Raw genomic sequence first — 72,089 nt, forward strand, 5'->3', positions numbered from 1 at the left:
TTTGAACCAACAAGAAGATAACATGAAAAGCTGAACACAAAACCGATTATTTTGGACAAAGAAACAGATTCGTGGAAATCTAAAAGGGAACATCATAGCCTTTGTCTGGTAGTACCAACCTGTGCTAACCATGCTGTCACCACAATCATTTTTTTATTTTACTATATTTATACATCACCGAAACCCACCCTACTTTTTTTTTAAAAAAAAAAATATAAAGTTAATTTCAAATATTTGACAATTTGATTACTGTTGTGAAAAAGTAAAAATTTATGGTAAAAAGTAAAAATCTCAAACTCTCAAAATTTACCAAACTACACACTTTATAATATTTTTCTCTCTACTCAATTGTGATTTTCTTCACAAATGAGAGATCTATTTATAGGAAATCTTTACAAATAATCCAAAATAAAATACATCATTACCTACATCATCACACACTAATTTTCAATATTTACAACTCTTATTTTCAACATTCAAATATTCAACATTCAAATATTCAATACACACATTTTAAATATATTTTTCAACACTCCCCCTTGTGATGATGATCATAATGATTATCTTCATTACGTGTTTTTATACTGCCTTGTTAAAAACCTTACTTGGAAAAACCCATTGGGATAAAAACCCATAGTAAGGGAAAAAGAGTGCAGTCACGTAAACTCTCCATGATGTTGACATGAACAATTCTTCACAATTTCGTAGATTGCGCATCCCAATATTATATATGTGCTTTCTGAATATTGACGTAGGAAGTGCCTTTGTGAAGAGATCTGATGAGTTTTCACTTGATTGAATGTGACGAACATCAATACATCTATTCTTCTCAAGCTCCTTGGTGAATGCGAAGAACTTAGGAGGAATATGTTTAGTTCTGTCGCTTTTTATGTATCCTTCTTTCATTTGAGCAACACATGCAGCATTATCTTCATATAGTATCACAGGCTTCTCATCAGATGATAATCCGCATGAAATTTGGATATGTTGGGTCATTGATTTTAACCACACACATTCACGACTTGCTTCATGTAGTGCAATAATCTCGGCATGATTTGATGAAGTTGTTACGAGCGTTTGTTTCTGAGAACGCCAAGATATTGCAGTGCCTCCACGAGTAAATACATATCCAGTTTGGGAACGTGTCTTGTGTGGATCAGATAAGTATCCAGCATCAGCATAACCAATTATACTTGGATTAGCATCTTTTGAATACAAAAGTCCCAAGTCTGTCGTTCCTCGTAGATAACGGAATATATGTTTAATTCCGTTCCAGTGTCTCTTTGTTGGATATGTGCTAAATCTTGCCAACAGATTCACGGCAAAAGATATATCAGGCCTTGTACAATTTGTAAGGTACATAAGGGCACCGATGGCACTTAGATATGGTACTTCTGGACCAAGAATATATTCATCATCTTCACATGGACGGAATGGATCCTTTTCTATGTTTAATGATCTAACAACCATTGGAGTACTTAAAGGATTTGCTTTATCCATATTAAAACGTTTAAGGATCTTTTCTGTATAATTTGTCTGGTGAACAAACATTCCACATTCTTTTTGTTCAATTTGTAAACCCAGACAATACTTGGTTTTTCCAAGATCCTTCATTTCAAATTCTTCCTTCAAGTATGACACAACTTCTTGAATTTCCTTATTCGTTCCAATGATGTTTAAATCATCAACATATACAGCAATAATTACGCATCCGGATGTTGTTTTCTTAATGAAAACACAAGGGCATATTGAATTATTTACATATCCCTTTTTCATCAAGTGATCACTTAGTCGATTATACCACATTCGACCTGATTGCTTTAACCCATATAATGATCTTTGTAATTTCACAGAATAACATTCCCTGGGTTTTGAACTTTGTGCTTCAGTCATCTTAAATCCTTCAGGGATTTTCATATATATATTACTATCAAGTGATCCATATAAGTAAGCTGTAACAACATCCATAAGACGCATTTCTAAATTTTCAGATACCGCCAAGCTAATCAAATACCGAAACGTAATTGCATCCATCACAGGAGAATACGTTTCTTCATAATCAATTCCAGGTCTTTGAGAAAAACCTTGTGCAACAAGTCGAGCTTTATATCTTACTATTTCATTTTTCTCATTTCGCTTTCGAATAAAACCCATTTGTATCCAACAGGTTTTACACCTTCAGGTGTAAGGACTATAGGTCCAAAAACATTACGTTTATTTAGCGAATTTAATTCAACCTGGATGGCATCTTTCCATTTTATCCAATCCTTCCGATTTTTACATTCACCAAAAGATTTTGGTTCATGATCTTCGTTATCATTTATGATGTCGATTGCCACATTATAAGAAAATATATCATCAATTTCATCTATATCTTTTCGGTTTCATATTTTTCCAGTATTAATATAATTGATAGAGATTTCATGATTCTCGTCAGTTTGTGGTTCTGACAGAACATTTTCATCATCATGTGTTTCTTCAGGAACACCATTCTCTATTTTGTGATCATCATGTGTTTCTTCAGAAACGTCATTCTTTATTTTGTGATCATCGTGTTTTTCTATGAATTTTCTTTTTCGAGGATTTTTATCCTTGGAACCGACTGGCCTTCCACGCTTCAGGCGTTTAATGACATCATGAGTATCTTCCATTTGTTTCTTTGGAATTTCAATTCGAGCAGGGGCATTTGCAGCATGTATATATGATTTAGTTACCCCTTTTGTGTCAGCAAATGCATCTGGTATTTGATTTGCTATTCTTTGCAAGTATACAATTTGTTGTACATATTTTTCACATTGTTTTGTTCTTGGATCCAGATGTAACAATGATGATACATACCATGTAATTTCCTTTTCGGTATGTTTCTGTTCTCCCCCTAACATTGGGAAGATTTCCTCATTAAAATGACAATCAGCAAAACGTGCTGTGAACACGTCGCCTGTCTGAGGTTCAAGATATCGAATGATTGATGGACTATCATAACCGATATAAATTCCAACCTTTCTTTGAGGTCCCATTTTCTTTCGTTGCGGTGGTGCAATAGGCACATACACCATACATCCAAAAATTCTCAGATGAGAAATGTCTGGTTCTTTACCAAATGCAAGCTGCAATGGGGAGTATTTATGATATGCAATTGGTCTGATGCGAATTAATGAAGCAGCGTGTAAAATTGCATGTCCCCATATAGAAATAGGGAGCTTTGTTTTCATAATCATTGGTCTAGCAATCATTTGCAGACGTTTAATCAATGATTCAGCCAATCCATTCTGTGTATGTACATGAGCAACAGGATGCTCAACAATGATTCCCATAGACATACAATAATCATTGAAAGTTTGGAAAGTAAATTCACCAGCATTATCAAGTCTAATTTTCTTGATTGTATAATCGGGAAATTGATTCCTCAATTTTATTATTTGAGCAAGTAATCTTGCAAATGCAACATTTCGAGTTGATAATAAACACACATGTGACCATCTGCTGGAGGCATCAATCAATACCATAAAGTATCTGAATGGTCCACATGGTGGATGGATTGGTCCACAAATATCACCCTGAATACGTTCAAGAAACATTGGTGATTCAGTTTGGATTTTGACTGGTGATGATCTTATAATAAGTTTTCCAAGAGAACATGCTTTACATTGAAACTTATTATTCTGAAAGATCTTCTGGTCTTTCAGTGGATGACCATGTGTATTTTCTATAATTCTTCGCATCATTGTTGAACCAGGATGTCCCAATCGATCATGCCAATTGGTTAATATCGAAGAATTATCAACTACCATGTTTGATTCAACGGGACTTATATGTGTATAATGCAATCCAGTAGGGAGCATTGGTAGTTTTTCAATCACATATTTCTTTCCTGATTTATATGTGATAAGACACATATATTTCTCATTCCCTTCATTCATTGTTTGAGTATCATACCCATGGGAATATATATCATTAAAACTCAACAAATTTCTTTTCGATTGTGGTGAATATAAAGCATCATTGATCAAAAATTTTGTACCATTAGGTAACAAAAATTGTGCTTTACCACATCCTTTAATCAAGTCTATAGAGCCTGATATTGTATTCACCGTTGTTTTTGTTGGTTTTAGTTCCAAGAAATATCTTTTATCTCGGAGGATAGTGTGCGTTGTACCACTATCGGGTATGCAAACTTCAGCTTTGCTCATAGCATTTTCCATATTTGAACTTCAAAAAAAATATGCAATGAAATAAATTACTTGCAATATATATTTAAATATAACACAAATCATAATTATACAATAAAACATTATTCTATGAATACATGAAAAATAGATTATTGTACATTTATATTCTACCATTATATTGTTCATTTTCAGAGAAATCGTTGAGAAAATCTGCAGCATCAATATTGTTCATTTCTATCCCACCAACATATTGATCATTTCCAGAGAAATCATTCATAAAATCACCAGCATCAAAATGAGTTGAATCACTCAAACGGTCACTGCGTTCAGTGAAGTTGGTCTCCTTTTCTTTCCCCTTTAATGATTCTTTATAAAGTTTACAAAGGTGCTCAGGGGCTCGACAAACTTTGGACCAATGTCCTGGAGTACCACATCTGTAACAAGAACTTTCATATCTTTTTGAGTGCTTCTCATTAACACTTGTATTCTCATGATGCCTTTTCTGTGGATGGTTTGGGACGTTCTTTTGAGATGAGTTATAAAAATAACTATCTCGATTATTTTCAAAACCACGGCCTTGACCACGACCACGGCCAATTCCACGTCCACGTCCACGTCCGCGTCCACGACCTCGACCTCGACCAAAACCTTGTCTTTGAATTTGATTTTGGTTTCCAGGTTTAAATTCATTTTTATTTACAGCTTACTTCTGGAAATGCTGTTGATCCAGTGGGTCGGGACTGATGATTTCTCATTAATAGCTCGTTGTTTTTTTCCGCCACAAGAAGACAGGCGATGAGTTCAGAATATCTCGCGAATCCACGTACTCTATATTGTTGCTGTAGAGTAATATTTGATGCATGAAACGTGGAAAATGTTTTTTCAAGCATCTCAGATTCTGTGACCTCATGTCCACAAAATTTTAATTGCGAGATTATTCTATACATCGCCGAATTATAATCACTGACTTTTTTAAAGTCTTGGAATCTCAATGTATTCCATTCATCCCGGGCGGTCGGAAGTATAACTTCTCTTATATGTTCGAATCTTTCTTTTAATCCCTTCCACAAAGCCATGGGATTTTTTTCAGTCAGATATTCACATTTCAATCCATCGTCGAGATGTCGACGCAAAAATATCATGGCTCTTGCCTTTTCTTGTGACGTGCATATGCCATTTTCTTTAATGGTCTCGCTTAGACCCAATGACTCAAGATGCATTTCTACATCTAGAGTCCATGGCATATAATTCTTTCTCGTGATGTCGAGCGCAACAAATTCGAGCTTTGTTAAATTTGACATGGTGGTACTAAAAAAAAATTACGATGCATTTTATTAGTTAATAATTATTGCAATACAAAGTAACGGATAAACAAGTACAAGTATTTGTAAAAATAAAGAAAACGCACGAGGAGGATATTCTCCGATAAATACAAGACTCGTGAGTATGATAACCAAAATAATTAAAAATAACTTTGAGAAAGTCATCTTCTTTTTTCTTCGAAAAATTTGATGAAGAATAATTTTTAGAGAAGAAGAGAAAGTTGGAGTGATTGAATGTGTTTGTGAGATGATATTTATAGGGTAAAAACTAGCCGTTTTGTTACCGTTTATGACCGTTGGTGTACAAAAAAATAATGTATGTATTTGTATAATTTTATGGTAATAATATGGTGAATATAATATTAATCATGTTTAAATAATTATGTATATCATATCACATTATTATAATGAGGTGTCGTAAGTTATTTTGTTTAAAAACCTTATAGGCTTTTATACTTGTCGTATCCCTTACCGGGAGTGTGGGATGTCGTCTTAACATCCTCCCAGGATTTATAACAAGTTTTTGAAAAATTTATTTTTATTATTTCTAATAATAAAATTATATTATATATTAAATATATACACAATAAATAAATAACAGTAAAATAAATATTATTACTTTTGTTACCTTTTTCTTCTGTTTGGAGCTTGGAAAAGGATAGAGGACTTTTAGAGTTTCGTGCTGATAACGTGTTGTGAAAAAGTAAAAATTTATGGTAAAAAGTAAAAATCTCAAACTCTCAAAATTTACCAAACTACACACTTTATAATATTTTTCTCTCTACTCAATTGTGATTTTCTTCACAAATGAGAGATCTATTTATAGGAAATCTTTACAAATAATCCAAAAATAAAATACATCATTACCTACATCATCACACACTAATTTTCAATATTTACAACTCTTATTTTCAACATTCAAATATTCAACATTCAAATATTCAATACACACATTTTAAATATATTTTTCAACAATTACTATATAGATGTAGAAATAACCAAATTTTGAACCTCAATCCACACTTATTTAAATTACATTTTTTTCTCTCTTACATAAACTTTCAATTATTACTCGAACCAGAGTAATTTTCTTTTTAGTCCATAAAAAAAAGTATGTTTCAGTCGGATATCGAACTCGAAATTTTATCTCAAATTTGGACGAAAAAGTATAAGATTTAAAAGGAGAGGGTGAAGTAATATTTTAATTATACAAATGCATTACAATTAATTAGCAGAAAAAGACGTGAAGTAAAGTAAAGAAACCCGGGTAAGCCGGGAGTTAAACCAATTGTTTTGTCTCTTTAAAACGATGCTTAGTTTCATTTCTCTGCTTTTCAGGTAATTATAATATATGGCTGGCTTTATCTTCTTGAAACTATATATTATATGTCATTATTCTTATTTATAGATAATGTTGGCAATAAATAATATGCATGCTCACGAATCTTTATCTGTGAGAGTGGTCAACCCTACCTATATTTACAATAAAAAGTAAAAATCTTAGCATAAAAAGTCATACTTTTTCATATATGACCCAAATAAGAGATTCGTCTCACAAAATACGACCCGTGAGACCATCTCATACAAATTTTGCTTATATATATATATATATATATATATATGAAGTAAAATTAAAAGGATTTTTTTATTAAAAAAATGATAGGAAATTTAATTTTTTTTTTCTTTTTTGGATTCATCGCTAATTCTCTGATTTTCTAACATATTAATATTAAATAAGCAACGTTCTAATAATTAGTTTTAACCTTTTTTAAAAAAAATAATTAGTTTAAGCCTAAACCAACCAGCTTTTTTTTTTTTTTACTAGCACGCACATTTCCTATGTTACTCATATTTTGATTTTAAAAATTCAAATCAAAATTAGATGGAGAAAAAATATACTCTAACATAATCACACTTTTATATAAAATTTTCTCTACATAAAATTATATTTAATATTAAAATTCGATTTATATACGTGTATATAAAATTATTAATAGTTAATAAATAAGCAATGCCGTACAATATAAAACGATGGAACGTGTTTGCAAACATCAGGTCTTGAGTTTTTAAGTTTTGGTGGTATTTAAATTATATATTTATATCGAAAAGTCAGTAAAATATTGTTATCATCTTCGTCATCTTTGCGTTGATATATCTCATAATGAACATTATAGATACAAAATATATAACTATAAAAAATAATTAAATATTCATCCAAATTTCAAAGATGGAGACATGAAATACTTTTTATTAAGTTGAATATTATGTCAAAGTAAAATTAATATATCATTTCAAACTTTATACAATAGTATATTCAAACTTTATACAATAGTATAAAACCAACTAATTATTCATCCAAATTTCTGTGACGAGACATGTGATAATTTTTATTTGAATGCATTTTCAAAGCCAAATTAATGAGAATATACATAATTTCTTAGCATTGATTTTCTAAGCAAAAACAAGTAAATAATATGTATTTTCAATTCCCAATTATTCATTTAAATTCCGTTTTCATCTCACATATACATATTAGGCAAAAACTTGTGCGAGACGGTCTCACCGATCGTATTTTGTGAGACAGATCTCTTATTTTGTCATCCATGAAAAAATATTACTTTTTATTGTAAATATCGGTATGGTTGACTCGTCTCACAGATAAAGATTCGTGAGACCGTCTCACTACAAACCTAATCTACATATTATTACCCATAAATCTCGGAATATTCAATTATTTAAATATAGTAGTACCAAAAAAAGAAGAAAACAAGATACCAAAATTTTATGAATTAGAGTTGACATAATTGAAAGTGAGATTCCATTCTAATCTGTTAGGTAATGGGCTTTTCACCGACGGCCTAACCTAACTTAATAGGTAGGCCCACTTATATTATTTAAATTAAATACATTGTATTAATTGGGCCAGGCCAGCTTGGAGAGGTTGACATTTCATACATAGATACATACATACATTATATATGTATATATCTCCATACTGTTTGAAAATGCCAACTCTTTCTTATCTTGAATATTCCTTCGACCAAACTTTGACTACAACTGGGACGACATTACAACATAGAATGTGCATTCAATCTCTATTGTTCCTAATTTTATATTCATTCTCTATGTGAAGTAATGTTTGATGTGTCAGAGATAGATATCTATGTGATATTTATATCCAAATAAGTTTGCTATTTATTTTTTTAGTTATACATAAATCAAATTCGAAATAGTTTTTTTCTATTATTATTATTCAAACTTACGCTAATACAATTTTTTTAATAACGAGAGTTTGAATTAGTTTGGCATGAATTTTAGCTGAATAACTTACTTAGACAGTATGTAATCCGTCAGATGAGATGATAAATGATTTATAATATATCTTGAACAAAAAGCGTGATTACACGAAGTACCAAATAGTGACTTCAATTTATCTTTAGTCAATTGAGTTATGCAAATCGGGTTTTGGACAGCTAGAATTTTAGAACCTAACATGGAGTCTATACTTTTCTAGCAAAATTGTTTGGGTTTTGGACCGAATTTATACTATCGATATGGGAATATAAAATCAAGTCATATTAGACTGAGCCCAAAGTTTACCGGGTCAGGAAACCCAAGCTCCCGGCCCAAATGATGTCAGACCGAGATTGGACTGATTGTAGCAGCCATGGACCGTTCATTTGCACGGTTCTCATCCACACAAAGCTCCAAGCTTTGAATACCATATCCTGTGATGTTTTTAACTCCTAATTGTTATTAAATAAAATTTGATTAAGATTAATTAATTATAACGGAAAAAGAGTAAAAAAAAATTTTACGATGAGCTCAAAATGTGTCAGCTATAATTATAATACTAAAAATAGTACATAATAAATTCTCGTCTAAACATATCACATCATAAAAGCCCACACATGACCGAACTCATCTACATACAAACAACTCATATTCCGGGAACATTCCCTGGTGTATATATATATATACACTGGGATACCTCACTCAACCTCAACTCAGTCGTGATTCCCTCCAGAAATACCCTGTCTGATCTCCTAATAACATGGATTACATGTCATTTTCCGCACACAAAGACAATAACAGCCCCCCTGGAGGTGATCAAACGCTCTGTTTGGAACAATCATAATATATACAACATGTTTCTACACAATGATATATGATATACAATGCATGCATGTCGTGGAGATATCAGGTCAAATACACATCCACTGAGCAATTATCGGAACCAATCCAATCTCTATCAAATCAATGCTCAAGTTAGCACGCTGGCCTCCGTCAAGTATAAGAGAATATCCATATGATAGCGTCGGCAAAGCGCCATCAAATCCCAAATCTCGACCAATCAATCATAGGAGTCACGAATGACTATGTTTTTAAGGGCCATATAATGCCAAACATAACATCGTGCTCACAAACCCCAGAATCAAGATCCAATGATATAAAGGTATCAAGTATCATAGCTCAACGTGCATGTCATATATCAATGTATGAATAAAATGATGTGTGTTAACAAAATATTTATTTTATACATCGATATACCAATCATGAATGTCATGTATGTCACATCAACTCAACAAATAATGCATACAAACACATATTTTCACTCAAATCAATCAAACATATGTCATACGACACATATACATGTCGTATGTTACTCAGTCACGACATACCTCAATTTTTCGTTTCCAGTTCAATGTAACTTTAGGATTTCAGTACAAAAAAACTATCTACATAATCAAAATATTTATCTCAATCAATTAATTCATTCAAATGCAATACTAATAGCGTATTTGAATGTACCAATTTGTTTTACGCTATTCCGTTTAACTTTTTCATTATTAGAATAATTATATCGCATTATAAATCCTAATAACTTGTTGTTATACCATCATTATTATACATCCATTCATTTACAATCAAAATTCAAGTTTCAAAATTTTTTTGATACTTTGAAAATTCATATTAAATTGAAATCATAACATAATTTAATTTCAACTTTAAAAATTAGTTTTTTGTCGGTTATTCTGTCGTATATATTGCAATCAAATTCAAATATATTCTATTCTACCAATTCAATAAATAAAGGTGCCAAATCTGAAATAAAATTACCTCAAAATGATGCTCTCAACACGAAGATTTCGAATATATAATTTGTTCTGAGTTTGGACAACGTTTCACTATAGTTTTTATGGATAGAACTTGAATTCCTCTCTTTTCCTTAATTTTACTTCTCAGTTCTCTTTTGATCATGATCTTTCATTTATTATTATTTTGTATTTTATATTATGCTAATCCACATCCAAGTGGATCACCTCAAATTCCCCTCATATGTGAAATGTGTTACATGTATACATGCAATGGACAAAATCACAATTTATCAATGAGTAGGTTTATTATGAGACGGTCTCACGAATCTTTATCTGTGAGACGGGTCAACCCTACCGATATTCACAATAAAAAGTAATACTTTTAGCATAAAAATAATATTTTTTTATGGATAACCCAAATAAGATATCATTCTCACAAAATATGACCCGTGAAATCGTCTCACACAAATTTTTGTCTTTACCAATTTGCTTTTAAATTTAATTGACTACTTTTGCAAGTTATTAACAAGTTTGCCATCAAATTTTAATGCAATATTTTTTTAATTTATTTATAAATTTGTCATTAAAATTAAATATATCATTTTTCAAAAAATATAAAATATTTTTAATTTTTATAGTTTATCTCTGTTTACATATACTATTTCAAATGTATTTTCAATATGATTATGGGGTGTATTCAATGTAGGAGATTTATTGACTTTTAATGACTTTTGTAGATTTTAAAAGTCTAGAGATATTCAATCAAGACTTTTGCATACTTTATAGAAGTCTGATGGTATTCAAAATAGACTTTCATGGAGTTTTAAAAAGTCAAGTGGTATTCAACATTGACTTTTAAGAACTCTATAAAAGTCTAGAGGTATTCAAATTTTCAATAGACTTTTAATAAATTCATGGAATTTGTTAACATACAAATATTAAAGCCTAAGGTACAACTATAAATTGTTAAAAATTGTATTTGGTTCAACCCAAATATTTGGATAAATTTTTAAAACTTCTAATTCATACACAAACTATTTATTTCTCTCTCTGTCGCTTCACATCAAATCACTTCTTATCTTATTTCCTCTCATCTATCTCTATCATTCTCTTAAATTTTCAAAATGTATCTCTATATTTTCATCTTTTCTTATCAAATTTTTCATTTTTGGCTGATTTTTCATTTAATAATTTTTTATTTTAATATCATAAGAAATTTTAAATTCTAGATTTGATTTTGTGATTTTTAATTTATGATTTATACAAATTAATGTAATATTCAATAATAATAAAAGATGATCCAAAAAATACCGCTTAATTCTTAATATTTGAATAGCCTGTCAACAACTATGATTTTTTAAATTCTTTTTAGCAGTTTCAATTAATGTGTAAGCTATGATATTTTTATACAAAATTATATCCACATAATGATAAATAATATTTTTTCACATTTATATTATCAATTCAAAAACAATGTTACAGATTAATCAATTGATTTATTTTAAAAATTTACAAACATGCATACAAACCCACGTATATATATATGTAAGGATTAAATGATTAAATTTTTAAATAAGTAAATTTACTTATTAATATAAATATCGAAAAAATATTTCAAACTGAATATGTTATATATGTCAATTAATTATTAGTTCATAATATGTTATAATTAAGTATAAAATTTATAAAATTCTATAAAAAAAATCCACAAAAATCTATAAAAATGTTGCAAAAAAATCTATATGATATATGAGATTCTGTATAAGCCAATAAAATCTATCAAATTCATAAAAATCTGCCATTTAAAAATATCTTTAAAAGTTATCAAAGTCTAAATTGAACACGCTGTACTGTGAGATGATTTACTATTATTAAAGTCCATCTGCTTCACTGTGGAAGAAGAAAGCAGAAGATGATGAGTAAGCTTTTTCTCTCCTCATCAATTCCTCAATTTCGCTGTCTCTCATGTATATAATTTTATTGGATATTTTTTTACGATTTTGTGTTAATTATGATAGCTTTGACAAGGATAGAGTAATCGTAGTCGCGGGATTTTCTTTACCTTTTTTTGGTTCTGAATGTATCAGGATTTGGGTGTATCAGTAAATTTTTGGCGCAATTCACGCGCAGGAGTGTGGTGAGTGATGTTCCTCTTACAACCGTTGATTTCAAGGTATTTTAAGGCTTAAAGTTCTGTTTTCTGTTGTACTGGCATATGATATTTAGAGAAGTGATTGGCATGGATGTGAAAAAGGATTGCTGATCTAGTCATCCAGCTTCTACTCTAATTTATGGATGTAGTATTGTGTTGTTGACTGGTAGAGGTACTGCAGGCAAAATCTTGGTCCTAAGCAATTGACTTCAATTATCATTTTTAATTTTCCGTCAAAAATTTGGTTTGATTGAACATTTTCTGTTGTTGGCTTAACTAGTATTCTCAAGCAAGAAGCATTAATTTCAACTACACATGAATCTGCACTTTAAGTCTTGGCACAGGAGCAGTAACGAAGGGTGGTAGGCATCGCGACCGCTCTTCCATTCATTGTCAAATTTTCTTTTAAGTATTAGTATTTTTATGTGTTACACGATAGATTTTTGTGGTTTATCATTTCTATTTTTCATTAATTGATCAAGATTTTGTATATATTCATGTCACGAGAAACAGAAGTTTGTTACTATTCCTATAAACCAGAGTTGTTGTATTTATCTTTTTAGAACTACTGTATACGAGGATATAGAAAGAATAATTTAAAAATATTCAAAAGTAAGTTGCTAAAACTAAAGAGAATATTTTATTCTCTGTTATGCCCTCTCAAGTTAGATCCAAGTAGCGAGCCACCTGCAACAGCCAGCAGCCTGCGCGCCCCCTTGCGTGTGTGGGTCTCCTTCGCGTGGGCTCTTGCTCGAGCCACCACGAGCCCTGTCCCTTCCTACCCCTCTCTGAACCATCCTAGGGTACCGATCAGACCACCTAGCCCAGCCACAAACCGAGCTGCAAGCCACCTGCATGTGAAGACAGCAGCAGCGCGCGTCCATGCTCTCTCACGCTTTCCACGAGTTCTCACCAAACCGAGCCACACCCCTGAGCCCAGCCCTTCCTAACCCTCACCGGACCATCCTAAGACACCTTCCAGACCACCTTGCCCGGCCCTCTCTCAAGCTTCCCTCTGAAAGCTCTCGGCCAACCAAGATCACCCTACGGGAAGTGTCCTATCAAACGAGGACTCTTCCCAACCCTGCTGCGCGAGTTCTAGCCTTGCTAGGACCCTTCCCAGGACCTAACCACATCCCATACGAGCCCTCCTCAAGACCTGGCCGAGCCCCTTCGCCCCATGCACCCTAGCCGAGCCATATGAATCAAGCAAAACCCAACAACTCATGGCTTCTCTCCTCTCCTGAATCCCACGGTTCCAGCCTAATTTTTCCTTTAAAATTGTCATGTTTTTACCATAATTCATTCATATAACAACCTACGTTGGCAGCGTACTCATTGGATTCAAAAACGTTTTTAAAACAAGTGTAAAATCGTAAAAACGTTGAAAATATGTATCATACCGTAAAATACTCGAACACCTATATTTTTTCATGCATAATCAATTAAACACACATATTATGATTTGTATGATGTTTAAAGAGTTTAAGAACGTACCTTTGTGTTTATAACGTTCAAATAGACGATCGTTGGCGAGGGTGCGACGTTGGACGACCGGACGACGAAGAACCCAAGCTTTTCTTCCTTCCCTAAATTTCAAAATTTGTGGTGTGTGTGAAGGTGTATTTCGGCTGATAAAAGGCTGAAGAATGGTGTTTTGAAAGAACTGGTAGCATATTTATAATTTAATTAACAAGCTAATGGGCTTTAGTTTTGGGCTTGCAAGCTTAAGAGCAATTGGGCCTACTTTAAATAATGAAATCGAGCCCAATAACACTTATTTAATTTAAACGTAAAAGTTTATAAAATTAGTTTCCCAAAAATAATATTTTTGATCTTTTAAAATTCCTTGTTTGCCCAAAACCGGCTTCACGAGAAAAATCGAGCTCAACTCATAAAACAATTCTAATCCAACATTTTTAAGAAAATTAAATCATTTTTAATCATATTAGGAAGCCTTGTCAATATTTAATGAAAAATAAATATTCTTGTCTTGGTCGTCCCCGATCTTCTTTCCCCTGCCTATTGTCGAATATTCGGGTAAAATCCTTAAATTTTATGTAATCATGTCATATTATCATTCAATCATGCAATCATACCTTTAATCATATAATAAATATCATGCAAGCATTTAAAATCAATTAAATAGAACAATTAATATAATTTGCATGCATGTGGTTTACGTAGGTTGGTTTTTCGGACGTTACAAGAGTTGTTGGAGTTATCTTTTAAAACTACTATATACAAAGATTTAAAGAGAATAATTCAAAAATATACAAAAGTAAGTTGCTAAACTAAGGAGAATATTATTTTTCTCTGTTAATATATTGACAAAATACAGTTTCTCCTTCGCCAGGCCTCAAATGTTTCGAGCTTTAAGCTTTAGTTTACATTCCCTATGAGAAAATTCTGGTTCCGTCCAGATTATGAAATAGTGGTTTTATAATATCAGTTAGTTATTTGGTTACATTATGGAAATATGGATAAGACGTCACGCGAACTTAGAAAAGCTTAGATGTCCTGTAGCTTTATTTTTGTTGTTCACTTCTCGCTACTTTTGAGCTGTTAGCATGAATTTCTAGGTTGAAAACTAGAAATGTTCCTACCTTCTCCCTTCTCCTAACTGCTACATTAGCAAGCTGTAATCAACAATTCGGCACATGTTACGAAGATGATATACAATTTTTTAATCACACCTGAAATTTTAATAGTTATTCAATGAATAGGAAGCTTTCTATTCTGCTTGCCCATGGAACTCCTGTCACTCCAATGAATCTTCAAGTTCCTTAAATCACATGTTTTAGATGAAGGGAAAGTTGTAAAATTTTTCTGAATAGAGGTTTTATTCTTTATTTAGTGACATTTTTAGTTTATTGTGCAGGCTGTTCCATTGTTACCAACATTTCTTCCAAAACATGGTGAGGGTGGATTTGAATTTGCTGGCTCAAAGTTCTTCAAATCATTTGCAATTTATGGATTGGGAGCCTCAGGGCTTCTGAGTTGTGCAACAGTAGCTTACGCTTCTGATGAGGCTGAGCATGGGTTGGAGTCTGCTAGCTATCCCTGGCCTCATAAAGGCATCCTTAGTTCATATGACCATGCATCGTAAGTAAATTCATCATTACACATTTTTCGAATTTGAGAAACTTTAGATATGGATTTCTTTTTGACACAAAGTTAGGGTTCAAGCATTTCTTTTCTAACCACGCTGATTGAATTTGGAGAAAAACTAGCACTATGGCGCCAATAACATTAAATTTCTTTTCCACGAGCATTTTATGTTACCAAGGATATGTTAATACTTAATCCTATCGTTTGATTAATATCAAAAGCCCTTGTTGTTTTATCAGGAATTAGTTCCTTGTCTTGGCAATGAAATTTTAATTTGTGTGAGCAGTATTCGCCGTGGTCACCAGGTCTACCAACAAGTTTGTGCATCATGCCACTCTATGTCACTTATTTATTACCGTGATCTTGTTGGTGTGGCTTACACTGAGGAAGAAATTAAAGCTATGGCAGCAGAGATTGAAGTTGTTGATGGCCCAAATGATGAGGGTGAGATGTTTACTCGGCCAGGGAAGCTGAGTGACCGCTTTCCTGAACCTTATACTAATGAACAGGCTGCAAGATTTGCAAACGGAGGAGCATATCCACCAGATTTAAGTCTTATCACCAAGGCAGTATCATGATTTTGCAAGATTTGGATTTTTTTTTTTAGTTTATTTTAAAAGTAAACCATCTAATCCTGATTTACTTACATCAGGCCCGCCACAATGGCCAGAATTATGTTTTTGCGCTTCTAACAGGGTACCGTGATCCTCCCGCTGGTGTAACGGTAATTTATGCGCTTTGCCATCTGTTTGTCCCTTGGATGTGCTAGAAGTGAGCTAGTCTGTAACATCTGTACTGCGATACTTGAAACCCTGTCATGCCCACATGTTCTCTTACATTAGCTCAACTTTGACTTTCACACATTTTTCTTTTCATTTTTGTTCTCTCTTTTTCTTTTTTTCGCGCATTCCATGTTGCTTTGGTCTAACAAGTTAAAATATAACTTAAGCTATGATCCATGTATTTCCTTTCTGACAAAGTTAATTGTTGCCTTGAATCTGCGAGTAAATAGCAGATCCGCGAGGGCCTTTACTATAATCCTTACTTCCCTGGTGGAGCAATTGCGATGCCTAAAATGCTTAATGATGGTGCTATTGAGTATGAAGATGGTACCCCTGCAACTGAAGCACAGGTGACATGGTCTTTATATTTTTAAATCAATTGTGTTGTATCAAATGCATAAGCAACTTGTTGTCTCCTCACGTCGCAGATGGGAAAAGATGTTGTGACCTTTTTGTCATGGGCTGCTGAACCAGAAATGGAAGAACGAAAACTGGTATGCCTCTCTCTCTCCCCGGTCTCTCTGTCTCAGTCACAAATTTTTATTTAAATCTGTTCCTGTAATCACTGCAGTTCTAGTAATATATGTGGTAGGAAAATTTGTCAAATCGATTGGGTGGGGGGGGGGGGGGGGGGTTTGGGGATAAAACAAATCTTACGTAAAGGAATGCTATGAATACCGAATTGTTATAAAGAGTTTTGGAATTATCCAATGGGTATATGCATATAACAATGCAAATAGTTGTCATGACTACTGTAAACGTTATGGTTTTGATGTCTTAATTCGAGATGAATTTTATTCATGCATCATTTATGTTTTATATATCTTTTCCCATTTGCACAATCTTCTTGATAACTCAAGTTTGGTGTGGAAAACTGTTTTTCCTACATAGCTTATTGTGGTAGATAGATCACTGCACTTGAGCCTAAACCTCTCTCTTTCGGAATTTGGACAGATGGGTTTCAAATGGATATTTGTTTTGTCGCTTGCACTTCTCCAAGCAGGCTACCAAAGACGCTTGAAATGGTCGGTTTTTAAGTCCCGGAAGCTGGTCCTTGATGTTGTCAACTGAAACACTTAATATCTTCGTTAAAAGTCCTGAGATGTATTTCGCCTTCGATTACACGTTTGTGTGTGTATCTATATATATAAATAATGTTCAGTACTCGGATGTGCTTCGTCTTGTAGAAGGTTCGCGAGTTTTTGCTAATTACTATGTTACTTATTTCAAGAAATATAGTATATAATCCTTAGGTTACGGCACTGAAATATCATTACCATTGAGCAAGGGTCAAAATTATTTGTGCCGTGACTTGTATGTAATTTGTATCACTCACTTCGTTGGAGTATCTTTTATTCCCCCTTACGACAGAGATCGATCACAAAACAAAGTACTAATAATTTTATAACGCACTAGTTATTTTACCTTTTGTATTAATGTGCTCACTGCTCTGCGCCAAAATTGAAATATTAGGGGATCTATGTTATCACTTATCAGGTCCAGATCCAACAAATCTATCGAACAAAGAAAGGCTAGTGAGGGTGATTTCCTTATATTATGTTCACATGGAATTTATATTTTGGTGAAAATCATGATGAAAACATTTAAATTTAAGGCTTTCTCCTTTTGTACTACGGAAAGCTTGAGCCATTTTTTTTTAAATCAGTCTTTAATAGTTTGCAAAGGAAAAAACGGTTGAGGAAATAGAGTGTCATAAATGGTGAAAAGATTCATTATAATTTGCGAAATAAATATATAGTTTGAGCTGATTAATATATCAATCAAAAAAATTTGTAAGCTCAAATCGAGCTTTGGAGCAGAAAAGTAACATGCCGAACAGCAGTTGGTCGAATTCGAGTGGTGATAAACATACAATTTACTTCCAAAGCTTCCTCAAAGACATTTTTCTTCATGACCTTGGCAACAGCCATTTCAAAGTCATCTTGAGTTACATGGACCCTCCTCTTTCTCAAAGCAAACATCCCAGCTTCGGTGCAAACAGCCTGCCAAACAACATCGGTACTTGCATAAATGAGGGCAACCATAGATCACTGATAGGCGTCGGTGACAATTAAAACAACATTATGGCAGTAAAAAACCAGGGTCATGCTTTGAATTCTAATTTCGATGATTTCAAGTCGCAAATATTTTCTAAAATTCATTTGGCTCAACAGAGAGGTTCACGGGGTCTCTATATAGATCAGCAAATATCAAGAAGTGCAGCTAAGTTATACCCATGAGTCTATGTTTTAGCACTGTTCTATTTAGATATGTAACAACTTGACGGGTACTCATCAAATACTTGTCGCTTTCCACATGATTTGGCCTCGGCCAAAAGCAAATGATAGACATAACCTACTGGATCTACTCATCCCTTATACATAATTCAGTTTAGTAATTACTGAGAAACATTATACCCCAAAATAAAACTCATTCCAAGATTCCCTTCAAGTAAGAAATAATGCATATTGAACTAAACCTGAGACCAATAATTGCTAGAAAGCATAGGTGTATGACCTGATTGTTATCGGAAAAAATGACAATGGACAGGAACAAGATGCATTGCCAGTAAATACATATCTTTTATAATATTGTGGCTGTTGACTAAAGTTTACAAAAAATATGAAATACCTCAAGTTCTGCACCAGATGCACCATTCATTTTCTCAGCAATCTTCTTCAGATCAATCCCTCGCATGATATTCATTTTTCTCGAGTGTATCTTCAAAATCACACGCACTATTCAATGCAACTCACGAGATGACTTTGCAAAAACTGATGAGTATTTGAATAAGGCGTGTGATTTTCATGATAAATTTAATCTCATTGCTCTCTATCGAGTAACATCCACACAAAGAACTACGACCCAAGTAAATCCAAAGATCACTGCCTACATAATCCAACATGGAAATATATCATAAGTTCTTTGCTTTTATTTTTTCGGGTCGAAAGTATTCTGCATGTGTGTTAACGAAAGTTGAATTTTTCTTCTGTGGTGTATGCAAACTCGAATGAAGGTAAATTTTGGCTATTGGTTGGTTTCCCAATTCACTGGTGTGGGAGCTCATAAACGTAATTTGATTCTTGGTTCTTTGATCATTGCGCTTGCCGTTAACCTAAATTTGTTTAATCTCAATGATAATGATCTTCATGTCGCTTGTTCTATGCAACCTTTAGACTTGCATTGTTTAGAAAATATGAAACTAATAGAACAGGTACATAGAGTTTTCTCTTTTTGTCCACCAGGTCCAGCAATGGCACTATCCAGCCAGCCCAACTATGACTCAGATGAGCCTTTGGACTCACGCGAACCTCCATCACACACATTTGCCACACCCCTTCGCAGACGTTTTGACGTGGAACTTGACGAGATCACGCAGCGGTTGACCCGAATGGAACAAAATCAGTTGGCATTTTACAGGCACGAACCAACATTTCTCCATCGCAGTAGTAGATAGAACTGCTCTATGATGCCCAACAATTGTCAGGGGAGTTCTCCAACTTTTCTTGCATTTTTATTGTCTGAGTTCAGCATCTATTTTGTGTGCCACTGAGGACATTGTCACACATAGGTGAGGGAAGGGGTAGATAGATTTAATTCTAGTTTTGATTTCTAACTTCCAAATTTTGTGCATGTTTATTCAAAAATAAAATAAAACAAAAAAAATGGTTGAAAAGTAAGGCAAAGTGAAGTTGTTTGATCCATAAAGCATCTAGTATTCATTCGTCTTCTCTCTAATTTGAATCCCGAAGGCTTCTGTTGCGAGTCTATAAAAAAAACTGATTTTCTTTGCATGCAACTGATTTTGCATTATTTCAACTGCATTTATGGGTAATTGCTCTTGATGATGTGTTGAAATGACACGTGTATGGGATACAACACACATATCATTTTTTTTTGGCGAGCTTTGAGTCTATGAGCAATCAATCTATAATGCTCTGTTCTTTTGATTGTGTGTTGGTCAAGCGTTGTTGATTTTTCTAGAACTTGCATTGTTATGCATGTCTTTGTTAACATCTTGTTATGAATCAGAGGCATAAACAAATAATAAGGGCATTAGGTTCAAACCATTTTCTTTCGCATCATGAATGCCCTTTTTTGAACCTACCTGATTCATTTACCCCTAGTGAACCAAGTTCGAGTCTGAGTTTTTTCTTTGGAAAATAGCCACATTACAAGCCATGATAAATCTTTTTTTTATTCCTCTCTTTTTTGAACCTTGAATTGGAGAATCATATAAACTTTTCGTATTTAACATCATTTTGAGCCAATTTTTGATATTGAGTGATTCAAACTCGAAGTCATTTTGGAACTTAGAAATGCAATCAACAAAAAGTCAACCAAAGCAAGATACTAGTAATGTGAAAACACACGTAAGCATATCCACAACACAAAAGAACACTCCAAAACATGGACCTCTTTTATGTGTTTAATTTGCTGGTCAAGACCACCGATCATGTCATAAGTAGAGTCTGGAACCTTTTTAACTTTCACAAGGTTCACCATTGGATCAACTTTACTTGGCAAAATCAAGTGCAGCACATACCTATCATTACGCAAAGCAACCCTTGCTGATGGTGTAATCTTAGTAATGTCAATGCTCTTGTCAATGTCAACAACATACTTCCCCTCGGGATTAACCTAGACATAAAATTGAACAAAAAGACAGAATATAATATCCTGTTGGCAAATAAAGAAGATAATATATGGCATTGCTTTATAACTAAATTTGAATCTTGTGAAATAGCTATCCGCAAGACCAAAACTTATCGGAACAGGGGACATGAACAACATTAATAACTGAAACAGAAATAGTTAGCCATCTTCTATCCTTCATAAAGGTAACAAATAGATTACCCCCTTCAACCTCAAGTGTCATAACGAGAGGCGTTCAATGGCCTCTCCCCTACCATTTTGAAATAAACTATATAAATTTGGGTTGAAAACAAAACCTTTGAGAAAAGATCTCTGAAACTAAAACTGCCTCAAAGAAACAAAAAAAGAATAAGAAAGAAAGAGTGGGTATGGCAATTTCCAGATTCATCAAGGTACAAAGTTGTACGCCATTTTTGACAGGCTATTCCATGAGAAATGTGAATGCCTTTAGGATGAACAACGATGCAAAAAGGAAACCAGACTTAAAAGTTGGAGCTGCAACTCTTTCTTCAGTGATCGCACTGAACATCAAGGAATTGGCACCAAAAAATGTGACAGATCTGTCTCATAATCTTATTTTATCCATATTATATGGATTCCATGTCTTTGATTCAACATCAACTCAGTACATGAAGAACAATATGGCAACTACCAATTAACAAATATATAGACACAATAATTTACTCGTAGAGACATATATACAGGCTAAAATGAAATTAAAAAAAAGCTTACACCAATGGATTTATTACTATCTCAGTATTCAATATTACAGTATGAGATGAATACCTCTTCCATTCATGAGTTAAGACTTAAGGAAAGTGTTGAAATTTCCGTTCATTTCAAAATTCCAGCTTGAGATGAATACTTATTTAATCCGACTCCTTCTTAATTTTATTTGAAGATCTTCCATATTCCTCGTTGACATGGCCCATAGCCCCATACCTAAAGAAATGCTTCACTTACCACCGCCCCATATCAACATGGGATGGGACCTGTGGACATTCTAGTAGACTACTCAATGTGCATAAAACTGAGGTAAATAGACTCAGCTAAACAAAATCACCTTCTCTATGAAACAATATTAACAAGATAATGCCCGGAAGACTCAACAATTCACGTATAAAATAACTAAAACTATAAATCACAACCGAGTGATAATTGCATAAATTCACAAGTTTATATGAAGTAAATAAAATTTCTTTCCAGCTTATAGGGTGTTACCGACAAGCAGAACAATTAAAGCACAAGTCTTCATCGAATTCAGCAAAGGAAAACCTCGGGAAATAAGGTCGTTGCGCTGCGCTTCCAGGCGCTGGAGATCGTGGCCTTTCTGCCGAACCAGGACCTGCATATCCTGTATACGTTGCTGATATTACTGCCGAAGCGCCTCACCGCCACCAGGGCCACTAACGCCTTGCTGGAGGCTCACCTTAGATTTATCCGCCGGCCGAGAATCTATCGCCGCCGTCGCCATTTAATGTTGGAAAATGTTGGGATCGGAAAGGAAGGAACTTGGCCTTCATTTTTCTTGAAGGTAAACAGGTTCTCAGATTTCTTCCTTTGCCCTTCAGTTAATTACCGACATGCCCCTAATTTTTAATATTTCCCTCTTTTTACCCCAAAGAAATTCATAGTAAAAGAACTCAAATATACTAATATTTTCTGACATAATAATAGCAGAGGTATTTTTTTTTCGGTTTTGAAGTTTTATACCTATTTAATTTAATCCTCATTTACTTGATATAATTCAACAATATGAATAATGATTTATTCGTGTTTTGTTTAGTCAGAGAAGTTTGTTATAATTATATTTTTTTTTAACTCAAAAGCATTACTCCGACTTGAGACATTGATATCAAATGAATTTCTGTTTTGAAGTTTTATACATATTTAATTTAATCCTCGTTTACTTGATCTAATTCAACAATATGAATAATGATTTATTCGTGTTTTCTTTAGTAGGAGAAGTTTGTTATAATTATATATTTTTTTAACTCAGGAGCATTACTCCGATCGGAGACATTGATATTATGAACTACAAAGTATTTGGATGATCTGACTATAATAGAGAAGGAGGGTAAAAAATTGAAATATAAAAAAGTTTGAGGGAACTGAGGAATAAACGTTAAATTTTATTCCTATAGGCTATAAATAAGAACGGGATGTCCGACTTTATTCTTGCGCCTAGCCCTATAGTCCAGTTACGTTTGCGTGGGATTTCTCATTTCCATTACTCAGTTCTTTCTACGTACTTTTTCCTGAATTATTCTTATTTTTATGCTAAATTAATTGTTAATTTTTATATTTTCAGGGTTAGGAGGTGTGGATCTGCGGAGAATTGCAAGATTTTTGGAATTATCCGAAAGATTAGGGTTTCCCACCTGTGTACCACCGCCAATATACTTTATACGTTGTACGCTTGTAGATTCTAGTTTCTACTGAAGAGGTTTTGATACTTTACTGCGTTTAGAGTATTATTCGAATCGTTGCACCGAATTTAGAATAAGTTTCGTGTTGTAATCTGAATATATGGTAATTTTTACCTGGCAATTGTGCTTTTTTTTTGTTTCAATTGTCAAAGTTAAGCCATTTTTGTGTTTTGAGGCCTGTAAAGTGGGATCAAGGGCTAGTGTTTCTTGTTATTGATATTTGGGAAAGAAAGTCTGCTTTTGTACTTGCATATAAGTTAGTTGAATATGGATAAGAAGAAGGTTGTAGCTCCACTGGTTTGCCACGGGCATTCGCGACCAGTGGTTGATGTGTTCTACAGCCCCATAACACCTGATGGTTTCTTCCTTGTTAGCGCGAGCAAGGGTAAGGTTTTACACGTGTTTGATTATTATTACTGTAAACAGGTCTTTATTTTACCAAGTTTCATGAGCATGGTGGCTTTTTCCAGACTCGACTCCGATGTTAAGGAATGGAGAGACTGGAGATTGGATTGGCACCTTTCAAGGTCATAAAGGTGCAGTGTGGAGTTGTTGCTTGGATAAAAATGCTTTGCATGCTGCCTCTGCGTCAGCTGATTTTTCTGCGTACGTGTCAAGTCGTGAAGATTCATCTCTTTAGATTATCTAGGGTTTTCATAATAAGCATCCTCGTTTAAATATTAATTAGGAACTTTTCTATACTCAGGGTCTCATAAATCTTATTATCTAATTGAATTAAAGTAATTATTTGCAGTAAACACAGAGCTAATAGAGATATATTCTGAAATATTTAACTTTATTAACATGTGAGTTGGTTTTGTTTTCTTGTTGACTGTAGGAAATTATGGGATGCATTAACTGGGAATGAATTGCATTCATTTGAGCACAAGCACATTGTTCGTGCTTGTGCCTTCTCAGAGGTACACCAGATGTATTTTCAAATATCTCTGTTAATCTTTTATCTATTCATAGTTTTAGTGATTCTTGTGTAAATTCTTTTCTATTTTTTGTATCTAACTTGATCACTAAAAAGATTAGAACAACTTTACTTGCTGCTCTAAAGTTTGATTACAGTAGACCCAGGCTGATTTGCGTAAAGACTCTTACAATCAATATAGACGTCTCTTATTTAGCATATTAAATTGCATTTGTTGTCCAAACTTATGTGGTAAAAATTTCCTCTTTGCATATGGAGATTTTTAGTTTGCCAATTTGTATTAAACTGGTTGAAGACATTGGTTGGGGAATATACCTGGCTTCAAATTTAAAAGATTTACGTTTCTAAATTTTATATTTGCTACTAACTATACAGCAGGTTTCATTTTCTGTGTCAAGAAATATAATTTTGACGTGACTTTATGAGAGATTGGTTGCTCACTTCAACGATTTGAGCTATTTATTTTAATTTAATTTAATTTTTTTTGGTCTATCAAAGTGATTTGTAAAAGAGTTCTTCTTCCTTGTTCTTTTGTACATTTTCATTGTTTTGTCTTGGTCATATACCACAACTCCAGGACAAATGCTTTACTGTTTAGTTTTAATCTCCAATTCTTTATCCATTTATCAGTTGAAAACACTCGCTTCACAGTTTGCAACATAGGTAGATTTTTGACTCACAGAATGAAGAATTGATATGATTTGGCCAGGTATTAGGTTTCCATTGAATTTCTTAGGGCCTCGTTAGAATTTACTGTGCTGTGTGGCGGTTGTTGTAGAATGGCATTTCTGTTTATTTATACCAAGTTTGATTTGATTGATTTGAAGGATACATGCCATTTGCTAACTGGAGGGATGGAAAAAACTCTTCGCATATTTGATCTAAATCGGCCTGATGGACTTCCACGGGAAATCGAAAAATCTCCTGGTTCTGTCAGGACTCTTTCTTGGCTCCACAGTGATCAAACGATCCTAGGTTCCTGTACTGATGTTGGAGGGGTGAGGTACGTGATAATCCTATCAGATTCCTTTTCTTTTTTTGTTTGCTCAGATCTCTCCATCCTGTTGAATTTATTTCCGCTATAAATATGAAGACGGTGTATTTCCTGTTAGAGTTTGTAGTGTTCATGCATTCCAGGTTAGATATCTAATATAAATCTACTTGCAGGTGATAGTACTTGTGTTAACACCAATCAACCAAACGACCCCCCTCCCTGACAAAGCTCACTTTCATCAGTGTCTTACAGTCGTAGGTTTAAAACTTAAATCTTCATGTTCCTTTTTACTGTGCTGGTCATTTCCCTAGTCTTGATGCACATTGTGTCTTGTAACTGAGTTATAATTACGTTTTCAAAATCTCCAAATGTTGAAGGTGATCCTGTCTTCTTTAGTATGTAAAATGATTGTAAAATAAGTGCGCTCTATAACTAGCTCGGAATTAAACGGGATGAGAACTGCTGCTGTCTCCTTTTTGCTTCAATGTGTTTAACAATCATATCATTCGTTAATAATTATGATTGCAGTTATCTAAGACATTAGATTTTTCATCATTACAAAAATCATCTGAATCCTTTTGTCTTTGAATATGCGTCAGGCTGGTAATTTATTGTTGTCAGTTAAATCCAATTCTTTCTTATTTGATAATAACACTAGGTTATGGGATGTGAGAACTGGTGCGATTGTTCGAACACTTGAAACCAAGTCCTCGGTAACCAGCGCTGAAGTGAGTCAAGATGGCCGCTATATAACAACTGCAGACGGGTCAACAGTTAGGTTTTGGGATGCAAATCAGTATGTCTCTCATTTTCTCCCTACTTCTTGGATACGTCGATCTTATTTTGTTCCAATTTGACCGATTCATTTACACCGAGTGGTTTTGTTACCAATGATCCAATATTTTTCTTTTACCAGCTTTGGATTGGTAAAGAGCTACAATATGCCCTGCATTGTAGAATCGGCTTCATTGGAACCAAAGTATGGTAACAACAAGTTCATCGTAGGTGGAGAAGACATGTGGATTCATGTTTTCGATTTTCACACAGGAGCAGAAGTTGGTGAGTACTTGTTATTATGAGTTATTTAAAAATTGTCTATTGCTAAAATATAAAAATTAGTACTTCATTTACTTTTATGATAGGATTTCTTATTTACTTCTGGGGTCCATGTTCCTTTTCATGCCCTGTCCATGTTCCTTTTCATGCCCTTTCCAAATGTCTAAATTTCCATTCATTTCTCAAGTTTCTTTTTATCCCCTTGTTCATTTTTCCCCTTTGGGGGATATGATTAGATGAATTATACATATTCTATTTATTCATTTTTTGAGCACAGATTTCATTTGTCTTTGTATGGAAGCAACGTTTTCTAAATCTCGTGGCACACAGGATGCAACAAGGGACACCATGGTCCAGTTCATTGTGTGCGTTTCTCTCCTGAAGGTGAATCTTATGCCTCTGGATCTGAAGATGGTACCATCAGAATATGGCAGACTTGTCCATTGGGTGACAATGAGAAAGATATTCCTGTAGACGACGAGCTTGCTCGCCAGTTTGAGAATGCACATATTGCCAAAGAAGAGAAAAGGGATGCAAGCGAGAACAACACTACCGATGAAAACACCCTGGATGCTGAGTAGTTTATATGTACTTTTTTGTGTGCATCTCAGTGTTTGCATGTCTCATCTTATGGTTGTTTGCTTGTTTGGAGGTTGTAAAGAGTGGGCTTCAATTGATAAAAGCTTTTAGACATCTTTGGCCAACTTTCACGCACCCTCCCCCGCGCAACACACACACACACACACATATGTATATGAGCGTGACTAAAATAAATAAAATTTACAGATTTCTTTTTTGTCTATATGAAATTCATCATGCTTGGGTCATTCATCTATTTTTTTTTTTGTCTATATGAAATTCACATTTTGACTAAACCTCTTTTCTTTTACTTTAATTAACGAAGACAGTCGTGTGGAGAAATATTTTCAGTAATACGACATGGGATTAAGATCCTCTGGGCAATCACAGCAAAGGGTCCGGTGCTATCTATTAATTTTTTTTTTAAATTGATATTTTTATATTTTAAATTATTTTAAAATTAAAATTATATTTTTTATATTAAAATATGTGATTAATAATCCAATTTAAAATTATAATTTTATTTTTTGTTACAAATATATATTGTGGAGTAAAATGACGTCTCTCTTATTACTTTTTCTTTTATAATTTTTTCAACTCTTTTTTTTAAAAAATGTTAATAAAAATATAATTTTTTTGTTATAAATATGTGATTCCGAACGAACAAGAAAAAATAATGGTATATTCAAATTTTTTTTATATTATAGTTCTTTTTTTAAAAAATATTTTCTCTTTTTTTTATCTTGTTAAATTTTTATTTAGAAGTTAAAATTTTATTAATTATATATTTGTAACAAAAATAATAATCTTGTTGACTTTTTTATATTCTAATTCTTTTAAAAAACTATTTTGTCCTTTTTTGTATTGTTAATTTTTCACATTACTTTTTAAAGTTTTAAATACAAATTTTTTTTTCTTTGTTAGAGATTTAAGAAATAATCCAATTTTCAAATAAAAAATGTAAAAAAAAATTAAAAAAAGACCAAGTGTTCGAATAATAAAAAATTATATAAGATAATTTTCTTTTTATATCATGTCAATTTGTTGGTATTATTTTTAATTATTCAATATGTTCAAACTTTTAAATTTTTTGTAAATTTTTTTAATTTGATTATTTCTTATATCCCTAATATATATATATATATATATATATACACACACACATATATATTTCTTGTATTTAGACGTTAATTTTATTTTTGTTACAAATATGTGATTAATAAAATTTTAACTTTTAAATAAAAATTAACCAGATAAAAAAGGAGAAAATATTTTTTTTAAAAAAAAACTATAATATTAAAAAAAATTGAATGTACCGTCGTTTTTTTCTTGTTTGTTTGGAATCACATATTTGTAACACAAAAATTAAATTTTTATTAACATTTTTTCAAAAAAAGAGTTGAAAAAATTATTAAAAAAAAAAGTAATAAGAAAGACATCATTTTACCCCCACAATATATATTTTTAACCAAAAATAAAATTGTAAATTTAAATTGGAATATTAGTCACGTATTTTAATATAAAAAATATAATTTTGATTTTGAAATAATTAAAATATAAAAATATCAATTTAAAAAAAATAAAAAAATTTAATAGACAGCACCCTCTACTGTGGGTTACCCACAGCAAAGGATCTTGATCCTACGACATGTGCTTCAATATCAAATTCTTAAAATGGTTGTAGTGTAGGCTTTCTATACATTACTGGCTTCAGCTTCACTTCGTGCATGATAGCGGCATTATTGAGGAAGGAAGTCGCTCGCTATTGCACGAAGACCTCAAGTTCCAATGGATCCAAGGAGTTCTAACAATTGGGGGAGGAGCGAAGCCTTCAATTTAGTGGCTTCCTCCTCATCATGCTCTTTTTTTTTTTTAACGAAATTAATTCATTAAAAACAGTGGGTAAAAAATTCAAGTACAAGAAAGACATTCATCGACATGATGAATGCGAAATAAAAAAAATAGCCCAAGCAATTACTCTACACAATGAAACACATCTACCGACGTAGGAATACAACGCAAAACAATAATTTTAATCCCATGCACTAAAGCCTCCACCTTCGGCTTTTCATCATCAAAAATCATCCTGTTGCGGGAAGTCCAAATGCAATAAACTGTAGCCGCTAGCGATGATAAACGCATCCGATATATAGTTGAGTTCTCACGATAACAAGTTCTGAAAGCTTTTAGGACAGTTGCTGGTGAGCGCATCATCTTCATCATACCCAACCAATTTCGTATTTCACCCCACACTGCACTTGAAAACTTGCATAAGAAGAAAAGATGATTGATTGATTCAGCTTCTTCGTTGCATAGGGCGCATGACTTATCCACAACAAATGGCAATCGATCTCTTGTCAGTAGCTTCGTATGAGCCATCATCCATAGTGTGAATCTATGCTTCGGTAAAATGAAAGCTCGATTGAGTAGTGGTTTCCAAGGCCATTTACCTCGCTTGTTTGAGAAGCAATCATAAGCTAAGGAGAGGTTATCATTCTTCCCAAACCACGTCTCCAATGATTTACCCGGACGAGCTGACCAGTTAAGTAGAAATCATTGAGTTTCTGGTTCAATGCGCTTTACCGCAATATTGCCAAGACTTGCGAATTTTCTGGATACGAGTGTTACCATAAAGACCAACGAGTAAATTTGCACTACCAGATAAATGTTTTTTTTTTTTTTAATATCAAAAGCTTGATTGATGCTTTAATAGAGATAGAAACTAACAAATGAAATTATTTTTATATTATATAGCTCACAAGGATAGGACCAGAGTTTTTATTGAAAGGTATGTCCAAGACACAGCCCCGATTCCCTTATAAACTATGAATATAAACCAAAATAATCTCACAAAAACAAAAACCTAAATATTTGCAATTTAGATCCAAATCCAAAACCAATCAAAAAATTATAACTAGTGTAGAGGAATATTCTGTTTACATAAAATATATAAAATTGTGTGTATCATATTTAAATATTGTCTCAAATATTGTAACATACGCAGCAGAATAATATAATATAACAAAAACACGATTTTCAGTCAACACTTTCACATATGTTGTCTGCATATATCTCCATCGATCACGGCAACACGTAAAACAACACTCTTCGAACCAGCAACGTCTTTTTGAATTATTTTTCTCTGAAGTTCAAGGCGTACAAAAAGTACGCAACAACCAAAAGCCAAAAGTGAAAACGAAAGTCAACCGTAAAAGCATTTTTTCCAGCTGATTTCTCTTATTTATAACCCCTTTTTCTGCTATGAATTATCTTCAAAAGAATCTTACATAAAAACAAGAGTTTTATTAAAAATAAACTCTTTTTAAACAGTGATACAATATCATAAAATCTTTATTATAACTATCACATATCTAAAAAGACAAGAATCATAATTAATTATTTTATTCAATATTAAAAGATAATTTAAGAAAAATATTATTTTAATGAATAAATTATATTTCGAAAACTAAAAATTATTTTTCCTTTCAATTAAAATTACAATTTAATGTTATACTTTTGGAAATATACGTAAAAAAAATTTAATATACATTAACTACTCGATTTTTATAAATTAAATTAAACCCCTATTTTGTTTTTTTGTTCTCGTAAAAAAATTAACCGTTAACTTCTTGAATTTAATAAATTTTATTACTACTACACGAGTTATGTGGTTATTTTTTCTTGACTATTAAAATTTAAAATAATAAATTTCAACTCTAATTGCTTCGAACAATCAAAATGAAATTGAACTAATGAGATCCCAAACAGAACCGTGGTCGATCCCGAGGATCAAATACAAATTATTTCTTCGGACAATGTTATCTTGCAGTCTAAGAAACACAAATAAAACAAATCATACACACACAAAAACACACAGATCAAACAAGCTGGGAAATCCTGCGTGGGTAAAACTTATCCAACCCAAGTAAATTACAAGCAGAACCGAATGTTTTATTATAACCACAGAATTTTTGTTTTCTCGTTTTTCCCTCAAGTTTTCATCGCTTACAAATGAATTTTTTTTTTTGTAAAACATGATTAACACACAACACTAGTGAAGAGTAAAGTGAGGAAAAAGAAGTCATGCCTTAGATGGTCATGTTGCTTGAGCCGACATGATAAGCGCATTGCCAAATATCTCGATAACAAGGATTTTAACAAAAAGGGGCGAGTTTTTGGCGTCAGATAATGCACAGCTGCTGCTTCCTATGATTCCGACACATTGCCTTTGCAAAAGCCCAAAAAGAACATGTGGATATAAAGAAATTGGAGGAAAGTACTCTTTTAAAACAAAGTGTCAAGTCTATTAACTGCCCACGATATGAGGCATAGGAGGAGTGTGAGAGTCTCACCCACAAACAAGGTTTGCAAAACCGACAATTATTCCAGATGCAAATATGGCATAACCTGCTCTAAGGGACTCTGGTTCATAAATCCGTGAAGAAGGTACACGATCTCCAGCTTCGTTTGAAGAATTATAGCCACAATGAATCCATATATGGCGACAGCCTTGTTAAGGAAACTCCACAATCAGAAGGGATTAGACACATCAGCCGTGACTCAAATTCTGGAAGCATCAATGAAAAATTAATGGAAGAATTAGTGCTGTCAAAAATCTCAACCATAATTAAGACTTTTCTTTATTTATTCTTCTGTCTAAATATAGCACTTTGCAATTTCTCTGTATATATATACAGTGTGATTCAATAGATAAAACAATCAAGGAAAAGAAAATCATTTTCTTCCAATATTTCTCAAGCCTCACAGAAAATAACACTGAGAGATGGTTCGTGTTTAGAAGATTCCGCAGTAATCATTAATAAGTTAAAAAAGTAATGTATTTCAATCTAAAGCCTTCATTGAGAATTATGACATGAGGAATAGATAGCCTCGTACTGCAACTCAACTATATGCTGCTACAGCCAGAAACAAATTTCAGACCTTGAAAAGCAAAAACGCAAGCTTTTAATGATGCCACCGTTGGTTTGAACCATACTAGTTTCTTAACAGCAACAAATCCTAGGTAAATCCTAGGTAAAATCAAAAACATAAATCACACAGGACCAGGGATCTTCTGGAAAAAATTTCCTTAGCAATGGCAAAAATCTTACTTCGGATAACAAATTGAGGTGGTAAATCATCTACATGTAGGTGAATCTCAGCTCCCACTGGTTCTTGTATTTTATTAATGGTAAAACGATTCAAATACATCTCTTCAAAACGCTCATTTCCGTCGATGCATGAGTTTGACACCACAATAAAAGATTAAACATACATTGGAATTCGACTCTCTCAACGGCTCCGGACATAATCAGCATAAATATACCAAGAAAACATGGATACCCTGAAATTGTATGAAAAATATCCTGAAAAATGCATAAAATATAATTAATCCCTTGGCCTTGAGAGTTTGAGCATATAGCTAGCTACAAATGTCCAGATAATTTAATGGAAAATTTGCATGGCCGGATAGTCAAAACTCTGCAGAGAAGGAACTTGAACATTATCCCAAAACAAAAAGAAGGAAAAAGAGAGATGACGCTCATAATAGTACTGATGAGCGTTCAAATTCTATCACTTCTCTTAACTCAATACTTGTGAAAATTCAAGTGTTGGACTTGAATATAATATGCACTTCCTGCCCAATTTGAAAATAATCAAAAGCAATTCACATGCAATTTTAGGTTAGAATTGGAAAAGTAATAAGCTGTGGTTCAAATATGTTGGTCGCGCGTGCATCCATGAGCTCGATGAAGCCACCATCGTGCTATACAGTTTAGATCTCTCTCTTACACTGTAAATATAAATCAGCGTTTGTTTGGGCTGATTAAATGGGCTCCTTTTATTTGGGCCACTTGGGATTGATTGATGGTCCTTCAATATATATTTAATATATTTACTATATTATAAAATTTTAGCATATTTTGGTCCGACTTGATTATATCAATGTCAAATTTCATATATGATCTTGAAAATAATTATTTCTAACTAACAATTTATGAACAGAAATGTCAAAAAGATATTTTCTTTTAAATTTTACTTCACTAAGGGTTGTTACTTCTCACTAACGTCAAAATTCGTCAACTTCAATTCGATATACGTTATAGTTCTTTTATTCTCATTTTTTTTAATGTGCTCATGTTTGAAAATTTAATCTTATTCATTTGCCTATTTTTCTTTTCTAAAAACGACAATATTCATGTATTATACTACAGACGCATCGTCTGTGCTTGTTTACTAGTTTAGTATAATGTATTTGGATAATTTGTTAAATCAGCACTGCTTTTTCATTAATGGAACTAATAATTTGATTCTTTAATGTCACACAATTTGTGGTTAAAGTATAATGTTTTGATATTTGCTCTTTAATGTTAAACATCATTTATATCCAAATACTTTAAAAATATAAATATATTACGTATATGTCATACATAATATATATTTGTATATTATGCTACACACGTAACGTGTGTACATCGACAAATAGTTTTGATACTTTTTTAATAAAATGCAATAGAAATCATGGAAAACTTTGATCCTAACATATACAAGGATATCTTAGTTTCTTAACTATCCCCTAGTGCCAATACTTTAAGCAAGGTTCAAAATTTACACCGGTATCGTTACGATAACGCCAGAAGCTATTCTGTTAGCTAGAAGAGCTAATGGAATCTACAGAAGAATTGAATCATATAATGATCATAGAAAAGAAAACGACAAATGTTGGTCAATCTAATCAAGGAAAAAACTTGTGTGAGACGGTCTCACGAGTTGTATTTTGTGAGACAGATATCATATTTAGGTCATCCATAAAAAAAATATTACTTTTTATGCTAAGAATATTACTTTTTATTGCGAATATCGGTAGTGTTGACCCGTATCACATATAAAGATTCGTGAGACCGTCTCACAACAGACCTACTCATCTAATCCATACTTGCTTTCTTCGTGTCATATATATTTTTTGCAAGAATATTTATTAGTCATTTTTTATTGTCTTCTTATTTGACTTGGATAAGATTTCATGTAGAACAAAATTCAAATAATATTTAGCACAAAATATCTGATTTGCACATTAATCAGTAATGATCATTAACGTTGACATCGGTAAATAGACGATGAGGGTGAACTCATCAGCCGCAAAGACGCAAGGGCCTTGTCGAAAAGCCTAGACTTAATGCCAAGATACTCGCTCCAAGTAATGGGCCTGTAAAGTTGGGGGTGGCATTTATCAACTAGCTTCTTAAGTGGGCTGACTTTGACACTTAACGGGGGCCCAAACAAATAGGCTACCGATAACCGATGCTGGGTCCGGTTCACGACAGCCCGATGGAGCACGCTCGGGTACAAACCGTTTGAAAGAATGTGCATGAGGTCGCCTACATGGATCACGAGGGCTCCCGGGTGGGGTGGTACCGTGATCCAATTCGAGCCACCCTCCCGGATCATTTGTAAGCCGCTTGTGTTGCTTTGGTGGATAATGCTAAGGATGGTGGAGTCGGTGTGGGCCGCCAACCCCATGGCACGGTCTGGATCCGGGCATGCCGGGTAGGAGTTCAACTGTAAGACGTCGGTTCCTCCTTCCACCTCTCCTTTTGGGTTGGCCCATTTGACTTCCTCTTGGGTTATGTCCAACGACCCAAGCATAAGCCACATAAGCCGATGTGCTAGGTTTTTCATCTCTTTTTTGCATTGTTCTAGTGTATCACTGGAAAATTTTGAGAAATACGATTAATAAAACGGAATATAGATAACAAAGAAGATTGTAAAAACAAGGCGCCGAAGTTGTTGATCCGGTTTTTACTTATTTTCCTCAATCCAATTTAGAAAAAGTTAGGGGAAAAAAAAAAAAAAGAACACAGACAATTTTCTTGAACCAGATAAATCACAAAAATAAAGTTAATCAAAATACAGTCTTAACTTCATCAATCCTTGTTGTGCTCAAATATATTTTGAACTCTTTTCTTCCTCTCTATCTTCTTCAATTGCAGAAAGCAGCTTATTTCTAAACAACTTGTACGTGCATGGTTCTTCCCACACACAACATAAGTACAGTATATAAAAGTACATTATGTGCAATCAAATTATACATACCAAAAATTGTGATAGTCGTTTGGCCAAAGTCGGCGCGCATGTTCAACCGTTGAGCCAGAAATGGTGAACCCTTCAGACCACATACACTTGGGAAAGAAACAAGAAATACGCACCACCCCGTATCCCGATACGCCATTGGGGAGTCGCTCAGCCTTAAGCTTCTGATACATCGGCAAAGAGAAAAGCTTTTTTCCCTCCATTTCAACTACATCGAGCAAATTCTTTGAAATATCGTGGTTTATAACTTGGAACACACCCCATCTCTTGCATGCATGGCCGATGAGTTCCGTAGCATTTTCGTCGTTTAGGTCGATGACCGGGACTGCCTCAGAATCAAACGTACCACCTCCGTAGGTAGGGTACCGGTCGAGGCCTTGGGATTTCCATGCATGGGAGTCGGGTAGTTCGTTGAACGAGTTGAAGTCCACGATTTTGTGGTGAAGATTGAGGGAGTGTGTGCTAAATACATCCGCTAGTTCTTTAGAAGGCATAGTTAATTTCTTTGCGTTGGAAAGTCGAATTGTTTGTATATATTCTATGTAGGAGAAAGAAATATACGTGTGTAAGAGATTGTGTTGGTGTCTATGGTGTTTATATTTGAAAAGGGGGAGATGCATGGGGACTTATAAATTTATTGACGGTCGACTCGGAAAAATAAATAAAAGTTATTGAAAAATACAATTTTTTTATGTTTAGTACAATTACTTTTTTTTTAACGTTACAAACGCTCTCTGATTAGAATCATTCAAATAATCAAATGAGCATCAAAATTAAATTAAATGATTTATACAAGATGGAACAGGATAGAAAGAGCATGGAAATTTGACAGGATGAAAAATCCAAAAGGTGAAAGGACCAATCTGTACTTTGCGTGAATTTGGAAAGGGGGGCGTAATAGGCTTAGAAAACAAAGGAAGGTTTCCAAGCAATTAAGTTAGGCAATGGGAAGGGGCCTGTTCCTTTGTTTTGTCTGCTCACTATTCATGATGAAAAGACCATTTTGGAGTGCTACTTCTCCTGAATCTGGGAGAAAACCCTAGCACAAGCTAGATTTTGGCAAAACTTGGTGTATAAAAACAAAACGTTCAGTGTGAATGTAATAGAAAGAAGCAAGAAATTCATATTTTTGTTCATATTTTCATTTTTCGTCGTGCTATTTATCAATTTATGATATTAGTCCACTAATTTGCACTTTTTCGATTTTGGAATATCGGAATGCGATAAATAATGACCTTTCACCGGAAAACGATAATATGTAGCTAGAAATTACCGAGTTACTGACTGGACTAAGACTGTGAATTGATTGATAACAGGAGCCAGTGCATATATAAGTAACTTAAATGTGAAATTGATATATTTGAATTGTATATAACAAATGACATTATGTTTTGCTTCTGCATGCGTTGTGGGTATTCAAAATGGTCGTGTTTTTATTTGGCATAGCCTGGGAAAAAGACAAGATCCATGAATACAGGCTACTGATTACTCAACATTCCAATAGTATTAGGGGTTTTTGAATTCATTAAATTTTGTGTACCGAACTCGCTAGAACATATTAAATGCGTTATATATATAAAAAAGAATCCACCACATATTCAGGTAGTGTTGAGCTTAAGTTCTATATTAGGTATTATTTAATATTATATATATATGGAGTAGGTCTCTTGTGAGACGGTCTCACGAATTTTTATCCGTGAAATGGGTCAATCCTACCGATATTCACAATAAAAAGTAATACTCTTAGCACAAAAAGTAATACTTTTTCATAGATGGCCCAAATAAGAGATCTATCTCACAAAATATGACACGTGAGACTTGTTCACACAAGTTATTGACATATTTGTGTGTGATTCTATATAAATTTACGATATATTCTATCTATTAAAAGAAGTAAAAGTTTGCACAAAAAAGAGTCGTCGCCGGGGCTCATGGAGGAGGAGTCCACATAAGCGAGAGTTTTCATTTGTAACGAGTTCCGTCGTCGACTTACGAAAATATCCATATACATTACCTTAGTTATACGTAGTGAAATTAGTTTTGAACTTAGAAGAACCAATGGAAATGCATGATTACTTGTAAAGTAGCTTAGCCACGGGGAAAAGTACCGGAAATGGCCATATATAAACAGAACACGAAACGACAAAGCTCAATAAGGACAAAGGGACCAAATTTGGACTTATTTTACCTTTGGACAATGCCGAAGGTCACTCAACTTTCTCCCGTTCAGGCAGGACAATTTTAAATTCACCAAGGGTTGGTCACTCTCTTGCTCATTCCATTTTATATTGGAGTATATCTTTTGCGAGACCGTTTCAGATATCTTAATTCGTGAAACATGTCAACTATGTTTATATTTATAATAAAAAGTAACACTTTGACGTTAAAAATTATACTCTTTAATGAGTAATCTAAAAAAAACATCTATTTCAAAAAATTAACCCGCGAGACCGTCTCATGGATCTCACGGGAGTTTTTGTGTTTATGTTATTATTATACACGTACCGGAAAATTCAATTTCAACGTTAATTATACAACACTAGTCCTGTGTGTATGCAATACGTGCATCTCCAGTCAAATTTTTTCACATGTACTCATCTTAAAAACATGAATTTAAAATTCAAAAACTTAAAATTTTCTGATTTTTGACAAGTGTTTTATATTTTTTTCATAAATGAGATTTTTCATAAAAACACAAAATAGGGTGCTAAAAAAGAAAGAAAGAAAGGTCTTTTGAGATTATAACAATTACACCAATATATTATTTTTTTCTCTATTATGGCTCGAGTATATATATATCAATGTGTAATTGTATATATATAGATTTTTATCACAACGCATAGAGCCTTTGTTGGGTATAAAAACTCTTAACAATCTTGCATTTTGATGATAGCAAAACGTGTTATTGTGTTTCTAACATATTTATTCAAGTGTGAAGTTGCTTATTCAAGATGAAAATTGAAACTCGAATGTAGTCAAATTGAAAATCTAGCGAGCTGCAGTTTTTCAGTTATATCTCTCAGCTCGATGATGCAAATGACCAGTCGCGTAAACAATTAATAGAAAACACAATTTGGAACAAGTTGTGTGTCACGTCAGTTGGGTTAAATCGAATATTATCTAGGTAAATTGATGGTAAAAAAATCATCGGTTTGGCTGATCAGAAAATATCAGATGATCATGAGCAGTTGCGATATTTTGGTCAGTCTGATCAGCTTGATTATCCAAAAGAGAAGATTTAGTATGCGTTACGAAGGTAAGATGATGATCTACAAATCATTTTCACAAGTCAAAGTCTGAATCGGAGTTTAGATGCTGATAAATAACGATGAAAATACTAGTTCTGCACAGGCTGAAATAATCAGTTTGGTTCAGTCTAGCTGACGTAGCTGACAAGCCCAACTGGCATCGATCCTATCAACCTTTTTTATTTCGAAAAATATGCGATACAAATTTGAAAAATATCGTTAATGCTTGAAATATTAACTTTGTATAACACTAATTAATATATTATATAGGTATATATCAATTGATGCCAATATTAATATAACAAATTCTTTATTTCTTTTTATTATTATTAATAATTTAACAATATGCCATGTTCCATATGTGAAGCGAATTTCGTGAAAGTTAGATACATAGGTGAATTTTTGTTTGTACATGAACTCATTTCCAAGAGATCAAACGGAAAATAACAAAAATGAAATGGGGTGTTTTCAAATAATTGAATATTCGTGAAAAGATCAGAAATTAATGGGCAGCAATCCTGAATTGCTGATGCATGTGCTTATGAAATATTTTGAGCTACGACAAATCAGGGCAGGATATATATAATTTCAACTCTAATATATATATATATATATATATATATAATTTTATAATATATATTTCATCTTTAAAATAAAATAGTATTTGGGTAGAAAATTGAAAGATGTTGGGGATGGATAATTTATATTTGAGTATTATGTTTTGTTTGTACTAATATATATATATATATATATATATATATATATATGATATAGATAGATAGAGAAGATATATTCGATCAATTTTAATTTATGATATTATTTAGAAATATTTTATTTATTTTTTATTGTTATAAAGGCATATATAGAAAAGATTGTTTGGAACGGATTTGAAAACTTTGATAAGATTAAGGGTTGTGATTTATGATTTTGAAGGACCAAATTTTATTTATTTATTTTAAAATAGAAATATTTAATTAAATGATTCAATCATTTCACTATTGCTCCAGATCTCTATCCCGACCTTACTGACATTTTTTCCCTTCCCAGATGTTTTTGTAACATTGTATTCTGAGAACCTTATCATCACGAACGAAATTTTGGGAAGTGGGACAAATATAGAAACAATATGCTCTTCATGCTAAGATATAGGATTTTCCTATGCTAGAGGTCGAGTATTTCTTCCCGATGAAATTTTAGTTCTTTGATCGTTGAAATTTGATGTCGATTTATATTAAAATGTGATAGACTTATATAATCCAATGATGTAATGATACGTAGAGAATTACTTCTGACGGAGAGTAAAGTAACTCCATAATATATACTAGTACAGCGACGCACGCGTTGCTTGCTTGTATAATATTTTTTATAATTCACTTGATTTATATTTAAATGAGGATCAAAATATAATTATAAGAAATATTGAAGGACTACACTGTAATTTTAATAAATAAATTAAAAAATAAATTGAAAAATAAAAGAATAAAAAAAATGACCTCAATAAGAATTGAACCTATAATCTAAATCTCAAGAAATAATAACTCTATCCGCTGAACTACATATAAATTGCATTAAAATTTTAACATTTTATTAATATATATAATTATTAAAACAGACCATGACACCAAAGTTAGTTACTCTAAGTGTCTCAAACTTAATAAAATAGTATAGATATTGTATGACTGAATATTGTTAACAATATTATTTTTTTATTTTTTTGTGATTTTTGGTTTGTTATGTTGTCAAATTTGAATTTTAATCTTATATTTTTCAGTTTTTTGACGATTTTGGTGATTTTGTATCGGAGTCTTTAAGTGGAACTTCTCGTCGACGTCACATCATTTCTGCATCAATGCTATGTTAGTAAACAGACTAAAATTGAAATAAAATAAAAATAAAGATAGCTAACTAAAATTGAAATTTGATAACATACATGATTAAAATCACAAAGAGAAAATTATACCGAACTAAAATTACAATTTTCTCCTACATAAAATACAAGACATTATATATTGGTTTAAGCGTACATGAGTGAGAGTAGTACAAGAATTTGTAACTTACTAGGAATTTCTCTTCTGTCAAGCTGTTGACGTTGCGGCGCTTGATATGGTTGGCTAAGTAGGCCATAAGTGCACTCTATGTTATCACGTGTACAATAAAATAAAGTTGTATCTTGATTAATAATTATAATTTTTGATCTAATGATAATCGTTTGATTTTAAAATTATATTATATTATATTACGTGAACATGTGGTTTTACATTTAACGAGTAAAAAATCTTAAGTTATGAAGACGTCAATACCTCGTTCTTTAGCATAAATGACCATGATGATATAATAATAGCAATTCACCCACGCCAAAACTTTTTGCATAGATTTTATAATTTAATTAAATATTTTAAATTATTAATCATAGATTAAAATTTAATTTCTTATAATTTTATTAATTAAAATGTACATATAAAGATATAATAATATTTAGTCATTTTTAGAAATTGGACAGGTAGAATATTAGATATGGTAGTTATAAGTTGACAATGAAGCTTAGTAAAGCCCTGCATCATTTTTTTTACCTATATGTATACAATAAAGGAGTTTAATTTTGAAAATAATACATGAGAGGACCAATAAGTCTTGGTTCTTTTATTCAAATATTGGCTGAAAACATTTCCCTAATTCTGGTTCTTTCTGGTTTGGGCATTCAAGACAGACTACTTCTAATCATCTTCTCATATGAGTCATATTGTAGAATTTTCGGCGAGTTTCTTTCCTCTCTGCTAGCTTGCTGCTCCACTGAAGATTTCTTTTCGTTTAAAATGTTTTTTATGCAAAACTTGCAGTTTTTCTTGTCGTGATATTTAATAGAAAAGATCAATTTACAGAAATTTGATAAAACTTAAATGAAAAATTGACTTTGTCCATCTTTGTGAGACATACCCATAATCTCATGCTTGTCTAGTGGAAATTTCGTCTTTAGTGAGTGGTGAAACAAGAGGTGTTTCATTCTCCGGAGGATCCTTGACGAACTTCTGAATGTTCATGTCTGGTCTTCTCAACTTGATGAAATGAAAGGCTTCATGTGAGCCTTTCTCAACTAGTTCTGGTGCTGCACTAAAAAAATAAAGCTCCAGAATATGTCATCTTGATAAATAATCATCATTATCTCATGTTTCATGAACAACTTCCTTGATACATTTTCGTAGTGCTGAGATTTTTGGGAAGCTGGGTGATGTAATATAAACAGAGGCAAGAGCCCCAAATTCATACCATGATTTTACCTCCTTGAGATAAGAATTTGGTTTCATTTATATCCTATGATACTTTCCTGCTATATCAACTCGGATTGTGGCTGGGTGATACTTATTCATGTTTTCAATTTTCCTCAGTTCTGTTGACATACCTGAAATGGAGAAAATATAAGCTCGTTAGTACCAACCTTAAATTTTCCCTTGTCAGTTTGCGGTCTAAGGTTGATCTCTCCCTCTTCAATTCCCGATGTAAAGGGTTGACTTGAAGGTTCGAGATAAGAGGTTCGAGACAAGGATCCGGATCTTCAATTTTTCATTTGGCCGACGCATTTAAAGATGATCGTGACTTACCACTTGTGCTAAGGGTACTTTAATCTCCTGCTCTAGGTATAGAGACATGTACTCAAAACTCATCATTTGAGAAACCAGTGACTTCTCAATAGCTTAGAGGATCGGCTTTTGCAAAACAAAACATAACTGAGTATAAGTCTATAAACAACATGTTATTCAATTAGACGCAATTCTCTTATCAACTTGGTGCACCATATCCATAATTTTTGCATTTAGTTCAAGCTTATTAAACTTTGTTTGAAGTATTTCAAGGTGTTCCTCAAATGCATTTGTATTTTCATGATGACATCGACATTAACGTTATTCATCTCTTGTTAAGAAATCTGCAATAATATTTTCATGAGATTTAATAATAATAATATCAAAAATATAATTTTGACACAAAGTCTGTCATCTCAATAATCTAGTCTTCTTGGATGTAAATTCAATTTTACTTTTCAAGAAAGCTTTTATTTGTGTATTATCAACTTTTAAGGTAAATTTATTTGCAAATAAAAATAATGACCATTTTCAAAAGCTCTTTTACTGCATAAAATTTTTTTTTGTTGATATGTCATCTTATGGCTTCTATGTCTGAGAATAATTCACTGCAATGCTTGTATGGTTATTCTTCTTTTGGTATGAGCTTTGTAAGAACCGGTGCCCACCAGTGATCATTGACATCTATGTGTAATACCAGATCATCTCCTTCTCGAGGGATAACCATTTTTGAAAGAATTTTTGCAAATATCTTTTAATTGGCTTAATCCTTTTTGTGTGTTTTTTGTCCATAAGAATCTTGCATCCTTCTTTAGTAATTGACTAAACATTTTTATTTGTTTTGCTAGATTTTTTATGATCATTCCAACAACGTTAACCAACTCCTAAAAACTTTGAAGTTGTTTCTTATCTTTGAGTTTTTTTGGAAAATTCTGCACATTTTTCACAATGTGTTCTTGCATAATTATTTCCAACTTATCAATTTTTATTTCAAGAAATTCAATTTTCTTTATTGTAATGATTGTCTTCTTTTCTGATAAGACTAGTCCTTCTTTTTTATACGTTTTTGAGAAAATCTCTAAATGTTTAATATGTTCATCCATTTTTTTAGATGTTATTAAAAAATCATTAATATAAACAAATATTAATTTAAAATAATCTTTAAATAGATTATCCATCTTTCTTTGAAATATTTGAGGTGAATTAGTAAATCTCATTGGTAATACTTCCCAAATATAGCGACTTTGAGGTGTGGAGAAATCTGTGAATTTCTTTCTTTCTTCCTTCATCCGAATTTGATAAAATCATGACTTATAATTGAATTTAGATGATATTTTTGTGTTGCATATACAACTGATTAAATATTCTCTACTGGGTATAAAATACCAATAAAACTCGAGAATTTTATTAATTTCTTGATATTTAATTATTAATATGTGTTTGTTCCTTTTTATTTCACCATGATTTCTTAGCAAAAAACTTATACTGTTATATACTGATATTTTTTCTTTGATTAAACCAATATTTAAATGTTCTTTGATATTAATTTACATATTCTTTTGATCTAGTATGTTCATTGTTATAGGCTTATATTTGACGAACTCATATTCCTTGTCTTCCTTAATTTCAAGATCGGCTTGGAATTGATTTTTCTCTCACCATGTCAAAGGGTCTTCATTGTAGTTTTCTTTGATCATTTTCTTGATATCTTCTATGAGTACTTTTGATTCGAACTCTAGATTCTTATGGTGTAAAACTATTTTGAGGAATTATATTTCTTTTGTTTGGCGGTTTTGATCTCCTCTTAATTGAAGCATTGTTTTTCTAAATCATCTAGAATCCTTCATTTTTTAGTTCAAAAGTTTTCCTTCATCACCATGCTTGCTGCAAAAATGGATTGACAATTTTCTCTAAAATGTCTCTCTTATTCTTTGGATTATGACTTTGTGATCACTTGGTGTTGTGAACACTAATATTCTATTCTCATTTTCTTGTATATAAGATTTAAACATTTGCAAAAAATTATTTCTTGGCAGAATATCTGCTCCTATATTATGAAAATAAATCGGTGGTATTTTCACCTTGTCAAAGTGTTTGTCTAGCACGTTCGATTAATATTTCTGTTATCTTAATCACTTGACGTGAGATTAAGATTCGCTCGGAGAAATCTTGTTCAACAATCTGAGATAATTCTTCTTCCAGTTATTTTTGCAACACTTTTCTTTTCGCTGCATAGATTACTGCTCCGGAATCAATATAAGCAGCAAAATATTATGCCTTATATTCTTCATATAATTCACTACTGAGATGTATATGTGATCGTGGTCATTGGATTTTTCGCATTTTATCCTATGAATTCTATTATAATTTCAAGACGTTCCAAAGTTTTGTGTTCCTCGAGAAACTCTAACTCAAGAACTAATTGATCTAGTTCTTCATGGGATTCCTTTGATATGAATTTCAATTCACCAATATTGATCATTTCCAATATGTTCCTATCATAGGTTATTCCAAATAGTATATAGTATTATAAGGAAATTGATTTATTTGTCTTGTATTATCAAATATTATTTTGATTTCTCTTCAACATTCTGGAAATTTAAGATTTCCTATTGTCGAAAAGTTTTTTAGCATGTTTTGGGCTTCCTGGATAGGTGTTTTTCTCCACCTGTGATTTATTATTTCTCTCCTTGAAAAGATAGTATTCTTGATTCCAGTCTAAGACTTTGATTACCTTGTAGAATCGATTTATCTTGGATCTGAATATTTGTTTCTTGGATTAAAAAAATTACTTTTTAGATAAATTTTCCGAGCAACTTTTTCAATTATTTCTGGTATTTCAATAAACTCATTTCTAATAAACAATTCTGATTGATGTGTATTAGATAGAGCATATGCAATTTGATAGGTAATAGAATATGACCAATTACCATATTTCATCAGCATATTTTGTTTGAAATTTTGATTTAATGTTAAAACTCGACTGAAATCTCGATCTGTCAGGTTGTAGGATATTATTGGGTAAATTACTCCTACAACTTTTCATGCACATTGATTTCTTGATATTGTTCCCTGTATTGAATCTTGAAGACTACCCATTTGTTTATAGCATATAGCAATGTCAATAGATGGATCTATTTTTTCTTTAAAAATAACTTCTATCATAATCTGGATTGCTTTGATATGAATCAAGGATATAGTTCGAGCAACTTCTATCTTGAGTTCTTGTAATTCCTCCTTAATTTCTTCAAAAAAAATTAATTGTATCTCAATCCGGTTTCCTCTAAGTTTCATTGGAATTGTCATTTCTCTTTTGGAAACTTTATAAAATAGATTATGTTTTTTTGTTTCTTAGGTCAGGATTTTATAAGAATTTTTCTACCTTTCCTGCAGATAGTCATTGATATCTCTATAGGCTAATCCCATGATTTTTGGACCATCTTATGAGATATTTTTGTCTGGCTAAATAAAACACACAAGTCTTCATGTTTTTCGTGTCGAAACACCTAGTCTTTAGTCAGATCTGATTATATTCCATCATATTCTTTCTGATTCAAAATTTCTTCTTTTTCATATATATTCTGGTTCGAATGAATATATTCAAACTGATATACTTAAACTAGATCTTGATAATAAACTGGTTTTTCAATATCTAGAGTTGTTAGAAGCGTTTTATTCCCTTTTTGTTATTTTTTGGACAGTTGGTCGAAATATGACATCTTGCTCCATATGTCCAGCAATTACAATCTTTAAAACTTTCACTAGCTCGGGTTTGAGCTCTTCTGAAATTTTTCTTTTTTGGTGTACGTCTCATGCTTTGAGATGAGTTCGATGCTTGGAATGACATTCTACTTCTTGATGGTCCAATTCTTTGCCCAAATTTGTAAGATCTGACTTTTTGTCTAGACCATATTGTTCTCGATTTCCAAGAACTACTTCCACTTTTTCTTCTTCTGGCATAAGGATGAGATTTAAAACTATTTTTTTTTATTTTTGTGGCTTCCTTCCAATGATTGTTTGAAGATCATTTTCTTTACAACATAAAATATTATGATTATTAATATCACTTAATCGTTTGTAATTATTTTTAATGATGTCATCTGAGATCATTCTGCCAAATTTTCTTTAAGAAAAGAGGCTATTCGTGCCAAAGTATCTGGATTGCCAGTGACATATTCCCTAATTAATATTTATTTCCAGGGACTTGATATTTTGGCAAAGAAAAATTGCATTGCTATATTTTCTTTGACCCCTGAATTCCATATATATTTAGTGAATAACATAATATATTGTTCATCAAATAGATGTCATGTACTTCAACACTACACAAAGTTTGAGTATATTTCTCTTTCTTCTCTATTTTTGACTGTTAAAATAATTTATCTCTGTAAATTCTGCTTTAAATAGGGTAGTTATTCTCCTATCTATCTCACTAAGAGATTCTCCGTCTAGGACCGTCTCTTTGGTTTCTGCCGAAGTCACGTTCTAGGAGATTTTAAGTAATCCCATTAGACTCACTTCTAAAAGTTTAGTGAATCATCACTCTTCCATATATTTCACTAAGAGATTCTCCGGCAAGGATTGAATATTTGGTTTCTGCTAGAATCATGCCCCAGACGATTTTAAGTGATCTCATCATATTCATTTCTAAATGTTTAATAAATCCTTGTTTGTTGAGATCAAGTGTGCATGCTGCGATTCTCATGGTCGATGTCTAATCATCTATGAGATCTTCTATGTTTTTGAAAAATCCAGTATATTAAGGTTAAACATAACTCCATAAGGATGTACTGATTCTAAAACATATTTTTCATAAGGTGTTTGATACAAGATAATTTGATTTCTCCTTAATCTTATGTACTTCTCCACCTACTTGGAAATATGTTTGAGGTCCTCTCGTATTTGTATTATGAGATCCCACAATTTTTCTTGGTGGTTCATGAGAAGATGACCAAGTTATCGAAGGAGGTACATCCTCTGTTGTATTCATCTTCAGATATCCTATATTGAGATTCGCAAATGACTCTGCAAGGTCTTGAATATCCTTTAGAACAATCTTTTCCATAGTTGTCATCAGCTTAATTTTTTTTCAGACTTTTTAAATAAGATTAATCATTTTCTCATCGGTTAAAGGTTTTGGCATTACTTTGATCTTCCCTATTTGGTGTAATAAGGGTTCAATACTAAAGGATGATGGTAACTTTCATTCGAATGTCATTTTGCTAAAACTTGTTTGTTGTTATAGAGTCTGGATTTTAGTTTGAATATCTTTTAATGCTCCGAGAATTTCTTCTTGTTTTTCAAGGATTTCCACAATTTTATGTGGTACATAGTATAACTGACTGTCATATTTTTATACTGTGTTTTGGATCTCTCTAAGATTTTCGAAGAGTTTAGAGGAATAAATCGTAAAGTAAAATTTTGTCTTAAGAAATAAATCGTAAAGTAAAACTTGAATTGAGAATTTTTCTCTTACTCTTTAAACAACATATTTATATATGTATGTGTTCTAATGTATATATTTCTAAAAGCGCATTAAAAATAATTGCTCAATATATTGCTATCTAGCAATACATAATCATTGCATGTATCTAATTAAAATAAATTTTTTTTAAAATTATCTAATTACATTGTGTGTATAAAATATTGATATTTTAAAATTTCAATATCAATATTAAATATACACTTTACCGGAGCAAGGATATTTTGAAACTCTCGAAACTAATAAAACATAATAATGTAAAAAATATTTTATTGTTTCCACTTATAAATAAATTTTAGATAAGATAAAAGAACCGTCCGATATCGTTCATAGTCATCCCTCACAAACAAAATTTGAAATGACAAAGTTACCGATAAAATGATGCATGATGTAAGAAATAAAGATGCCAATATTTATCATTGTATAAACTTTTTGTAAAACTTACGTCAAACATTGAACAAAACAAAGATATAATCAACTAATAAATAATCTATCGTAATAACACGAAAACTCATGTGAGATAATATTCCATGTCAATTTTATGAGATTAATATTCTATTTGGATCACCCATTAAAAAATATTATTTTTTATTATAAATATAGACATGGTTGACTCGTCTCACGGAAAAAAATCTGTGACCGTCCCACAAAAAACATATTCTTACAATAAACATGAGTTCAAGTGCGGTAATTTATTTTGTTTCTAGTTATTTTTTTTTTTGTGAGAAGTGATATTTTAAGAAACCAGAAAAAGGTGTACCAAAACTTACTATATACATAGCTACAGAGTTATAGGCTTCACAAGAGAATCAAAATAAATTGAAAAGACTGGTAAGTACCAAGTCGGGAATTAATGGTGTGTGTTCATTTTATGATAATATAATTTGGAGTATTTGAACAATTTCTTTCACTGTAGTGATCAAATGTAAGAAATTGCAAAAGCACAAAGTTCATCAATTTCCAGCTAAATAAGAGATCATGGGATCATTCCATCACTCACCAATTCTTCTAATCCTTTCCTGAGCCTTTTTGAAGCAACACGACATTGATCCTCAACCAATCCCCCGAACGAGATCCTAAGATACCCGGGAGATCCACAAGAACTTCCAGGAATCAAAACAACCCCGTGTTTACGAGCAAGCCATCGAACTACTTCAAAATCATCGGTATACACATCCGGGAGCTTAGCCCACAAATATATTGCACCTTCTCCTCCTTTGATGGCATCCTCCCCTAACGGGGACAGTGCATCTAATAAAAGTTCTCGGTTTTTTACAAGGTTTTTGACTTGATCGGAAACCCATTCAGGTCCCATTTCCAAAGAGTGGAGAGCTAGCCGTTGGCAGATTATAGACGCGCAGATGGGTATGTTGTCTTGGACTTTAAGAAGTTGAGCTGCAAACCCTTGTACATGTGTAGGGTACGCGATCTGGAATGGAAAGTTTAAGATTCTACGATCTGCTCTGTACGTGTTTACTAATATATCGAATTTCACGACATACAAGTAAAAGGGTAAAAACTTGAGTTTATGTGGGGGAGAGTCGCAATTTCCAATACAGAGGTTGGTAGCAACCTTGGTTCAAAATGATGGCACGCAAAAAAGCTGATGATTTTGTTAATTCCCAGATTTCAAATAAAATTATGAAAGATCTGAAGCTTTCACTTACGTATCCAACTCGCCATCCCATCATTCCATAAGCTTTAGAAAACGAAAAAATATTGACTACGTGATCGCCCTCCACACACACATGCTTCCGACCATCATACATAAAATACCTGCAACACGACTACTTGTTCGCAAAATAGCACGCCAGAAATGTATTAACATATTGATTGAACAAAATGACGACTCACTCGTATGTATTGTCAACTACAAGCCAACATCCAGCATTTCTGCAAACATCTGACATTTTCTGCTTAAAGACAATAAATCCACACAAGATAAAGACATAATGAGTTAATGGAACAAATGGGAAGGAATGCTTAGAGACAATGTTAATCCATAGCAAATAATGCTTTGAAACTAGCTTCATTTTGATAAATGTTCAAATGAAATTAAAGCTCGTTCAGAGAGAGAGAAAGACCTGAAGAAGAGGTTCTGGGATGTAGGTTCCTGATGGATTACCAGGATTTACGACAGATACAAGCTTCGGAGTTGGTTTTGTCTGCAGTAAGGTCCTCTCTAGCCAGACTGAAGATGAATAAAACTTTGATATTTATACAACAATAACAAGCCTTAGTCCTACTAAGTGGGGCCAACTATAAAAAGAGAAAAATAATACGGGAACTATACAATAAATTAGTTTTTGTGCATGAATGTATCAGAAAATTTTATTTCCTTAACATTGTTGCCAGTATACTTGATAAGGTACGATGTGATTACATTCCTATTTGCCAAATTTCATTCTTTAAACGCCCAACAATATAGTTCAATAGCTTTCACAGGGCCTTCCATTAAAATCAAATAAATAAAAAACCTGTAAGGGTGCTGCCATATTCAAGGACTCGAAATAACGTGATCCATTAAATCATTTGTATCTGTCGTGTTCAAGGCCTCTTTGTTCCTCCACTTTTTTAAACCTTGATTCACATTTTTAATAAAAGAATCTCAAATCCGAGACGAAAAAATCCATTATCTCATGTCTAAGGGATTCCTCGATTCTGGCCAAAGGAACAATGGAACTTGATAATTTAAAATTAAAACAAAAGAAAAAATAAAAATCAAATTCATCAAGGAGATGCAAAAAAAAAAAGAGGAAACTACCAAAGCAGACAAATTCAGAGCCAAAAATAGGAAAATTAACAAAACATGCCTATTAAAATCAATTTTGTATGACCTATGGAACTAAGAAATTAACCTGCATCTGGATAGAGTGTCTCTGGATCCCCAGGACCAACCAAAATGTCAGTTACCCCGGTCATCTGAAATGACATGTATGAGTTGAAGTAGTATGGGGCAAACATGATGACAGAATCCCCAGTATCACATAGTGTCAGAACGATATTCACGAAAGCCTGCAACAATTTGGCGAGGATTTTTCTTTAAAGTTACATGGATATGAAGTTCTAGACACAGCTACGAAAGTTAAAAGAACGATGCAGTGGTTTGGAGATGAAAAAATTACCATGTGAAACTATGTAAAACACAAAAGTGGCCAGAGCTTTGGCATGCATCATCAAAATTTATTCATGTGCCAATTAACAGTTACAGGAGTTATGTGGGAAAATCACGTCGTGCGAGATTAAAACCTCGTTTGCCTACTTTCAAGCTCAAGAAACTGGCATACTATCTATACAGAGGTCCAAAGAATAAGGACATCGAAACAAGTAGACGAGCATCATAGAAAGGCAAATAAATATCGAAGGTATCATAGAGAAAATCTAGAATCCTTAGTGCTGTCATTCATGACAAGCAATGCCACTTAACCTCTTCACAAAATGTAAAAATTTCAAATCCAAACATCCTGCCCACCTGATTAGCTCCAGCAGTCACCATCACCGAGGAATTACACAACTTATTTTCATTGAGTAACTGCAAAAAAAAAAGGCAAAAGATATTGCTTTATAAGACTGATTAAGACAAAGATTTAGAAAAGACAGACATGCTACATTGTTTCACTCGTTATAATTTTGAGGGAAGACACCACGCCATTAAAATAACTCCGTGAAGTCAGTTTTGGGTACACAGAAACAATAACATGAATATTAACAATATTAACAAAGTTCAGCACAAAACTATAATCTAACAAGTGTCACCTTTTTCATTAATGCTTCCCTCAGCTCAGGCAGACCTTCATCAGCACCATATCGACTAACTGAAGGATCCCATACTATTTGTTGCACCTTTTCTAATGCCTTCTTTGGTGGTTGCCAATATACTACGCCCTGTTGAGCAACATGTCCAGGACGTTGTCAGCAGCCAGCAAAATACTTTCATAACAAAATGCCAATTGATATGTAGATGGAAATATCGTTATCCATGAAATCTTTGATTTGATGTCCAGGTGGTACAAAATAGACTGTACAATCAAATGTACCAAGACCATAGACAAACAATGATCAGGGGAACAATTTTTATTATTATTATTATTATTATTATTAGTTTCTACAGGTGATTGACATTGAAATACAATTTAGTCATATGCCTGAATATTCAAAGAAAATCGGAAAGAAAAAGAAAGAGATGAGCCAGTTTTTGTATTTATGTTCGGAACAACAGTACGAAATCAACAGATCAAGATCTTTGCTCATGGTTCAAGCCATCGCACCACCAATAGCCAGCCAAGTTACACAGTGATATACCTTGCGGTCCCAAATCATCAAGTAATATGGAAAATTTGGATATACCTTAGTCCAGTGATGCAATCAAAAACTCGACGAAATCATTGACTAGCATAAACCATCTTGGTAACAGCAATCCGATACAAGTCGAAATACAGATATTTCAATCACATCCATCATTTAGAAAGAAGACTGAGATTCTACACATGCCAAGTTTAAGGAATAAAATTTCTTTATTCCCAAGAATCAGGCACCAAACGCTTTCACATGAATATCACTACAAACGTACGTTCTACAGAGCTATACAAAATTGAAAAAATGGGAAAAGTGAAACAAACCTGAGCTAAAGAAACACAATCCTTCAAACCACGGATCAATTCTTGAATCTGAGATTCGAAACATAAAATCCATTGATTCCAATTCAAATAAATACAATCTCTTTTCACAATACTAAGGCAATTCACAATCAACTACTCCAGAAACTAATGAAACTAACTGAAAAATTGAATACCTGAACCATCACAGGAGTATCAGTAAGCAAAGCCCTTCTCGCCAGAGTCCCGTAAGAACCCATTTTGTCGAAAAATATTTCACCTTTTTTTTTCTCTAACCCAAGAACGCAGATGATTCCAAATGAAACGAAAATGTATTATATTTGACCAAGTTTACAACTTTTGGCTTATTCTCAGCTACCCATCAAAGATTATCGCTTTTCAACACCTAAAGATTGGCGAAGCGTCAAATTAAATTGTTGGGATCAGAAAAAAGATTAATTATAAAGTTAAAATTCGGGTTCGTTTCAGTTTATAAAACCTATCATCACCGCCAACCATTTTGTTCGAAATCCATAAAGTCATGTGAAAGGGAAGTAGAAATGTAGAATAGGATTGCATAAAGATTATTCGCTTTTCTTTTTCCATTATTATCATTATTACTGTTGTTATTATTATTACAATGTAATAAAATTTCAAATACAGTCTTTGTATTTTTTATGTTTTATAAAATTTACATTTTTGTATTCTCAATATTTATTAATTCATTTTATCATTTCAACAAGATAATTTCGTAGACAAAAATCCATCAAAGCAAACCTGAACAGTTTCGATTCCAACGAAATGCTGCACAGGTTTGGTTCCTTGGTTCTTGGGGACCGTGGTAGGGTCTAGATCAAACACTCAAAAGCTTCAGACTTTATGTAAATAATATATCGGTATATAGATATGTAAAATCTGCGAACTCTTCTGTTTTATTTCATCTTTACAAATTAAAACAACCAAACCGATGTCTTCCAACAACAAAAAACGAAACAAGAAATCATAGGAACAATATGTAATGACTCAGGCACAATTGCAGCAGCAGATATCCAGACAGCATTCGCAGGTCTCGTAACAACAGCAGCAGCAACACAACGCGAATAAGCTGCGCCGAAACAACAACTCAAAATATTAGAATAATCATAGGATCCACAAACATATTTACAAAATCATCGATTGATTCATATATCACCCGCGGAACCGGGCAAAACATTGGACCGACCGGGGGTCGAGTAGTGAAAAAACAATGGTAAATCTTTAAAAAACAAACAAAGAAACTAAACTGACCAAGCGTAGAGGCATCCTTTCTCTTCGTGTCTTTTTCTAACATGGTATGTATAGGACATTTCTTGGTTTCCTGGAGCATCCATGGTTTCTTGACTGAAAGTGGAGCAATCTCAATAGATGTTTGGTTTATATAGAGGAATTGCGAATATGCTTGACTTGTAAATGGAGGATTTTAACTCTTTATTCTTGGCTAAATTATTATATTTGCTCAATTTTTTTGTAATATTTATTTTGGATTAACCAACAATAAATATATCAAATCATATATAATCTCGAGAAGTTTAATTTCGTTTAATTTGTAAATCATGGGTGTATTTGATGGACAAATATTTTTAACAAATACCAATAATTATATGTATAAGTTTATATGTTTTTATATTAATTTTTTTATTAGTAATATTTTCTGATTCTTGTTAAAATTATTAGAAATTTAGGGAAGATGGTCCCAAAAAATTGTGAAACTTAGCTTAAATCAGTCAAAACTTAATGTGTAAGAAAGATTTAGGGTAAGGAAACCAGGGGCCGGATTCACAATTAGTCGATAAAATTAATTAATTGCGACATTTGACAATAGTATATATTCTACTTCCCCATTGTATCAAAAAAATAAAAATAAAAATAAAACAGAAGATAAATGGTTCGAAAAATATTTAGTCAAAGTTTAGACATTAAATTTTTGGTGGAATTTTTTTATATAAAATTTGAACAATATATTTATTGAAAACAAGATTGTTTGGTCTTAAATGTATATTGTTATTGAACATTTATAAGAAGAAGCTTCCAACTTTAATGCCTCAGTCTGTCAACAGGTAGTTGGGTGGATCAATTAATTAATTTGAGATAAGCTGTAATTATTAATGGTTCGACATTAAAGTCTTTAAATTTTCTTCTGATATAATATTTTTTGAGTAAATTTACGATGGAGTTCGAGGCGGATATGAGATTACTACATCATCTTTGAACCCGTCTCAAAAATAATATCAATAATAAAATAATAGTATTATTAATATCGATAATATAATAACAATATTATTTTTTAAAATATTAATAATAATAATAATAATAATAATAATAATAATAATAATAATAATAATATTGATATTAATATTATCACTAATAATAATAAGTTGTGGTTCGAGAAAATTTTCAAATCCGTCGTCATATTGTCATATTAATATTTTTGAAATGGAGATGGGGGCGAGGATGAGAAGTTGATCCCCGAAATTTTGGGTTTGGACATTCTCTGAACCCGAAAAAATGGGGATCGGGACGAGTACGGCGACGGGGATGAAATTTGGCGACGGGGATGGGAAACCCGCCCCATTGCCATCCGTAAATGTGAGGGAAGTAATGATACATGTACAATCATATTTGTACAAAAATTCTTACAATACAAAAATTCAATACAAAAATTTCATTTATCAAATCTCATTATAAATTAAATACAAAATCTCATGATATTGTTATTATAAATATACATGTACAATATGTTTATTGTACTTTTAACGTTATTTAATGTGAGAGTATCATTCTTATGCTTGCGTTCCATCGGTGCATACACTCCACTGTTGGAAAAAGGCATTTTAAAAACTTGGATTTCAATAGTTTAATACAAAAATTTATAAAATATAAACTTATATTTGATTTAAAACTAATTTATATATATAGGTAGACAAATTGTAAATTGTAAAGCCAACGACAGTTCGAAAATCAAGCTTATTAAAATTTGAAACTGTCAAATTTGGTGCTCAAGTTTTCGAATTATGGAGTTGGACTGAAATTATGATTTTTTTTTATTAATCATGTAATGATTAGCATTATTTATGGAACATATTTTCGCTAATTATGAAATTATTTAAGGACCAAGAATAACACGATTTCATGCCAAAATTAATAGGGCGTAACACCTATAAATAAGCCCCCAAGACATTCGAAAATCACACCAAAATTTTTGAAATTTTCAAGCAAAATACACACATATTTTCAAGGAAGGTAGACATAGGCAGTAAGCGAAGAGCCGTAGAGTTTTCTTGAAGTTCGAGTTTCAAGCAGCAATCCGACAAATCTGTAAGTGAGCTTTGTTCTAAAACATGTTTTAAAATAATATTTATGTTTTAAATCGATCGATCATGATATGTTTCTGTTCCATTCGATATTTGTTCGTTCTATTCTATTTTTGTTTCGCTATGATTCATTGTTTTATGATTCGACACAAGTGTGTTCAAAGGCACTATTATAATTCGAATTTTATATGATAACATAATCATGAAATATGAAATTTATGGTCTTTTCGCATTAGGTAATAGTAACCGTGATATGACCCTGATTTGGTGGATTATATAATAAACGTTATATGACCTGACCCTTTAGAATAGTAATATATAGAAGACTGACCAGTAAATCGTGGAAGATAAGATGAAATATCATTGTTATACGTCAGTGTTTTGTTCATGATAAGTTTTGCTTTGGTCATGTTATGCTCTTTTCAAATCATTTATATACATATATGTCATTGTTATTTGTTGTATTCGATCTACCCCGCTTGTCGACTGCTTCACAAAACTCTCACCCCCTTAAAATATTCCCTTCTCATATAAGACTGAATAAGAATTTGAAAAGGAAGAGCATACCTAGTTTTGGGAAAGGTGAAAGGAAGAAATTTAGAATTGCTGTTGCTATTTGATTTCCACTGCCTTTATGTTGATAAATTTTAGCTTCTCCTGATATATTAGCATATTTTTGTATTTTTTTATGTAAGCACATATTTTGTAATGAAATTATGTATTGTTTTGATTAAGTTATATACTATGAGGTTCGTTGTTTTTCGAATTTTATTGGAAAACAACGTCGATGTCACGTCTCGGGTTCGGGAAATTACATAACTAGTAATTCATGCTTCTCTAAAAAGATAATTAAATGGGAAAATTGTAGTTTCAGACATCTAATCTTTGCAGTCTTGCTTATCTATATAGTTAAATTTCAATTTTGGTCATGTATCTTCTAGTTTTTTTTGTAATTTAATTTTTTTCTTTCCCATAATGTTAACGCGATTTTGAACACATCAGGGACATGTCGTCGTCGTGTCAATGTCACGTAAAAAAGGACTAAAATTGCAAAACGATGAAGAAACCGAAGTAAAACTAAACTTGGACAACATAAATGATCAAAGATCGCAAACAAACAATTATAGAAGGCCAAATTGCATTGTTCCTTAATTAAATGATTGTTAACATAAAAAATTGGCAAAATAGATATCTTAAAAAAAGAATGAAATATCAACCAACATAGTATAAAAGCAATAATCTTCAACAACAATATAGGTGTAAGGTCCAAAATACGATGGCGAAATCCAACTGCATGCAAATATAGGGAAAATGAAAAATGACTAATTAAATGATTTTAATGGTATGGATTAATTATGATTCGCATGATTACATGTCATGCCCCGAGACCGGGGTTAGTCGATACCGGCGTTGTTCAACAATCACATAATCGCCAAACAACAAGCCTTGTAGTTCAGTATAAACCAAAATCAGTCTATTTAATAATCAAATCAAAATAATCTTGTCTTACAGCGATAAATTCCAAAATCAAATAAAAAATGTGTGAAAGCGTTGTACAACTTGAATCAAAACTTAGGAAAAACATAAGCGAGAAATCTTCATCTCCCGAAACTTCATCACCAACCCCAAAGCATGTCTTATTCATCCTTGTTTACTTGATCTTCGTTCTTATCTGGGAGAGATGTAAGGGGTGAGTGTTTCGAAAAACATTCAGCAAGTGGGGGCCGATCGATTACCACAAGTACATATAAATATAATTTAAAACCCATATTGCAAACTGATTTTCGAAACTTAGTATATAATATCAAATCAGAATCGGAATCGAAATGCGAAACAGAGATTATCAGACAATTCAGAACAGAACAAATAAGAATAAACGAAAACACTGTTATTCATCTCGTTTTTCATGGTTAAATTGTCCCCCATATATTAGTTCTTTAAGGGGTGAGGCCAAAACACAGTTTTATACCCACTAATGGGGGCCAGAACACAGTTTTATACCCACTGATGGGGGTCATATAGATTTTACAATTGTCATTCCATATCCCACTCGAATCATAACAGTGCAACACAGAATCAGATGTATCAAACAGCACTTATCGGAATTTTTGAATGAATTCAGCGGAATTAAAGGACATCGAAAATAGAAGGAACATATCGTTCATCGATCGAGATTTTATGAAATATATAACAGCATTTTTCGAAAATGGTTTGACACACAAACAAGCATGTCATTAATTACTTATAAAAAGTTTAAATTACAAAAAAATACATAGCAAAAGCCCACTTACTCTTGGTTCAAATGTACAATTCGAACTTAACCGATACTTGTGTAAAACTTGGATCGAACACGGGCAGCACCTCAGTAACGATTTGGGCAGCACTTTGACAGCAATACAATGGACGAATGTAGCCTCTTCTCTTTGCTTGAAGTAGTCGAGACTGAGTGATTTGGGAGGATTTTTGGTGTGATTTTACACTAAACCAGAGCATCTATATATAGGCCATCAAGGGTAAGGTGAATGGTCACTCCATTCAATGTCATTTATATAATCTTAAATGTCATTATTCATGGTCATTAACCTCCTCTTAATGACACATATTCATGACCATTAACCTCATATTTAAAAGACCTATTCATGGTCATTAACCTCCACTTCATTATCATTATTTTTGCTCTTAATATAGGTGGTTTAATGGTTGATTTATTGTGGTTTAAATTAGTAATTAAAATGGTGATAAATGATCAATAATGAGGGAAAATGATTATTTAAATTTCCAAGATCATGGTTGCATGGAACTCAAAAACGTTGTGCCAAAATGAGCTAAAATTTTCTATGACATATACCGATCTTCTCGTTGCAAGATTTCGGGTCTTTACATCTCTCTCTCCTTATTAGAAGTTTCGTCCTCGAAACTTGAGTTAACTCGGTGTATATATGAAATGATTGATAAATTCGAAATTTAAATCCATGTTGAATGATCCATGGCTCGAATTCAATGGATTCAAGGAAAAATTTAAACTTGAATCCTATAATACGAATACGGCAGATTTCCAAATACAAGTATTGAGATGTAAAAACAAAAAAATATGGACGAGAATGTCCTTATTCCAAAAGACATATGAGAGCTTAATCTACTCAGTAATGTTTCCGTCTCCTATCTCCTCGTTAGCCTCTTCTCCTTGTGCATTTAGTGGTTGTTGCATATGCTCGAGTGCAATTTGTTGGTTGGCAATTTTTGCACTCAAGTTTTGGTTGCTGAGCTCAAATTGTTACACATAGTTTCCCATTTCATGACGATACGCATTGAACTCCAGTTCAAGTTGGTCACAAAAATATTTCTTAGCATGATAGTGGTTGCACCAAGCTTCGGAGGTGGCAACCATTTGTTGACCATACTTTTGTGACTCTTGCAACTCTTCTTTGTATCTTTGAGTTGCTTTTCCGCAAATTTCTTGTCGAAAGTGAGTTGTCCCACTTCTACTTGAAGGTGATCCCTAGCTTTCTTCAACTCCTCTTTGTAATGAAGTAAACTCATAATGGTACCCCTAAGTTGCTCGATTTCGTGCTTGAGGTTGCTAAAGATCTTGGCTTGGGTCATCATTTTCAATCACGAAGTTGAGCAATCTTTGTTCGAGATTAGCTTGAGGGATGGCTCGAAAATATTAAATGATTGTGAGTCTTGGTGTGATTTTCTTCATTCATGATAATGTGTTTATATATATACTTTAGAGAAGATATATGGTAACCTTTTTAAGGTCATTAATTCAATTTTTAATTGTTATAACTAGTACTTAATTGAGTGATAAATTTTGGGTCAATGAATATTTTTACATTTCTAAAATAAGAAGCATTTAATCATATGCCAATTATGAGATGAAATTTTCGAAAATATGTCTAAGATGGATTCAAAAAAATTATGGGTGAATGTGAAAACTAAATTGTAGTGTTTAATGCAGCTTTCAAATTTTATAAATCGATAATGACGTTGCAAAAATTGAAGGTATGTAAATGATGATGCTTGAATAAAAGAAGCATCATTGAATGAAGAATTTTTGAACAATATATGATAATTCTAAAATATGGTAAAGATTGTATAGGAACAAGTAGATGAATAAATAAAATTTTAGAAAAGAGACAGAATATATAATCCACCAAAAAATGTATTATATATTTAGTTCTTAATAGATAATTGACAACTTACAAATGAGGACAATAAAAAAAATTGAGATGTGAATTGTTCCTTTATTCAAGTAGAATTTACATAAATTAAATTATAGATTGTAGACACAAAGATGAAACAGTCCAATAAATTGCACTAATATTTATTATGTTGTTATGAATTTTATCAAACAAGAATTTAATAATAGTTTAAGACCATTTTTAAGCAAATGATTTTTTTTATTTGACATTAAAAATAGAATTGGGAATGATGTCTCAAATCAAGAATATATATTTTCAAGTCTAGAACATATACTTATACGTGTACGTATATTTGCTTAAAATCCTAAATATAATTTGTTAATTCTATGGATATCACATTCTCACTTATCTGTCAATCTAACTTAAATTCGAAAAATCAGGACTTAAAACTTTCTATCGATGATTTAATACAGATAGTAGTCCCAAAATTAATCTTACTTAAATCCGAAAAATAAAAATCTCAAATTTCCTATTGACCATTTAATATAAAGACTAGTCCCAAAATCGATTTTCTATAAATTCAAAAATCTTATCTTAATTTTTTTCCCGACCATGTGATTTAAACACTAGTTGTCAATCATTATTATTATTATTTTGTATTCGGACCCTTGCACTAATATAAAGTTCTTAAAAGTCAAACTACGACCCAATATTGTCAAATTAACTTAAATTTCAATAATAATATCTTATAAGATTGAAATTCCAATCGTCCGATTCACATTAACACTAATTCCCAAATTTTTTTTATTTTCTGAAACTAAATCCTACTCCCATCAAATACTATGAGATTTTTTTTACATACTTATGCATATGGATAACAAATTTCGGTGCAGAATCAATGGAATATTCAAAAAGAAAAGTCAAAATATTTTCATAAGAATTAAAAATAATTCATCGGGATCAAGGAACAATTGGCAGAATTGGATTTCGATTTGCCTATGCGGAGTTATAAGTTCTACGAGAATTTCCAAAAATGGCAAAAACTGAACGAGTTTACGACGGGCGTATGAAGCCATTTCCTGAAAAACAATGAAAGCTTACAAAATGATAAATTCATCAAACAGTAAATTTCAGAGTAATCTCATTCGAGTTTTGATTCAAAAAGGGTTCAAAGATGGAAAATTTGAGAATTGACGTATGGTTTGAAGATTATACATCGAGATCAATTCAAAATAATTAATGGAATCGAATTCTTGAGTTTCCTATGGGAAGTCAAAATTTTTAAATCAAAGATTTGGATGGACATGAATGACTAAGTTTTTGCCAAAATCTAACTTCGTCAAACTTTGTCTTTCGAAATCCCTAGTCGGATTATGAACCCGGCGGCTCTGATACCACTTAAATGCACGCCTCGAGACTGGGGTTAGTCGACATCGACGTTGTTCAACAATCACATAATCGCCAAACAACAAGCCCCGTAGTTCAATATAAACCAAAACCAGTCTATTTAATAATTAACTCAAAATAATCTTGTCTTACAGCGATAAATTCCAAAATGAAATAAAATGTGCGAAAGTGTTGTACAACTTGAATCAAAACTTAGGAAGAACATAAGCGAGAAATCTTCATATCCCGAAACTTCATCACCAACCCCAAAGCATGTCTTATTCATCCTCGTTTACTTGATCTTCGTTCTTATTTGGGGAGAGATGTAAGGGGTGAGTGTTTTGGGAAATACTCAGCAAGTGGGGGTCTATCGATTACCACAAGTACATATTTAAAACCCATATTACAAACTGATTTTCGAAACGTAGTATATCATATCAGACCAGAATCGGAATTGAAATGCGAAAAAGAGATTATCAGACAATTCAGAACAGAACAAATCAGAACAAACGAAAACACTGTTATTCATCTCGTTTTCCATGGTCAAATTGTCCCCCATATGTTAGTCCTCTAAGGGGTGAGGTCAAAACACAGATTTATACCCACTGATGGGGTCAGACAGAACACAGTTTTATACCCACTGATGGGGGCCAGAACACAGTTTTATACCCACTGATGGGGGCCATATAGTTTTTACAATCGTCGTTCCATAATCCACTCAAATCATAACAGTGCAACACAGAATCAGATGTATCAAACAACACTTATCGAAATTTTTGAATGAATTCAGCGGAATCAAAGGACAGCGGAAATAGAAGTAACATATCGTTCATCGATCGAGATTTTATGAAATATATAATAGTATTTTTCGAAAATGGTATGACACACATACAAGCATGTCATGAAATACTTATACAAAGTTTAAATTACAAAGAAATACATAGAAAAATCCCACTTACTCTTGGTTCAAATGTACGATTCGAACTTAATCGATACTTGTGTAAAACTTGTGTCGAACACGGGCAGTACCTCGGTAACGATTTGGGCAGCACTTTGACAGCAATACAATGGACAAATGTAGCATCTTCTCATTGCTTGAAATAGTCGAGACTTATGAGTGATTTGGGAGGATTTTTGGTGTGATTTTACACTAAACCAGAGCATCTATATATAGGCCTCCAAGGGTAAGGTGAATGGTCACTCCATTCAATGTCATTTATATCATCTTCAATGTCATTAACCTCCTCTTAATGACACATATTCATGACCATTAACCTCATATTTAAAAGACCTATTCATGGTCATTAACCTCCACTTCATTATCATTATTTTGCTCTTAATATAGGTGGTTTAATAGTTGATTTATTGTGGTTTGAATTAGTAATTAAAATGATGATAAATGATCAATAATGAGGGAAAATGATTATTCAAATTTCCAAGATTATGGTTGCATGGAACTCGAAAACGTTGTGCCAAAATGAGCTGAAATTTTCTATGACATATACCGGTCTTCCCGTTGCAAGATTTCGGTTCTTTACATTACATGTTTAAAATGTCATTTTCTACATGAATGCATAAAACTGTGTTTTAAAATGTTATTCGAGATACGATTGATGAACGGAGATCGATGACCATATGAGACAAAATATTTTATTAAATAATTATTTTTAATTGTTTAATATGTGGTGTATTTAAAATGAAATTTTTGAAAATTAGGTGTTTTGAGGTGTTTTACACGCCGAGTCGTATTTTTAAACGATATTCGTTTTTCGAAGAAAATATGAACTTTTCGAGTACTCAGCTAATATTTTCACAACCTTTTCTAAATAAAATATTTTAAATATAAAATAATGGGCTTAATGAGCCTATTATACTTATTTAATGTGACTAAGTTTGTACCATGTGTTTTAATTAAAATATAAAGCCATCAAACCCTCCCCAAAACCCCATAACCACATGCCCTACCCCTCTCTAAACCTACTAGGACTCTTCTTTCAGTATTCAAGCACACATGCCACACGTAATTTGTGAAAGGAAGCCGCGGTTTGAAGAAAAATCAGCAAATCCCCCTCTACGTCGACATTCTTCGCATCGCAAGTAGATTTTCGAGCGTAATATATGCAAAGACACGTCTTAATAACTTTTTTCTCATCTTTCACTCCATATTATATGCTTGCATGCATAAACATGGTATAGTTTCGTTTTTATGGGCATATGTGCATACAACTCATGTTTTTGTGATTCAAAACTTATGGTAATGATTCACAAAGGGGCTGCCATGGTAAGGTAACTTGGAGGGACATTTTTCAAACATGTTAAGGGTCCATAGATGCTTAGACGAGGGATGCACCATCAGGGGCGAATGCTTGCACGAAATTAGATTCCTAGATGGCTAGGGTTTCCTTTGAAAGGCACGGCCTTGGCTGCTATTAGGGAGTGACCAACAGACCTAAGGGGGCGGTATGATGGTGCTAGGGTGGCTGCACAATGGCTGGGTAAAAGACAAGGGGGATTGGGATGTGAGGCTTGTGCGTTTGGCTAGGGGCGATTGGCTTTGAGGGTTGTGGCTTCTAGGCTTATTAGGTTCTATCCAGTAGCTTGCCATGGGTTAGGTTTAGGTCCTAGTATGGCTGGTTAGGGGCTGGTCACGACGGTTGGGACTAGGAGCGAAGGGATGCATGACAAGTTAGACTAGGTTTTTCGAAAATAAGGCAGAAATTCAGTAGGCTTGCATTGCGATTCCGATGATTTTGGATGTATTGATTGGGATGAAAAAGGTTTAGTTAGGTGTTAATAAGCTTGAGTTCAAGTTTGGTAAAGTTTGGTTAAGTTTCGAGTCAATACGAGTCAAAACCGGGATGTACGTCTAAATTTAAAATCGAATTGGGAAATTAGTTGAGAAGCTTAAGTTTACGTCTAATAAAATATTTATGGGTGAATTTTAAGGTATTATGTTAAACTTGGAATGATTTAGGTCGTCGTTTGATGGTCTAAGGACAAATTGGGAAGTTAGAGTTTCAGGGGCAAAATGGTCATTTTATACTTGAAAAATATTAGACCTCCTGGAAGTACCATGAATGATGTAATAAATGTTAAAATTTGTATTTTAAATGTTTTTGAAATTTTATGATGAAACGTTAATTCTAAAAGACATGTTGCATGCTTGGTTTAAAAGAAAAATAATTTTATACGTGCATTAATTTCTATAAGTGATGGAGTATGAAAATTCGAATGAGGTGAATTGATTGTGACTAATACAATGATACGATGATATGTAAGGTCAATGCTCAGTTGACGGGTGAGAGGGTGGTTGATGTCCCTGTCGCCCGGTAACCGTGATAATACGTAGATGGATCCATCGACCTTCAGCTAATACGAAAGTCACAATTAAGGATATGAATTCTATAAAAAGATAAACATATATGTATATGATGAAAGAAAATATGATATGATATGATGAAAGGAAAATGATTAAGTTTATGCTCACGAAAAGCTATTTTCTTAAACGTATTTTCACTTTTGCATGTGGATGTGTATGTATTACTTGCTATCATGATTAATGTCACGCCCCGAAACTCGGGATTGACACCGCCGTTGTTTAACAATAATACAATCGAAACAACAAGCCTTTCGTGGCACAGTATAAATCGAACCAGTTTATATATCATAATTTTCACGAAATAAACATTGTCTTTACAATAACGAAATCCAACGAAATAGTAAATAATGCGGAAGCGTCTTACAATTCTTTAAATCAGAAAATTCAAAATAAAGCCTATTACTAATTTGGCAAATCACCAACCCCAAAATTTTTCCGACTCTTCGTCCTCAACCTGCTCTTCGAACTTATCTGGGAGGGAGAGTATGGGGGTGAGTATTTTGGGAATACTCAGTAAATGGGGGACTTTGAACACAACATAACCAATTTAATAACATTTTCAAAACATATCATAAACGTACAACATGCTTTTCATAATCGTAACGTAAATACCATAACGTAATAACACTGCGATTTTTCACCTTTAACGGTTTACTGACGTCAGTCCCTAAGTTTTAATCCTCTAAGGGGGCGAGGCCATAAAACGGTTCTATCCCACCGTTGAGGGCCATATGTTGGAATTCCACCCATTTTCAGGGAATCCTCACAGTGCCAACAAAAACGTACCAAAATTTCGTAAAAAAACGTATAGACAAAACGACGGTGCTCGACCGGATTTTTTTAAAACAAACACATACGTAAACCGAAAGTTTAACAATTTAAAACAGCCCACTTACAGTGTTTGAATGTTAAGGAAAACGTGGATGATTGGCTTCGAAAATGGATCACTTCGCATTCCTCGTCCGGGCAGCGCTTCGGTTCGATTGCTAGGCTAGATCTCGGGACGATTTTGTGCAGTATTTCGGCTAGGGAGGAGTGCTGGAATTTTCGAATCTTTCAGCTCTAGAATTTCGAGAATGTGGTGTGTTGAAGAGTGAGGGGGATGGCCTATTTATAGGTGAGGATGGGAGGTTCAATAAGGTAGCCAAATCATGTCCAAATTGACCTTCAAATCCTATGGTTGACTCCCAAAATTTTTATTCCAAGCAAAGTTTATTTAGGTACCAAATTTGTGGGTTAATTCCTTAGTCCATTGTCCCTCAATAATTTCGAAAATTTGGTTGCTTTGTGGGAGGGATTTTTGAGCAAATCCTTGATTATATGTTTCCAATTAACCAAGAGTCTACCTATCACAATGACTAGTCATATATTATAGGGAAATTCCGAAAATCTCTAGTAAGATTTAACCTTAATTTCTCTACTTGTATGGTATCCCAAATCTTGTAAAATTCCTCCTCCAAATTTCGAAATTAGGCTTGAACAAGTGCATGTAATAATATCTTGACATTAAATATTTTCCATAAAATATTCTTCAATATACATCCCTTATTTTAACACCATAATCCGAAAAGAATATTCTCTACTCATAAATTTCCTTACACTTGTTTAATCACATGGGGAAAAATCGGTCCTCACAATTAAGGTTTGCTGAGTCATTAGACTCACTAGGTGTGATCGATGCAGGTGAGCATGATACTAATGGAGGTATTGATGGTTGAACTAGCTGGACTGAAGGTGCACATAACCCGATGACCGTCGCTAGTTTTTCGCAAATAAAACTATGTTATGATTTATGATTACTTAAAGATTTTTATGTCTTATATATTTTTTAAAGGTTTTGAGAGGATTAAAGACTTTATGAGTTATTTTGTAAAATACTAAGTTTAGGTTTGGTTGACGTTTTACGATTTCATATTTTGAATGCTTACTTTTGGAAATTTCAAATAATAGGTTGGTTGGTATTTTAATTGCAAAAATATTTATTTATATATGCATAGTAATTTCGGCCAAATGTTTGGAAAAAAAAATTTCTAGTATATTTTAAAGAAAAACGAGTAGTAAACATTTCAATATGCACCAAAAGTTTAGGTGTAATCAAGTTATATCTCAACTACTTAACATAAATGGCCAGTCTAATTAATAATTATTCAATACAAATTTAATATATATAATTACTAATTGTTCTAGGAGCAAACCCTTGTGCATAGAAAATTTATATAGTGAAAGACTGATATACCCTTGCTTAGGGTTAAGTTTACTCGTCCTTGGAGAGTCCCTTGAGAAGGTCTTTTGCTTGAAGCTTAATACCCTTTGCATCTGATCTCTTCATAATCCTCAGCCTTTTGCATGACTCTATAAACATCCTGCAAATCAAATAGTAACCAAATCTAATTTTTAGGTACTCCCATAGCCACATATTAGTATATATGATGTAACATGATTTATTCGATCATACGCTCAAGCACGCTGAAGGACTGAGATCATGATAATTTTGAAATAAAATATATATTTTCTTTAAAGAATTATATAAATCTTAACAATTTTTATTTAAATCGTCGTTCTTAACTCGTATATCGTTTTTTTTTTATTTCATGTATAATTTCTCGATCTCCAATACATTCCATGAGTCAAAGCTCAGCTCACACATAAATAGGCGTGTAAACGAATCAAGTTTTAAATTTTTTTTCTTCCAAAACCATCTTCAGGCTAATAGAATGGACTTAAGAAACTCATTAAGTTAATATTTAGTGGATCTGATTCAAAATTGATTACAAACAAACGTATGATATATACAAGTAAAATCAATTTTTAATGGAAATGAAAATTACATACATTATATAATAATTTATTATAAACTTTTAACCAGAATTTATTATGTGAGTAAACAAAAAACCAGATTAAATTATGCGATGTATGTAATATGATAATTTATTGTAATTTTCATTGTAAATTTGGGAGTGATTTGGTTGTGTAAGGAAATTATATATGGCCTTGCAAACTTTCTATATGTACATGATAATGTTTGCCTTGACTAGGCATTATATTATTGTCCTTTTCCACATTTCCTGTCTCATTATTTAATCAGATTTATTTATTTTCCAATTTTAACTCTGTCGGCAATAATTAAATTAGCATACATTTATTTAAAATATTTAAATTAATTTAAAAAATTACAAAAAATTAAATAAATGAATTTTAGGATAGAGAAACTTACTCCCATGGGACATCTCCAACAAGCATCCAGTCTCCATCTTTGTCCTCGTAAATTGGAACGTAATCACAATTGTCTGCATCATTCGCTCCCTCCCCTGATATTCCAATACAATGAGATCTTATTTAAAATTTTAAATAATATATCATATGAGCTATAAATCATCGAAAAGATTTTCAAAATTCTCAATTAAACCATTTTTTAGTACTGAAAATAATCAACCTCTGTGTATCAGTGGGACGTGGAGTTCTATGAATCTTACTTGCACGTTAATTAATTTTAAAGTTAATTTCGTTCTGTCCTACGTTAACCGCATCCTATGTTGCATCTTGGATTTTGGTACCAAATTTTTTTTATTTAAAATTCTCTTTTGGAAACATTTAAAAAAAACATTTTCTGGACCCGAAATGGGCATACTTGACCTCATTCCAAATAACCCTAATTTTTAAATACAAAAAAACCCCTTAATAAAAATAAAAATAAATATAATTTTTTTTAAAAATAATATTTCATACTAGATTTGTAAGTTGAAAATAAAATTGAACGAAGGAGAGAACTAATTACTTCTCAAAGTTGAAATTAAAATTGAAAATACAAATATCAAGATATGGATTGGCTCAAACTAATTAAACTTACTCTCCTTATAATACTTATTATAGAAGGATTTTAGTAAATATGTTACACAATATTAAAATTGACATTTATGTATGAAAAATTAAATATTGCAGGAATTCTAGCAATTTCACATGATTTTAGAATCTTTTCACAGATTGAATAATGCTGATGTTTTTACATATATGTTAGTTAGATCATAATCGATTTTCCAATTTTGCATGGCAAGAATTGCAAAAAATAGTTCGTTAAACATGCAACTACAATAATTTTTCTGAATATAATATCAAAAAGAAACTGGAAAATTGTAATAACAATTTTTTTTAAAAAAAACTCACCGTTATCAAAAGATTCAAAGAGTTTCTCAAGAGCCATGACAAGATCAGAATAAGCTTTTTGCATACTCAAATCAATCTTCCGAAGAAAAGGAGCTCCATCCATGCTAACCTTCACGTACATTTTGATCCCATTGAAGCTATTCTTCCTCCGATACGCGCACACCGGCGGCCACCCCACGACCGGATTCTTGTTCTCCGCCCTATCGTCGTCGCTGGAAAGTTCGGAGAACACCCTTTTCTTGTCATTTTTCTGTCCCATTAATCCGCCTCCGCCGGGAAGCCCCAACCTCAGCTCGGTTTCGAGTGCCGGACATAAACCATTGGTGGTTTTCTCCATTTTGTGACGATGGAATACTTGGTTTCCTTTGGTAAGTATTTTGGTTTTGAAATGTGTTTGCTGAGAGATCATATAAAAAGATAGGTTTTATAATGAATCAAACAAAACATGTAGGACCCGTGTGGTAAATAAGGGCTGTCTCCCCTTCATATGTTAAATACTTCGAAATTTATGTTTGCATAATTTTTATTGAAATATAGGGTCGCAGGCCATGAACGAATTGAGTCGTCTAGTACTTTGTTTTTCTGGATCGGACTTAATTAGTCATCCCTCTTGATTAATTAAATTCATGTACGTGTACTTTGTTTCAAGTATCAAATCATTTGCATTTTCAGTTTTATAGTTTAGTTATTTGTATGGTCAAATTTCAATCTTAGCCTCATATGCATCTGTTAAGATTGGAATTTGAATCTAACTCAACCTCAAAAGCTAGCTCAAGGGGGGAGGATTGTCCAAGACCATATATACAACTTCCAGGTATTTTATCCAACCGATGTGAGATAACTAACACACCCTCTCACGCCCAGAAATGAACATCTGGAGCGTGAATTTTATAAATGACTCAATTATGGGCAGAACGTGTGACCCAACTATGGGCAGTCCAACACATAACGGTGGAACCTGGCTCTGATATCATGTTAAGATTGGAACTTGGACCTAACTCAACCCCAAAAGCTAGCTCAAAGGGGGAGGATTGTCCAAGACCATATATACAACTTTCAGGTATTTTATCCAATCGATGTGGGATAACTAACAGCATCTTTCATTTTTTTTTGGAAAGTTCGGTCTTTTTCATCGAGAGTTGATGTGTACTATACACACCGACGTCATATCAGTATCACGTCAACATTACATCGTTTTTGTGTCAAAAAATGACTAAAAATTGCAACAAAATAACAAATATAACGGATTAAGATTATAATTCAACAACAAAGAATACCAAAATCATGAAAATATAAGTATATAGGACCAAAGATGCAAATGTTCTCTTTCAAGTATTATGACTTTGTCTTGATAAGGTCAAATAGTGAGTTGGGGTTTTTCCCATGAACAGAAGAAAATAATACAGGATGTTTCTTTTTTCACCAAAGCGTTAATATGAGACACATGGGCAATGGCGCAATGCTCAACACAAATTCATGACCATTATTAGAGATCGCATTAGCACACCGATGAAAAAAGACAGGCTTGTCTGTCAGGCTAAGACTCCGAACTCTGAAGACCTGTGGAATCAAGAGCCATTTTTTAAAAAAAAATTCAAAATGTTTTTTTTTATTTGAATTTGTTGCACCCCCAAAATATAGTAGTGCTGGTGCAATTGATGAGTCCACGCGTAAGACTAAGAATAGACATTTCCAGGTCAAGCAAGCTTAGTGGTCGGTCACATGAGAAGCAGTGGTGGGGAAGAGAGTGCTGCTTCAAACACAAGAATGGGCAGACAAGATTCAAAGGTGGATATGGGCACATCCGAGGGTTATCGATTGGTAATGCTTTGCCAGTGCTTCATCGTGGCCGTTGGATGTGCTTCTACGCGACATTGCATGTGCATGGTTTAATTTGCTTCATCGAGGTGGACCGAGAAATACCTTTTTTATTATTATTATTATTATTTTTCAATTTTTACACATTTCATAATATATAAACACACTATTAGTTTATGTTAGATTATTAAGCGAATACAGATCTCTCTATGCCTAAAAATATCAAACAAAAAAATTTACATAAGTTTTGCACAATAATTAATTTGTACGTTTAGTTAATTAATTTAAAATTTTTGTGGTTGAATACTATATATCACACACACAGCCAAAAAAAACATGAAAATCACATTCTTAAGTTATTAATATTTTTTATTACGATGAAACTCGCAATCGTTATCTTTGACCTCTAGTTAATATAATAGCTTGAAAATCACACTAATCAGGTAAATTGTACTGAGCAAACTCTATATGACAAACTCGTCCGAAAAACTGTTGGTAAATGTCACGCCCCGAAACTGAGACGTGCCATCGGCGTTGTTTAACAATTTAAAATCGTGTAACAACAATCCACGTAGTACATCAAATAGCCAAAAGTCAGTCTATTACATAAATCAATAATCGTCTTTACAATGCGATTAAAACGAAATGCGGAAGCGTAAAATACGATAATCTAACTAAAAGATGTAATAACAAGACTGGTCTTGAATCGGATCACCATCCCCAAAAGTATTCTTGTTCTTTATCTTCGATTTGTTCCTCGTTCTTATCTGGGGTGGGAATGTAAGGGGTGAGTACTTGGGAAATACTCAGTAAATGGGGGTCGATTGGGCATAACGAATATCAAGGTTATACAAATACATTATCATAATTTCAATAATAAGCATGTTGAATCGAATACGAACAAAATACAAACATAGCACTGAAAATCATCTCATTTCCATGGTTTACTGATAAGTCCCCTATATGTTACTCATCTAAGGGGCGAGGCCAAAAGAACGGTTATTATATCCCACCGCATCAAGGCCTTAAACAAAACATATCAAATATCGGAATTTCCTTGCCATTTCTAATTCGAATCATTACAGTGCATTTCAAATATTTCAAACATGCTTTCAAATAGTATAACTAACACCAACCAACAAATTGTCAAGGATTTTCGTAACAAATAAGAACGAATATATCATGCCGATCGAATTTCAAGAAACATACTTAATTTATTTTTGAGCAAATGTGGACATACTTACGAAGAACAAGTATGTCGATATATATATCAAGTAGTACACTTATGAAATGCAAGTGTACGTAAAAGTATAGCAAAAATCCACTTACTTGAAAGATTGTGCCAAAATCTTGGAATAACAAGTTGTAGTTTGACACTGACCAGTCACTTTGCAAAAATGTTTGCGCCTAATTGAACCGTTGGATCGATTTGAATTTTGGATATGTTGCTCCAAACACGTGTAGGTATATTTTGAACGGTGAAGATCGGATTTGGACGTGTAAAACTATGAGAAAAACCTTCTGAAATTGTGCAGAATATTTGGTACTCGAAAATTGCAACTTTTGGAGAGAA

The 72,089-nt window shown here is 32.7% G+C and overlaps 5 protein-coding genes and 1 long non-coding RNA gene across 7 annotated transcripts; 2 read left to right on the forward strand and 4 right to left on the reverse strand.

The window, feature by feature from the left end:
- Positions 1-12,391: 12,391 nt before the first annotated feature.
- LOC142529331 (cytochrome c1-2, heme protein, mitochondrial-like) lies at positions 12,392-18,000 on the forward strand. The gene is made up of 8 exons (XM_075634846.1): positions 12,392-12,509; positions 12,678-12,763; positions 15,624-15,847; positions 16,140-16,419; positions 16,506-16,577; positions 16,869-16,985; positions 17,064-17,129; positions 17,590-18,000. Exons 1-8 carry the CDS (start codon positions 12,503-12,505, stop codon positions 17,704-17,706), a joined length of 969 nt encoding a protein of 322 aa, XP_075490961.1. The 5' UTR covers positions 12,392-12,502; the 3' UTR covers positions 17,707-18,000.
- Positions 18,001-18,344: 344 nt separating this feature from the next.
- Positions 18,345-22,879, reverse strand: LOC142530182 (uncharacterized). 2 transcript variants are annotated; one of them, XR_012816053.1, is made up of 4 exons: positions 22,567-22,879; positions 21,182-21,276; positions 19,267-19,524; positions 18,345-18,638 (listed from the first exon to the last, which is right to left on the reverse strand). It is a non-coding gene; the product is annotated as an uncharacterized LOC142530182 (long non-coding RNA). The 2 variants fall into 2 exon arrangements; XR_012816054.1 differs by lacking the exon at positions 19,267-19,524 and having other exon boundaries at positions 21,052-21,276; positions 22,567-22,877.
- A 484-nt stretch (positions 22,880-23,363) lies between these two features.
- Positions 23,364-27,497, forward strand: LOC142529386 (uncharacterized). Its single transcript, XM_075634915.1, has 8 exons — positions 23,364-23,491; positions 23,603-24,105; positions 24,191-24,326; positions 24,559-24,640; positions 25,485-25,660; positions 26,310-26,447; positions 26,568-26,710; positions 27,038-27,497. Exons 2-8 carry the CDS (start codon positions 23,988-23,990, stop codon positions 27,286-27,288), a joined length of 1,044 nt encoding a protein of 347 aa, XP_075491030.1. The 5' UTR covers positions 23,364-23,491; positions 23,603-23,987; the 3' UTR covers positions 27,289-27,497.
- Positions 27,498-34,378: 6,881 nt separating this feature from the next.
- On the reverse strand, positions 34,379-35,892 carry LOC142529354 (gibberellin 3-beta-dioxygenase 1-like). The gene is made up of 2 exons (XM_075634864.1): positions 35,381-35,892; positions 34,379-34,994 (listed from the first exon to the last, which is right to left on the reverse strand). The coding sequence occupies exons 1-2, from the start codon at positions 35,869-35,871 to the stop codon at positions 34,379-34,381; spliced, it is 1,107 nt and encodes a 368-aa protein (XP_075490979.1). The 5' UTR covers positions 35,872-35,892.
- A 12,635-nt stretch (positions 35,893-48,527) lies between these two features.
- Positions 48,528-53,745, reverse strand: LOC142529265 (aromatic aminotransferase ISS1-like). Its single transcript, XM_075634744.1, has 11 exons — positions 53,565-53,745; positions 53,055-53,382; positions 52,475-52,683; positions 52,302-52,349; positions 51,439-51,567; positions 51,155-51,214; positions 50,541-50,697; positions 49,767-49,873; positions 49,537-49,595; positions 49,350-49,458; positions 48,528-49,111 (listed from the first exon to the last, which is right to left on the reverse strand). The coding sequence occupies exons 3-11, from the start codon at positions 52,535-52,537 to the stop codon at positions 48,659-48,661; spliced, it is 1,185 nt and encodes a 394-aa protein (XP_075490859.1). The 5' UTR covers positions 52,538-52,683; positions 53,055-53,382; positions 53,565-53,745; the 3' UTR covers positions 48,528-48,658.
- A 12,861-nt stretch (positions 53,746-66,606) lies between these two features.
- Positions 66,607-69,084, reverse strand: LOC142529119 (auxin-induced protein 22C-like). The gene is made up of 3 exons (XM_075634514.1): positions 68,699-69,084; positions 67,752-67,845; positions 66,607-66,900 (listed from the first exon to the last, which is right to left on the reverse strand). Exons 1-3 carry the CDS (start codon positions 69,033-69,035, stop codon positions 66,792-66,794), a joined length of 540 nt encoding a protein of 179 aa, XP_075490629.1. The 5' UTR covers positions 69,036-69,084; the 3' UTR covers positions 66,607-66,791.
- Between the last annotated feature and the right edge of the window lie 3,005 nt (positions 69,085-72,089).

This window comes from Primulina tabacum, chromosome 16 (assembly GCF_025594145.1).
Source record: "Primulina tabacum isolate GXHZ01 chromosome 16, ASM2559414v2, whole genome shotgun sequence".
Lineage (NCBI taxonomy): Eukaryota > Viridiplantae > Streptophyta > Magnoliopsida > Lamiales > Gesneriaceae > Primulina > Primulina tabacum.

What these genes read in the sequence shown, in the direction of transcription:
- LOC142529331 (XM_075634846.1), top strand. An exon ending in ATTTAAGTCTTATCACCAAG is followed by an intron (nt 16,420 to 16,505) that starts GCAGTATCATGA and finishes TACTTACATCAG; the next exon opens with GCCCGCCACAATGGCCAGAA. An exon ending in AAATGGAAGAACGAAAACTG is followed by an intron (nt 17,130 to 17,589) that starts GTATGCCTCTCT and finishes GAATTTGGACAG; the next exon opens with ATGGGTTTCAAATGGATATT.
- LOC142529386 (XM_075634915.1), top strand. Translation starts at nt 23,988, where the DNA reads ATGGATAAGAAGAAGGTTGTAGCTCCACTGGTTTGCCACGGGCATTCG. An exon ending in AGGTTTTGGGATGCAAATCA is followed by an intron (nt 26,448 to 26,567) that starts GTATGTCTCTCA and finishes TTCTTTTACCAG; the next exon opens with CTTTGGATTGGTAAAGAGCT. An exon ending in TCACACAGGAGCAGAAGTTG is followed by an intron (nt 26,711 to 27,037) that starts GTGAGTACTTGT and finishes CGTGGCACACAG; the next exon opens with GATGCAACAAGGGACACCAT.
- LOC142529354 (XM_075634864.1), bottom strand. Translation starts at nt 35,871, where the DNA reads ATGCCTTCTAAAGAACTAGCGGATGTATTTAGCACACACTCCCTCAAT. An exon ending in AACGACTATCACAATTTTTG is followed by an intron (nt 34,995 to 35,380) that starts GTATGTATAATT and finishes AAAATTTTCCAG; the next exon opens with TGATACACTAGAACAATGCA.
- LOC142529265 (XM_075634744.1), bottom strand. Translation starts at nt 52,537, where the DNA reads ATGGGTTCTTACGGGACTCTGGCGAGAAGGGCTTTGCTTACTGATACT. An exon ending in GACACTCTATCCAGATGCAG is followed by an intron (nt 49,874 to 50,540) that starts GTTAATTTCTTA and finishes ATTCATCTTCAG; the next exon opens with TCTGGCTAGAGAGGACCTTA. An exon ending in TGGGATGGCGAGTTGGATAC is followed by an intron (nt 49,112 to 49,349) that starts GTAAGTGAAAGC and finishes TTTCCATTCCAG; the next exon opens with ATCGCGTACCCTACACATGT.
- LOC142529119 (XM_075634514.1), bottom strand. Translation starts at nt 69,035, where the DNA reads ATGGAGAAAACCACCAATGGTTTATGTCCGGCACTCGAAACCGAGCTG. An exon ending in CTTTGAATCTTTTGATAACG is followed by an intron (nt 67,846 to 68,698) that starts GTGAGTTTTTTT and finishes TTGGAATATCAG; the next exon opens with GGGAGGGAGCGAATGATGCA. An exon ending in GTTGGAGATGTCCCATGGGA is followed by an intron (nt 66,901 to 67,751) that starts GTAAGTTTCTCT and finishes TTTGATTTGCAG; the next exon opens with GATGTTTATAGAGTCATGCA.